The sequence below is a fragment of the Hemicordylus capensis genome, chromosome 3, assembly GCF_027244095.1.
Source record: "Hemicordylus capensis ecotype Gifberg chromosome 3, rHemCap1.1.pri, whole genome shotgun sequence".
Classification (NCBI taxonomy): domain Eukaryota; kingdom Metazoa; phylum Chordata; class Lepidosauria; order Squamata; family Cordylidae; genus Hemicordylus; species Hemicordylus capensis.
Window position 1 is genome coordinate 159,066,339 of NC_069659.1, and position 72,089 is coordinate 159,138,427.

Consider the following 72,089-nt stretch of genomic DNA (forward strand, 5'->3'; position numbering starts at 1 on the left):
CTCTAGCCTCAGAGGCATGATGCCTCTCTATACCAGTTGCCGGGGAGCAACAGCAGGAGAGAGGGCATGCATATACCTCTGGTAGGTTCCCCAGAGGCATCTAGTGGGCCACTGTGGGCCACTGTGTGAAACAGGATGCTGGCCTAGATGGTCCTTGTGCCTGATTCAGCAGGGCTTAGGGGTGTACATGGAACTGGCTGGTCCGGTTCGGTTTGAGTCTGAACTCAAAGTTAGTTCAGTCCAGCACCACCTTTTATCCCCCTGTTCAGTTCGATCGGGTGGGGGGGGGGTGTCTGCAAGCTTTGCCCCCTCAAAAATTTTAATCCCTTTTAAAACTTACCCCCTCCAGGGGAGTTGTTCAAGGTGGTGGTGGTGGGGTTCATGGAAGTTCTCCCTCCCCCCACTGGCCTCCCTTAGTCCAGAAATCGGCCATTTGGCAATTCTTTGGCCAGTTTTCCACCTTTCCCCTGGCGCAGCAGCCATTTTAGAGGCCTTTACATGGACTGTGTCATGCCACTCAAAGGCCCATTGCGCAGGTGTGGCAGACTCCAAAATGGCTGCTGCGCCAGGGAAAGGCAGAAAACCGGCCAAAGAATGGCTGAACCTAGGGGAGGCCAGCAGGGGGAGGGGGAACCTCTGTGGGACACCCCGCCCCAGCCACTTTGGACAACTCCCCTGGAGGGGGTAAGGTGTGTGTGTGTATTATATATATATATATATATATATATATATATATATATATATATATATATATATAAAATAAAATTTTGAAGGGGGGGAAACCTCGTGGACTCCTGGGGGTTGGTCTGGGGTTGAACTGAACACGGGGTGGTTCGGTTTGACCCTGAACAGTCAAACTGAACCTGTTCGATGTTGAACATGTTTGATGTTGAACCTGTTTGCAGATCCCTAGCAGGGCTGTTCTTATGTTCTTATGACCAGAAAATATTTGGGGGGAGTGCCCATTACCCCTTTCTACCTCTTGGAGTAATATCTCCTGGGAATAGGCAATGCCATGTTCGCTACTTGGTTGGCAACAACCAAACATTGCTTGCCTTTTCATCTCCATGCTGTTTGAAATAGTAGGATTAACAAAACACTCTACACTTTGTAGGTGAGACAGAAGCATAATGTGGTGTTCTAGAACCTTAATTTTATTTTTTCCCCTCAGCAACATGCATACCTCCTTACTCTTTTTTTCCTGTGAAATGCAAGTGGAGAGTCTTCAAAGGGATTATTAAAACTGCTCTTGGGGCAAGGCCTCTTTTCTTGTCCTTTAAAAAATTGTGTTCATGGCCTACACAGAGAATTTGGAATGTTGCTTTGGGAAAAAAAAAACAGTCTCATGTGGTTAGGAATGGAGCAGGTGGACAAAAATCAACAATTAATTAGAGTTACAGTTTGTTTGGTTCAGACGGAAACACGGTTGTGGCTAAAATATATTAGCATAATTATTATATTATCGGTTTTTACCTTTGCTCCTCAGTAGAAATTGGACTGTTTTGGATGATACTTGCCACAAAAGTATTGTGACACAAAATTAATACATCCCAATGCCCTCCTTTAATGTGTGTGTGTGTGTGTGTGTGTGTGTGTGTGTGTGTGTGTGTAAGCTATTCTTCCAAATGGCTGTTCTTCTACTAGTTTAAACCAGTATTTGGAAGATGTGTAGAATGAACAGCTCACTTTCCCCATGGTAAAGGGACATGCCAAGAGGGTGGTGGGACCTCCACAGAAGGCATCACAATGGGTGCAGACTCAGCTGGCCCCACTTTAATTGGCATGGGCTGGGGAAGTATTGTCTGAACCAGCCCACAGTGTCTTTACTGTCTGAGAAAATGACAAGGTTCTTTGTAATATAAGATAATTTGTTATATGCACAGAATTAATACAAACTGGCCCACATGATGCACAGCATTACATCTCCATAACATTGTACCCTCTGGCTACTGCAGACTCCCAAGCAGCCCTGACACTACTCTGAACAAGTGGCTGCACAACTTGCAGTTGCCCCATTCACTGCAATGGGAAAACTGGTCGTAGTGTTGTGTGTGCAACTGCTCTCAGAGCAGAGTTGTGGCTGCTTAGGAGCCCACAGAGGGTGCAGCGTTAGACATGATGCTGCACATAGTTGTCAGCTGCCATTTTCTTTCTTGTTTGTTCTGTTATATTTGTAAAAAAAATAGAATTTAAAAATGCTTAAATGATAGGGGAAAGAACCTTGCTAGATACAATCCAAGCTATTCCAAAAATCTGTTTCAAACAGTAGCCAAAAGAGTTCTCATTGGGATGCACAAAAGCTTTGCATGAAGGCAACGCCTCTCCCCTGTGACCTCTGGCCCCACCTCTGACCTGATGCATTCACCTACACATGTAGGCTCCTCCATGCAATCTGGAACCCAAGGACAACCAGGAATCTGAATTGTGTGGTGGAGCCTACACAAATACAGGTTGGAGGTGGTATCAGGTGTAATCCTGTCTGCCCTCTATGGTCTACATATCTCTCTGCTCCAACTTCTTCATGCATGGTCAGGGGCGTAACTAATGGTAGGGCAGGCAGGGCACATGCCCTGGGCGCCACTTGGTAGGGGGTGCCAAAAAGTGCAATGACACACACCCCCGCCGATCCCCTCCCTTACAGAAAAAAAATTTATTTAATGGCAGCGCAGCAGCAGTCCGCAAAGGAGCGCGTGGAGCCCCCTCCCCCACGAGCGGTCCCGGTGCCCCCCCCCATTGCTTGGCTCCAGCTGGCTGCTGGGCGCCGTGGGCACCTAAAGTTTTTTGTCTCTCTCCTAGCAAGAGAGAGCCTGGCCCTGCAGGAGGCAGCCGCCTGCTGCCGTGTATCCTCCAAGGCGAGGGGATGGCTGTGGGCGGCGGGGGAGCAAGCGGAGTCCGGACTCGTCCCCATAGCGGCGGCTGCCACCAGAGCAACGCCGAGGCCTGCCGTGTGGCCCAGCGTCGCTAACCAACTGAGATGGGGCAGGAGCGGGGGTGAGCAAGCGGCAAGCAAGGTCCTTGACTTGCTACACTGCGGCGGCGGCCGGTGCCGTGGCAGATATAAGACAGAGCGCGACGCCGAGGCCTGCCGTTCGGCCCGGCGTAGCTTCTGAACTGCAAGGTGTGCCTGCGCAGTTTCAAGCTTTGGCGCGCAGGCGCGCCTTGCAGTTCAGAAGCGACGCTGGGCCGAACGGCAGGCCTCGGCATCACGTTATGTGTTACATCCGCCGCAGCACCGGCCGCCGCCACGGTGTAGCAAGTCAAGGACCGGTGCCGCGGCGGAACACAGAGCGCAACGCTGAGGCCTGCCGTTGGGCCCGGAGTTGCTTCTGAACTTCAAGGCGCGACTGCGCGCCAAAGCTTGAAACTGTGCAGGCGCGCCTTGCAGTTCAGAAGTGACGCCGGGCCACACGGCAGGCCTTGGTGTTGCTCTGGTGGCAGCCGCCGCTATGGGGATGAGTCCGGACTCCCGCCGCCCACAGCCATCATGTTAAGTTATTTCATTTGTGGTATTTATTATTATTTTTATCACATTTCTATACTACCGCCCTATCCATCCAAAGGCTCTGGGCACTTAGGGGGGGGGGGGGGGCGCAATTTCAGTGTTTGCCCTGGGTGCCATTTTCCCTAGTTACGCCTCTGTGCACGGTGGATATTCACTTACAGAACTACTAATGTGCATTCAAGAACAGCTGTAGTTCTGTCAGTCAGATTGGATTTCCTCTGCTTGGATTGGGCGGTTTCTACAATACTGGTCAGAAATAGAGAGGACAGGACAGCCAAATCTTTTCTTTTCCTAGCTCAACCTGTACTGAATACTTGTCAACAAAATGCTGACTGAAGCAGCCATTTCCTTTTATTCATTCAGCCATTTAAAGCAGATGTATGCCTAAAAATGGAAGTAGTTTGTAGGTTTGGACTTTGAGATGCATTTTTATACTCTCCAATTCTGTTCCGTTTTTATGTAGCTGTGTATTTTCTGATTTATCACTCACATTTCTGTCTTTCCTTTTCTCCAAGGAGCTTATCATATAGGAGTTTTCCCTCATATAGCCTCACAACTCTGTGAGATAGGCTGAGAAACGGTTAACAGCCCAAATGCCACATAGCAAGCTTCACAACTAAATAGAGATTTGAACTCAGGTCTCCTCAGGCCTAGTTCAGCACACCCTCATGTAATGTTGTGACACAAGACAACCTGATGCTTCCAGGGTACAATTCTAGGGTGTAATCCTTATATTTACATTTATTTATCTGTTACCTGGGTAGCTTTTCTTCCTACTTTGCTTCCACACAATCACTCCTACCCAGGTTTTCCTCCTACTTGCTCCCAAACAACCAAAAATTGAGAGCACACATGGCTCCAAAACCCTGGTAGAACACAGTTTCTGATTGTGTGAATGACTTCTTTAAGGTTTCCAGTCTGTCTGGAATTGTGGAAAGAGAGGGGTTGTCAAACATTTGGGGGTCATTCACATGAACTACTGGGTGGGCTGGCAAAGGGAAGGCTTTGCAAATGTCTTCCCTCCAGATGACTGACCTGTCCCTGGCGGGAGCGTGGAGCATGCTCTCACACAATTAGCCCTGCTCCGTGCAACATGGAGCAGGGTGGATCACTTCAAGGCCAGGAGCCAGACTCCTGTTATACACTGAGCACAGTACACTGGGGGATTTCTCCAGGGAACGAGCAATCTAGGCTCCTGTCTATGTATCAGCGTGAGTGCCAAGCAGTTCACACTGACATATGATCCCAGGACATGGGCTAAGGGCACATTTGCGCCCTTAGCCTCAGCTACAAGTTGGGCTTTGGCCCAGAGTTTGGTACTTCAGCACCACCAGAATCCATGTGGATCCTAATGGTTCTCATGGGCAGCCAAGCCCAGGCATGGCTGCTTAAGCCAGGGCTTGGCTATTCATGAGAACAGCCTCTTGGTCTAGATAACAGGGTATGGCCGTGAAGGGCTTGGTGGATCCCATCGTGGAGGCCTCCAGTAGGAAAAAGGGATGCTGCTGTACAAACATCCTTTACAACTGTCTTCCATCTTTGATTCATCAATAAAGTTGTTATTCCTGAAATGAAAATGAAGGCATCAGGCTCCCCAATTCGAAATGCATGCTTACAAATGAGACAATGGTCACAATTCTTTGAACCCAGAGAAGCCCCAGGGAAACACAAAAGAAACATGAAACAGAAGGGGTTTGGGCCAAGACAAGTGCTGTTACCTTCTGTCAATATGAACATTGACACAAAGAGCTGGTTCACACGTACACTTTAACTGCAGTTAACGCTAACTGGAGTTAAAAATCCTAACTCTAATTCATGCTGCAGACATACAGAAAACAACTTCAGTTAGCCTAACTTGAATTGAAGGTGAGGGGAGCCCCTCCAAACCTGAAACATCAAGATAAGATCTGAAACAGGCTGTAGCTGTGAAGGGCACAGGCATCATGAAGTAGTAGCTGTTTTTTTAATGAGTTTTGAGAACAGTTTGCAGGCTTGCTGGGATGACTCAGAAGTAAATGGGTCTGGGTTCAGGTGTAACACTTGGGCAGCATAACTGCAGTTATTGGCGGTGAACCGTAGGAAAGATCTCGGATACAAATCGGGGCAGATTAGAGTTAACTTTTGAGGCTTAACAGCAGTTTACCACATTCGGACGTTCTGTATTTACCAACACTATTATCTTTAAATGCACTTAAACTGTACACTTGAACCGGCCCAAATTGTTGTCCTTGTAGCAAGCAAAACATGTGTGTGACTTCTGCAAAATCAACAACACTTGCATCTGTATGTGACATTACTCATGCTATACCTATGAAAAAGGTGCTAATGCAAAAAAAAAAAAGTACTTCGTATAGCAGTTTAATAACACTTTTTAAAATAGTAATTCTGCTTCATATCTGAAGCAGCAGGGAAATGCACAGTGTGACTTTTAACAATATCACTCTAAATGTTATCAATGAGAAATAATTATGGCTTTTTCTATTTGCAAAACAGGTGCCATGCCAAATCTCTAGGTGAGCCCTGGCTCAAAGTGAGCCTTTTTGGAGACCTTCCCAATGGAGTAAATGCCATAATAGCAGTTTTTTCTTTCTTCCTGATTTCATATTGAATCAGCATTGGAGTGACTTCTATAGAAAGCTGAATAGTGAAATAAATCGTGAATACAATATCCAATAAATTAAAATTCCTTTCTCCATTCACATTGGAATGGTTTATGATATGAAAGAACAGAAGGCATGTCCCTGCTAATATTTATTTATTTGTAGTCTACCATTCTTCCATAGAATCAATGGCAGTATATTCTTGTGGAACTCAGTCTCGGCCTCCTCCCTACTTTTTTAGCCTTTTTCTTTTAACCTCAAGGATTTCCCATTTACTCATTATCCATGCCACGGTTTTGTTATCTGTGGTTGTTGGCCAAAACAGAACCCCCACGTATAACAAGGGCCACCTTTATCACATTTCCAGATGGTTTCCTATTCAGACTCTGATGAGTCCCCAACTGCCCTAATTTTGTCTTGTGCCTTCCATGTATTGGAAAGTGTTAAGATTATGGGAGGGGGGGCATTAATGTAGCTCCACTACTAATTGCCTCCCTATTGTTAACCACTCATGATCCCCTTTTTGCCTTCAAAAACAGTAGTTTGGGAGGCTGGCACAAAAGGCGTCTGGTCCCTAGTAATCCAATCACTGCCTGGGTACCATAAAATGTTATACCACTCTCATGGCAGAAGCAGTCTCCCTGGATATAAGATTCCAGGAAGAGTGAGATCCTTAGAGCCACCAGGAATATAAACTGATTGAAGGGGAAGCAGGGAGAGTCATATAGAGGAGGAGTTTGAGTAAATATTCAGATGTTTCCAAGCAGAAGAATGAAATAAAGGAGAGGTTTTGTGCTGCTATCTCATGATGCAGTGAGAAGTAGGGGGAAAGAGGGAATAATAAACACTAAGCAAAGGAGTTCATTTGTTGGCTAAGGAGTTGCTGGAGATAAGGTAAGTCAGCCAGAGTTCAGTAGGTGGAGAACTGGACCAAGAAAAATGGCTGAACAAAAGAGGAAGGGAAATGGGGGTGGATTAGCAGGTTGTAGAGAGCAACAGTGTGGGAGGTAGCTGAAATTATTGTCCAGGTTCTTGTAGCAGGAACATCATTTTTTCCTCTTGACCAATGCATACGTAAGATACAGTTTCTGTGGAACCAACAGGACTTAGGTCTCGCATCCTAAGGGGCCTAGGGAGGTGAGGTGGAGCGGGGCCTAGGATACTGGTTAATATAATCAGACTTCTGAAGCCTGTCCTTTTGGTTGCTTATTCTGCTTGTTAAGGCCACCTTGATTTAATGCATTTCCCCCAAGATGTACCACTCAGGCTACATCTCCAGCTAGAGGGACTGTATATCACAAAATGGTTATACAATAACCCTTTTTCTGGGATGGACATGGGAAGATTTTCCAAGGAAAGGAATGGCAGGGCTCTGGCACCACCACTGAGAAAGTACACGACACATAGGAGTCCCATAACTGGATCTCCCAATGCTTAGATTTCTACTTTTTAAAAAGTCATTGAGAGGTGTGGGGTGGGGGTCTCTGAATTTGATTGGAGCAGTGCTGCTGGGGTAGCTAAGCCTTTCCTCTGCACTATTTTCACAAACCCAATACTACCCCTTAAGCTATTGCTGGGGGGTGGGACACAGCTACCTAGACCTAGACTAGTCACCGATGTTCAGGTCTGTCTCTGGTGTCCCTACTTAGGGATGTGCACAGAACCCGGCAGGGGGTGGCTTTAATGGTGGGGGAGGATGCACTCCGCCCCCCCCCGCACCATTGTCCAGATGTAACCAAAAGTAGTAGCTGCAACTGTGTGAGTTGCATGTGCGTGCACTTCATACATGTTGCAGCTACTAGTTCTGGTGACATCCGGACGTCGGAAGGGGGGGCAGGGCTTTTAGGCGATCTTACGCCGGTGGGGGAAACATGGAGGGGTAAGTGCATCCTACCCCACCCTTAAAGCCACTGCCGTCGAAACTTCGAGCCGGCCAGGGTTCAAACTAGTTTGGAGGCTCATAAAAGGGCCTCCGAACCAGTTCGTGCACATCCCTAGTCCTATCCACCCGCAGCATAGTACCTCCAGTGACTGTTGCTGGTGTTTATCTTGTGTTTCTTTTTAGATTGTGAGCCCTTTGGGGAGAGGGATCCATTTTATGTATTTATAATTTATCTGTGTAAACCGCCCTGAGCCATTTTATAGAAATGGTGGTACAGAAATCAATCAATCAATCAATCAAATAAATAAATAAATAAATAAATAAATAAATATCCCTATCCCTGCTATCCCATGCCCTAATTCCTCACTGCAGTGATGCTTTCTATTTGCAAGGAATCCTTTTGACATTAGCCTGCATTCTCAACATTTGCCACAGAACCACTGCATGATGCAGCAGTAAAACACATTTGAGGAAATTTGGGGTGCAGACTGCATGGACACTTGCCAGGACTGAGGGATGTCGCCATTACTCTGCAGGAACTGGAGGCCAAGTGTAGACAATGCATCTATTCTGTGACTTGAGTCCTGCAGGTTTGTTTTTCAAAATGTAAATAACAACCTTTTGAGGTCCCAATCCACAGAGGATTGTGGTGGGAGCGTCTTTACTTCTTTGCACTGCCATATAAACCACCCTGGGCCATTTTTGAAGGCCTCTTCCTGATGTGGTCCTACCTGGAGCCCCATATGGCTGTTCTTTGCATTAAACAAACAAACACACACACACACACCCACACACACACCCCAAGGCCCCAACTATGCAATTCGTATTTTATCTAGTTTGACTCTGAGACAGCACCCTGGAACACATCAATGCTCTCTCTGTGCCTCTACAATGAAGGCAGGGCCACCAGCTTCTGAACCATCACCTGCAGTTGTTTCCTTAAAAGAGATTTAATCTGCACAGCTAAGAAATGTGGTGTTTTTTGGGGGAGGGGGGTGACTTGATACAAATTGTGGCAAGATTGTAATAGTGTGGCATACTTTATTGACAGCCCCGGGGGGGGGGATACTTAAAATAAAAGCAAAGCGCTTGTTTGGTTTGGTAGAATGACTTCTACAATAAAGGACAGATCAACCTAAGACTCTAAGCCTCTATGAAAGGAAAATGGAAATGAGCCCATCACAGCATGCAACACAATCACCTGGTGAGGAATGGAACTGAAACAAGTTGATCAAAGAGAAAAGCAACATGATTTATGGTTTGAATAATGAAACTAATATAGCAGGAATAGGTTGGATGAAATTGAGGAGAGGTGATGGTGAAAGACGGAGTGAGAAAAAAATATCCCAAGGACAACACATAGTACAAATATTGGGCACGATCCTGGCAAAGTTATACACTGTCAAGTCCAAGTGAATTTAATGGAAAAGGAAAATTCACACACAAATCTCTTCTATTGAAGTTGGTGGGTGATATGCAGAGCAAGAAAGTACCTGTGCAGCAAAAGAAATACTTCTAGACTATCTGCACTGGGGAAGGGGTGCTGTTTTTTCTCCATTTCCCAGGAAGGCCTCTGTGATACCCAAAAGTATGTCTTTCTGGGGGAAAGGAGGTAATGAAAAAATCACTCCTTCCCTGGTGCACTGGTGCAGCTAGAAGTGTTAGCCTGCTCTTCTCACTGCACCGATACTTCCTTGATCTGGATGTCACCAGTGGGACTTAGAAATGCTTGCCTTTGGCTGGTTTGTGCCCCAGTCTATGCAAGTGTATGTATGAATTTAAACCTGAATATTGATTATCTGATAATTCTTTGTATAGACACTTTCAACCACAGATCAAAGTTACGGCCACAGCCTTGAGTGGGTTACATCAGTTCAAGCTACAATAATTAGAACTGGTCCTGCCTGGGAATCAGCTCTGGGTGCGTTCACATGTAACAAAGAAACCACCATCTCCTGCTACAAGAATAAGCCTGGGAGAACCATCTGCTCATGAAACAAGAGGTGAAGGGAGGAGGGAACATGAGAACTTCCACCTTACCTAGCTTCATTCTCTGAACAGGACCAAGGTTTCCTGCTACATCTGAGCTTGCCCATTCTCTGTTGTTAGACAGTTGGCTGGTGTAAGGGGTGTGGTGCTGGTCTTCAAGGGGTTAATTAAAACCAAATCCCAGTGAACACTTGGATGCTAGAAATGTGCATGAATGGTGATTCAAACAGCGATTTGCAGCATAGCCCGGGCATAGTGTTCCCTCTAAAAGGGATTCTCAGATGTCGTTGACTACGACTCCCATAATCCCCAAGCAAAGGCTACTGCAGCTGGGGATGCTGAGAGTTGTAGTCAACAACATCTGGGAATCCCTAATAGAGGGAGCACTGCCCGGGCATCTTTAAAAGGGAGGAGAGCAGGTCCATGCCTGTTCCTCCACCATTCACTGCAGCTTCCTGTTTGGGTGGCACTTCCCCCAGTTGCTATCGTGTGCTGACAGCACTCCCTGCAGCTGCCCTCATGTGACGGTGGCATGCACATGGCCTCTGCACACACATGGCAGCCATTTGTGTGGTGCAACCATGCTGACCATCCATGAGGACCAGGCAAATGGCCACCATGCATGCGCAGAGGTCATGTGCATGCCACCATCAAGTGAGGGAAGCTGTGGGGAATCCTGCCAGTGCATGATTTCAGCTGGGGGTGGGGTGCGCTGCCCAAACAGGAAGCTGTGGCAAGCAGTGGAGGAGCAGATATGGACCTGCTCTCCCTTTTAAAGGTGTCAGGTTGTGCTATGAATCGCTGTTCAAATTGCCATTTGTGCACATCCCTATTGGATGCAAGTGCTCAGATATTGTTGAGAGGATTGAGTGGGCATTTTGCTATGGTTTTATTGATGGAGCATTCAGATTTTCTCCTCTACACATATACTGAATGACTGGCATCCAAACTAATGTGGAACTAGTGCAAACATATTACACTAGTGCATGGATGTTGCACAAGCTGGCTCCGCTAAATTGGAAGTTTGTGTTCCAGACTTGTGTTACACTGCTGGAGCAGAGTGTGCTTGTGTGACCTGTGGTATGCCTCCTGCTGTCAAATTTCTTCCTCAGACCGTATACAATACATTGCAGATATTGATGCAAAGCGATCGGCTACCCTTGTTGCACAAGTGCAGCACTTGCACAAGTGGACCAAGAGCACAAGAGACTAAGCCACCTTGAGTATCTGCTCAACCATGTGGCCTCTTCTGTGGGTGCAAATATGTTCATTGCACTAGCATAGTGACTGTCTGGATGTCAGTCAGTGTATATCCTGAACTTTCAGAGAGGGCTTGTGATCATAATTCCTAGCCCCTTGGGTCTTTTGCTTTTCATGTGTGCATTTTATTGAATCAATTGTTTGTTGGTACTTTAGGTGGTAAGCCACCTGAGAGCTCTTGTGAATCGATTGGTAGGCTATAGAATGAATGGTTAATGTGACTAATTGGTAGGGGCTATTTTTATTTATAACCTGTTCTCACTCTGTGTAAAGCATTGTGAACAGATGATGATGATGATGATGATGATATTGCCTGGATTTGGTACTTTAATTATCGGGCCCTTTCCAATTGTAGTAGTATCCATGCTATCCCAAGTAGTGTGGCCATCTGTAGTTGATATGTTGCAATTTTATTGATGCCCAAGGTGTTGAGATGGCGTTCAAGTTCTTTTGGTACTGCACCAAGGGCACCAAAATCTATTGGAACCACTATTGCTTTCTTTTTCCAGAGCTGCTCAATTTCAATCTGAAAGTCCTTGTATTTAGTTATTTTCTCCCATTGTTTTTTGTTGACTCATCTATCCCCCGGAATTGCAATATCAGTTATCAGAACCCGATTCCTCTTGATGACTGTCAGATCAGGCATAATGTGCACTAAATGACTATCAGTTTGTATTTATTATATCTTGTTTACACAGTCAGACAGGTGTTATTGACTGGTTTGTTTTATCCAGACATCGAGTCCTTCCCAAGGACCTGGGATGCCTGAATTTTATTATCAATTGTTATAGATATCGTCGCAGAATATAGGCTGTTCCCAGTAAAGCTGCTATTTGTAATTGGCTGATGGTGATTTCTGTGGCCCCTATGGTTTTGAGGTGCTCTTCAATGTCTTTTGGAACTGCACCCAGGGCGCCAATTACAACTGGGATTATTTTGGTCTTTTTCTGACACAGCCTTTCAATTTCAATTTGTAGATCTTTGTATTTGGTGATTTTTTTCTATTTCTTTTTCTTCTATTCTGCTATCCCCTGGTATTGCTATGTCCATTATTTTGACTTGTTTTTCTTTCTTCTCGACTACAGTTCTATCTGGTGTATTGTGTGGCAGATGTTTGTCTGTTTGTAGTTGGAAGTCCCATAATATTTTTACATCTTCATTTTCTTCAACTTTTTCAATTTTATGGTCCCACCAATGTTTGGCTACAGGTAGCTTGTATTTGTTGCAGATGTTCCAGTGTATCATCCCTGCTACTTTGTCATGCCTTTGTTTGTAGTCAGTCTGTGCAATCTTTTTACAACAGCTGATTAGGTGGTCCACGGTTTCATCTGCTTCTTTACAAAGGCGGCATTTGCTGTTTGTTGTGGATTTTTCTCCTTTTGCTCTTATTGCATTTGTTCTTAGTTCATTATTTGCTGTTAAGCCTCAAAAGTTAACCTCCCCCTATTGTTGTGAATGGGGAGGACTGCAGTAGCACAACTTGTGCAACCACTGCTTCTGGACAGTGTCAGGGCTGCCCTAATTATTATTATTTATTCGATTTCTATACCGCCCTTCCAAAAATGGCGCGGGGTGGTTTACACAGAGAAATAATTCATAAATAAGATGGATCCCTGTCCCCAAAGGGCTCACAATCTAAAAGAAACGTAAGGTAGACACCAGCGACAGTCACTAGAGGTACTGTGCTGGGGGTGGATAGGGCCAGTTCCTCTCCCCCTGCTAAATAAAGAGAATCACCACGTTAAAAGGTGCCTCTTTGCCAAGTTAGCAGGGGTTTGTAAGAGTTCATAGCAGCCCCAGGTTGCAGTGCTACGTCTCCATCACACTGTATTTCATATAAACCAACTCTTTTAATCAGGTTAAAACAGTTCAGTGATGTTGAGGATCTTTTAGTTCCAGCATGTTACTGTAGTGGGTGGGGGGAATGAAATGTGTAGTGTAACTAGCCAAATGAAGTGTAACCAGCCAAAGTTAAACATTTAAAGTTCATTAATTTCAACTGGAAAGCTCAGCATGTGTTTATTATACAGTATATCCATCTCTGAAATCAATGGGATTTAATTATGATTATTATTGACTGACATGACACACAGCAGTATAGTGCTGCTGTGGAGTGCAGAGACGTAACTATAATAGGGCAAGGGGAGACAGTTGTCTGGGGGCCCACTGCCTTGAGGGGGCCCCCAGAGGCAAGTCACATGACTGACTACCCCAGCTGCGCACCCGCCCGGGCTTCCTTCAGTTGTATTCATCCTCCAAAATTGATGTGAGTGCTAAGACCTGGAGCTACCAGAACAACATATATATAACTATGCTTTTTGATACCACTATTCAGCCTCATTTAAGATTTCTTTACTTCATGAGCTGAGCTTCAGTGAGGGGGGGGGCCATTCTAAAATCTTGTCTCTGGGCCCACTCCAACCTTGCTATGCCCCTGGTGGAGTGCCTCAGGGTGGCTGTGGACATAAGGCAGCCATAACACTGCATGGAATGAACAGTTAGGGTTTGCAACAATGGGAGTAACTGTGGTAGCACTGATTGCACTAGTGCTTGTTCCCTGCAGTGTTGCAACTGCCTTATGAGTCCACAGCAGCTCTGCCACAGTGCACAATACTGCTGCGCATGTTGGTCAATATTGATTTACCACTTTTCAACAACAAAAAAAGAGCTCTCAAATGCTTTATATCACAAAATGCATGAGAAGATGGTTCCTTGTCCCCAAAGGATTCACAATCTAGAGGGAAACAAGGGAGACACCACGAGAAACTGGCAAAACAATATGCTGGGTTGAAAGGGGGCAGTTCTCTCCTGCTAAATATAAGAGAGCTAATACTTTGAAATGTGCACATCTTTGCCCATTTAGCAGGATTTTAAGGTGCTTAGCTTTGGCTGGATCATTCAATAAGGAGTGGTGGCTTTTAGTTATTATTACATTGTAAGTTATATGTTCTTCAATATCTCATAAAGCCACTTTTATTAGAATTTTGTTAGTAGCTCCATTTTTCAAAATTTACTCTTAGTTAATTAGTTAAAAGGCAGATGACTAAAATCCACTGAAGAAACCTTTAATTGGTTGACAGTTCTGATCAAAACACTAGAGTCACAATATTGAAATCCTGAATATTCCAAGCTACTTCCATGAACTACGATATTAGAAGGAGACTGTTGCAATCATCCTAGCTGAAAATATATGAAAATCTCTAGTTCTGGCAAATAGGTAATGTGCAAAGCTACTCTGGAGAGCAGACAAGGCGACTTTTCTTCATAAATGCCAGGTGTTCTTGTAATGATTAATTAGATGTTTTTATGTTGTCCATTTAAGTTTCATCTCCAGACAATTGTGCTTTATCTCAGAAAAGAGCTGGAATTATAAGGCTCTCAAACTTGGGCTCATTACTGGAAATTGTTTGTATATAAAAAAAAAAAAAACCAACACGCTTCATCACATTCTCTTTAGTTCAGCTGCACAGTATTTTCTCCCTTTTTTCTCCTGTGGGAGATCAATCCAAACTGAACAACAAAAGGACATGAAATAATGTCATTGTAAAAGGACTGGCACCCATCAGTTTCGAGATTGTATGGCAGATGGAAGTTTTATCTTTTGGGGATTCTGTGGCTAGTTTTAAGCATGCTGAGAAGCATGTGCCATAACTGAATAAACAGTTCCTCTTACAACATCCTCTGATTTTCAGTACTTAGAGCAACAGAAGTTAGAAACATGCAGAGGTATGAGGTAGGAGAATATACTTGCATTAGATTGCAAGAAAATATTAGATTTTTCTATGTCCCCTCTATTAAAAAAGAAATTCCCTGCAGATAGAAAACTAGTGCAGCTGGCCTGGAACTATTGTCCCTGATGTGCTAGTTTTCTACTTGTAGGAAGTTTTTCTTTAACAATAGATAGCATTAAAAGAAGAAGAAGAAAGAACTGCCCAGCTAAATCCAGTTTAGCTGGATTTAGTCAGTCCATAGGAACATAGGAAACTCCCATATACTGAGTCAGACCATTGGTCTATCTAGCTCAGTATTGTCTTCACAGACTGGCAGCGGCTTCTCCAAGGTTGCAGGCAGGAATCTCTCTTAGCCCTATCTTGGACAAGCCAGGGAGGGAACTTGAAACCTTCTGCTCTTCCCAGAGTGGCTTCATCCCCTGAGAGGAATAGCTTGCAGTGCTCACACATCAAGTCTCCCATTCGGATGCAACCAGGGCAGACCCTGCTTAGCTATGAGGACTAGTTGTGCTTGCTACCACAAGACCAGCTCTCCTCTCCAGTTGCCATATCATAGATCTTGCCAGAAAATGTTAGCAGAAGCAAAAAAACAAATGAAAAACCCACCAACAAACCCTGTGTGACTCTCTTTTGGGACTGGGCCACGTTCACACTAAGGGAGGGGTCAACCTGAAGTGTAGGTCTTAACGTTCATATGACACCTCAAGAGGGGAGGAGGGACCAATTGCATTTTATTGCATTCTGCCAGGCTCCTAGAAAAAGCATCTGTACCCACATAGAAGCCAGTGGACCTCCATATATAAGCTGAGCAACTGGCAGCACAAACATGCTGTAAATAAAAATGAGGATCAGCAAACCAGCAATCTGTACTCCAAACGAGGGTTAAGTTAGACACACAGGTCAGGTTTCTATGGTGGGCAGGTGGTAGCCATCTCTATTGATTTAAATCAAATCAAATACTGATTCAAAAAAATCAAATTAAATATTGATGTACTGTATTGAAAAGGACACACACACACCCCAAAAAATGGCAGGTGACCCTTGGTCAAATACAAGTTGCCAAACAGTGAACTTAGGATCAGTGTTCAAGCTGCTTTATCTTGCTCATTTTCTCAAATCTGCCTATAACTTGGTGAGGTAGAACCTATTATGTAATTTCCGCCTGTCATATTTTAGGTTGGTTGGACAGATGGGTTGGCTTATATGAGTAATAGAATATGCAAGGCTAATAATGTGGGCACTCAATTTTTACCCCTCATCTTAACTGTACAGGCACAATAATGCCTGTATAATACATGTGCTGATTTGAGAAAGTATTATAATATAAAAGAGTTGCTAGATGTCATGCAAAACATTTCATTTCCATGAAACTTGAGCATATAAATGCACATTTTCACATAGGCTTTAAATGGATGTTTTCAGACAAAACCTGACCAAATGTCAAGATAACTGTTATGATAGACACAATTTACCAGCCCAAAGCAAGTCAGGCTCTGAATTCCTTTTGGAGAATTACAAGAGGCTGTCCCAGATTTATCTTTTAAAACATGAACCATTAAATTTGTCAGCCAAATAGCTACTGCACTTAATAGAATTAATGGAAAATTGTTGAAATATGCTGTATCTTTGGTCTGAAATCCCATTTCACACCTAATAAACTTACTCCTTCATACCAGTTACTCTCCTTCAGTAGGAAACTGCTAAAATGATATTTCTGTAATAGAACCACATTATTACAGAGTAGGATGGCTTTGGCTTGCTATTGCAAAGCTCACTGAATGAGCTGTACATAAAATGCTACACAGTTCACATTGGCCAGCAATCCTTTCAGCTGGAGCAGCTCAGCCAAATAGAAGTTCATGCATTTGATATGTACCCATATATAAACATATGGGATCTCAAGAGTAGATCAGTATAATTAAACAGCAAAAAATAAAATCAAAGAACTGTTGGAGCGAGAAGCTTGCAAAATTGGAATTCATTAACAAATATGACTGTATTTCTCAGTGGCTATAACATAAACGTCTAACCATTTCCTTACTTGCACACCAGGATTAATCAGTTCCAGTATTCTGCTTTCAATAGCAGCCAGCCACATATCACCAGGCACTCATAAGCATGGTATAAAGCAGGCCCGCCTTGGATTTTCATACCAGGAGGGGTATACGGGCTCCAGGCATGGAAATTCCATTTACCTTTTGGTATCATAAGATCCTTGCTGGATCAGGCCCAAGGCCCATCTACTCCAGCATCCTGTTTCACACAGTGGCCCACCAGATGCTGCTAGAAGCCTACAGGCAGGAGTGGAGGGCATACCCTCCGCTCCTGCTGTTACTCCCCCGCAACTAGGACTCAGAGGCATCCTGCCTTTGAGGCTGGAGGTGGCCTGTAGCCCTCAAACTAGTAGCTAATGATAGATCTCTCCTCCATGAAGTTATCCAAACCCCTCTTAAAGCCATCCAGATTGTTGGCTCTCACCACACCTTGTGGCAGAGAATTCCACAAGTTGATTATGCATTGTGTGAAAAAGTACTTCCCTTTGTTGGTCATAGATTTCCTGGCAATCAATTTCATGGGATGACCCCTGGTTCTAGTGTTATGTGACAGGGAGAAGAATTTATCTCTGTCCACTTTCTCCACACCATGCATAATTTTATAGACCTCTATCATGTCTCCCCGCAGTCGTCTTTTTTGTAAACTAAATAGCCCTAGGTGTTGTAGCCTTGCCCAAGATTATCAGGTGCTCTAGGCCCCTGATAATCTTGGTTGCCCTCTTCTGTACCTTCTCCAGTTCAACAATGTCCTTTTTAAGATGTGGTGACCAGAATTGTACGCAGTACTCCAAGTGTGGTCGCACCATAGTTTTGTATAAGGGCATTATAATGTTAGCCGTTTTATTTTCAATCCCCTTTCTAATGATCCCTAGCATGGAATTGGCCTTTTCCACAGCTGCTGCACATTGAGTCGACACTTTCAACGAGCTGTCCACCACAACCCCAAGATCCCTCTCCTGGTCCGTCACCAACAGCTCGGATCCCATCAGCATATACTTGAAGTTGGGGTTTTTTGTCCCAATGTGCAGAGAAGCTAAATGAACTCATTTAGCTTCTCTGAAACTCCATATACTCCTTAATAATCCCTTTCACTCCATCATTGTCTAATGGTCCAACCGCCTCCCTGGCAGGTTTCCTGCATCTGATGTATTTGAAGAAGTTTTTGCTATTCCCCTTGATACTTTTAGCTAAATGTCCCTCAAACTCTCTTTTCGCCTCCCTTATTGTCACCTTGGATTTCTTTTGCCAAAGTTTGTGTTCCTTTCTGTTCTCTTCATTGAGGCAGGCCTTCCAATTTTGGAAGGAAGTCTCCTTCCCTTTTATGGCTTCCTTGACATTACCTGTTAGCCATGCTGGCACCCTCTTGGACTTAGTGGTACCTTTTCTCCTTTGGGGTATATAATCTAACTGGGCTTCTAGTATTGTAGTTTTGAGTAAAAAACTAAGCATTCTGGAGCGAAGTGACTCTCCTGATTTTCCCTTTCAGCTTTCTTTTCACCATACTCCTCATGTTGGAGTATGGTGAATATCCTTCTTCTAACATATCCTTCTTCAGTTCCCAAGCTTGGGTCCCTAGATATTGTTGGACTACATCTAGCATCATCTCCAGCCACAGTGGCCAAGGCTATTTGGGCTGGGGGTTATGGGAGTTGTAGTCCAACAAAACCTAGAAATCCATTATGGGAGTTGTTGTCCAACAAAACCTAGAAATCCATGTTTGGAAGTCCCTGTCTTATCCTATATAGATTTGGCAATTGCTTTCTAAAAAGCGACCATCTAATCTATCATCCTGTTTCCAAGGAAGGGTAGTCAGATGCTTCAGGCAAAGACAGAAGATGGGTAGGCACTAGGGGTGTGCTAGGAACCGGTTTCATGCACACCTGGGAGGTGGGGGTCGCTATAAGGCACAGGGAGGGAGCCCTTACCTCCCCTGCCATGCTTCCCCCTCTGGCAGTGCTTCAAAAACCACTGGTGTGGGGTGGCTTATACCTTCTTGTTGCCCTGGTCAGTGTAAAACCGGAAGTGGCAGGTGTGTGTGTGTGTGTGTGTGTGTGTGTGACACATGCATGTGCTCCTGCCACTTTCATTTTTACACTGACCAGGGCAACAAGAGGGTGTATAGCTGCCCCGCGCCAATAGTTTTTGAAGCAGCACCAGAGGGGGAGAGCGTGGTGGGGGAGGTAAGGGCACCCTCCCCACACTTTAAAGTGACACCCCCATGTTTGAACCTGTTCGAACATGGGGTTTCTGTACTCTTACCTCCCCCACATGCTTCCCCCTTTGGTGCTGCTTCAAAAAACCGTTGTCACAGTGCAGCTGTATACCTTCTTGTTGCCCTGGTCAGTGTAAAGCCGGAAGTTCTAGGAATAGAATGTCAAACCAGTTCATGCACATCACTGGTAGGCACCATCCCTTTACACAGGCTGTCCTCCACATCTGTTATGTAATAGATCTCTGAATATAGGGTTGCCATTTAGCTATCATAGCTAATAGTTGTGGATATACCTTGCAAATGTCGATTTGTCTAATCTTTTTTTAAAAAAAGCTACCTGAGCTATTGATCATGAAAAAACCTTTTGACAGTGAGTTCATAATTTAATTATGTGCTGTGTGCAGGAGTATCTCCTGAGTCTACTACCAATCAGTTTCACTAGCAGACCTGCCCACAGCAGGATTATAGATTGTTTTATTGGCTTTTCTCATGTAGCTTTTACAAATAAAACTAGCAGCCTTCCTTGTAGTGTAAGTGCATCATCCTGTGCATAGTTTGGTTGCCCTATTTTGGGTTGAATACAGGGCTGGACCAGAGGCAGCTGTTGAGGGTGGCAAGAGGTACCTTTAAAAAGTGATTACCAGCAGTATTGCTGGCACCTGCAAACTGCCGTGAGAAGCAGCATCCCACCTTGCATGCTGTTGCTGACCATATAAATGGCCTCTGTGCATGCACAGAGGCCAGGTGAGGGCCGGAGCCATGGCAGCAGCTGCACAGGATTCTAGGCAGGGTGCTGCTCCTTGCAGGTCCTGGCGGTAATCACTTTTTAAAGATACCTCTTGGCACCCCTCCCAGCACCACCCTTACCAGCTGCCTCTGGGCTGGACCTACCATGAAACAGGGTGAAATGGGCCACTTCAGGTAGCAGATTGTGGGCCAGTTCTCAGGGATAGCATAACAGCACCTCCAGCACCCTAGCTTCTCATTAATGGCCTGCAGAGAAAGAAAGGCAACATGGCTCCACCGTGCTTTCCCTCTCTGTCCTTCCTAATAGGGAGGGAGGGAGGGAGATATGAAAGAAGAAAGGAACCGGGGGTATGATTTTCACAGAGAAAAAGGAAGAAAGGCAAGGGAGATGACTAGAGCACAAATGGAGGACTCATCTTAAATTTGATAAGACACAGCATAGAGCCCATTTGACGGCCTATGCTGTAGCAATACATGCAGCAAGGAAGCAATTCTGCACATATTGCATCTGCAAATTCTCATCCAGCAGAACTGTTCCTGATTGTTAAGGGTTTAACTCAAGCCCTTTCTGTTTCAAATCTGTTTCCAGAAACAATGTCGCACTGTGACAAATTCAATGGGATATTTGCAGATACTAGGGGTGTGCACAAAACAGGACTGGACTCGAACAGTTTTGTCCCCCCACCCCCCCAACCCGAACATACCCCTGGCTCGGCTTGAATTCGAACCAGTTCGGGTGTTCTAGGTTTAAAAAGAAATTTACATTTAACAATTATGTTTAACACTCATCGCTGGGTACGGGTCGGTGGTGGCAGCTGGGGGGGGGGGTCTCTGTCATCTCCTCCTCCCCTTGGCAGCCTTCTCCCATTATACTGTAAAAAGCACTGATTTGGTCCATTCTCGGGCCGTTCTGGAACTTCCTCCAGTGTTGGTGGCCATTTTGGAGGCTGTGTGGCTGGGTCCCTTTGGGCATGCACAGTGGCCTCCAAAATGGCCACCACCACTGGAGGAAGGACTGAAACAGTCAAAAAGTGGGCCAAACCGGTGCTTTTTAGAATGGGGAGAAGTCTGGCTGGGGGAGGGGGAGATGGAAGAGACACTCCCCTGGCAGTGAGTGTTAAAAGTAATAAATAAATAAATATTTTTTAAAATTTAGAACCCCCAAACTGACTCTAAGCTGGCTTGGGGGGTTCGGCTTGAGGTCGAACCATACTAGGCCCAGTCCTCACGCTGGCCAAATTTGATAGCGAACTGGCTCGACCTTGAGCCGGTTCACACATCCCTAGCTGATACAATATCTTGCATTTGGGCTGATCTGGACTCCAATATTTCTCCAGGGCCAGTTAGGGAGGTGTCCAGCAATCCCTCTTGCAATATTAGATTGGATCTGTTTCAGTTTGTGACTCCTGAGGATGTGGATAAGCTGCTTGGAATGGTATGGATCCCAACCTGTTGTTGGGATCCTTGTGCAACATGGCTGAATTCATCTTGCAGGGAAGGAGCTGTCCTAGTTGATATCATTAATACCTCACTGAGGGAGGGCAGGAGACCACCTTGTTTGAAGGAGGCAGGGAGGTAGGCCAGCTCTAAGAGATCTTGGAGGAAACTGATTATCTAGACACATTCAAACTGGCTTTAGGGTGGGCTATGGGGTTGAGACAGCCTTGGTTGGCCTGATAAATGACCTTCACCAGGGAATTGACAGAGGGAGTGTGACTCTGCTGGTTCTGGATCTCTCAGTGGCTTTTGATACTGACCATAGTATCCTTCTGGATTACCTGAGGGATTTCAGGATAGGAGGCACTATTTTACAGTGGTTCCACTCCTATATATCAGATTTCAGATGGTGGCGTCTGGTGACAGTTACTTTTCTTAATGGGAGCTATTATATGAAGTCCCTCAGGGCTCCATTCTGTCACTAATACTTTTTAACATCTACACAAAACCGCTGGGTGAGGTCATCAGGAGATTTGGTTCTGCATGTTATCAATATGCTGGTGACTCCCAAATCTATTTCTCCTTGTTATCAATATGATGTTAGCTCCTTAAATGCCTGACTATAGGCAGTAATGGGTTGGATGAGGGAGAATAAACGGAAGCTGAATCCAAGTGAGATGGAAGTGCTCATTATGGGGGTCATAATCTGCAAGTTGGGATAGAACTTCCTGTTCTGGATGAGGTTACACTCCCCCAGAAAGAACATGTTCATAGCTTGGGAGTGCTCTTGGACCCATGTCTCAGCTTAGTGCCTGAGGTTTTTACCAGCTGCAATTGATTTGACAACTCTGCCCATTCCTTGAGGAGAATGACCTGAAAACAATCGTACACCAGTAGGTAACCTCCAGGTTGGACTACTGCAATGCATTCTAGGTAGGGCTGCCTTTGTACGTAGTTCAGAAACTTCAGTTAGTTCAAACTGCAGCAGCCAGATTGGTCTCTAGGGTACCCCGGAGAGACTACATTATGCCTGTCCTTAAGCAGGTGCACTGGCTGCTGATATGTTTCCAGACAAAGTATAAAGTACAGGTTATTGCCTTTGAAGCCCTGAATGGCTTAGGTCTGTGTTGCCTGAGAGATCGCCTTTCTCTCCAAGATCCCCATCACTCATGCAGATCATCAGGAGGGGTCCGTATTCAGGTGCCACTGGTTCATCTGGTGGTGACATGGAATCAGGCCTTCTCAGTTGTTGCCGCTAAGTTCTGGAATGCATAGTTATTTTGCATAAGGTTACAATAAACGAAGCACTTTAGAGAAATTTGAAATTTTGTGCTCCCTGCACAAATGTTTACACTTTAAATATTGATAAGGCATAAAATGGAATGGAAAAGGGTGGGGGGATAAGACATGAAAAAAAATTGCATATTATTTTCGCTTCAATAGAGAAAAATATTAGGCCAAATTACATGTGACATGGAGATCCATGACTAGATGTCCCGATGGATTTTTCTCTGACTAAAGCAACTACTAATTTGATCCAGAAAGTGGTGCTGGGGTTTTGAGGATTAACCTTCCTCCCCCCGACTCCCACACTTCCCTGTTTCCCCACTTGAAATCCTCCTCAAAATTTCTGTTAGCCATGCTGAGGAATGTCTGTATTGCTACTTCAACATTACTTCAACAGCATTAATAATAGTTTTGAATGGAAGGGAGCAGTTTTGACCTGGGAAGTGCATATCGTGAAAGCACCATATGCTAGCACTGCTTCCCTGATTGAATTAATAGCCCTCTGGATTTGTTTAGGTTAAAGGAAAATACATCGGGAAAGCAAATATTTCATGGATATCTGATATAACTTATCATTGGCCCTGATAAATGAAAGCAAGCTGATGCACATTTCCTTTTTGTCACTCTTGTAAAAGTAATTTTTTGTGTGTGTTATTCTGTAGTAGCTATATTTATGTTTATTGCTCCTCTATAACATTAAAAGCAACATATACTCAAAGAATCTGGGAGGAAAAAAATATATCTCACCAAAAAAATCAAGAAAGAAAAAGTAAGAAAGAGAGAAAATATATCTCACCCAAAAAATCAAGAAAGAAAAGTAAGAAAGAGAAAACAGAAGGAATGTTTTTAAGGAGACAGGAAAAATAAGGTAGAAAGCAGAGGAAAGAGAATCCTGGTCACAGGGAGAAGCAAAGGTGAGTAGCAACCCCCCACCCCAAAAGAGAAAGGAAAGGGAGGGAAACAGAATTTAGAATAAAGGAATTTGTTATTACTAGGAATGTTTATCTAACACTGCTCAACAAAAAAACTCAAAGTGGTTTATGTAGCAAGAGAAGTGAGGAGTGTCCTTTGTCTCAATGGGGCTCACACTCTAAAAGACACAAGGAAGACAGCAGCAAACAGCCACAGACTGGCACTATGCTGGGTTGAATAGAGGCAGTTGCTCTTCTGCTGTTAAATATGAGAGCCTCCACTTAAAAAGGTGTCTCCTCTTTGAAGAACTGTGCTACAAAGCAATGCCAAAGGCCACAGGCTGCTTCCAGTGTAACAGCAGAAGCCTTTCCAGACTACAAGCTTTCCTGGGGGAGGAAGTGAACTAACATCCAAGGACATAGGATGAGAGTAGTCAAAAGTGGAAATACATGTTTTCAGGCATAATTTGGAGTAAAGCTGGGGACATTCATATTCCTATATCTTATGACGTTTGGCTATGCTTCTTTACATTTTTTCCCCCCAAGCAGGGATTGTTCATACTGCATTTATTTGTTTGTTGATTGTTAAATTTTTATGTTGCCTTTTATTAAAACAATCTCAAGGTGGTTTACATAACATTTAGAACAATATAATACTATTAAACAGTTAAACAATAAAAATATTAGATTTTTAGTATTTGTACCAGAAATTCATAGAGATATACTTTAAGCAGTTCCCAGTTTAGAAACAAATACTGTCACAAAATGCATTGCACTAAGATCCATTCCTTGGTAACTTCTAATACTTGAATATATTGTCGTTGAACACTGTTCTGAAAAAGGCCTGGCATCCTTGCTCAGGATGCTGCATAAGCGAATTTTCCCAGCATTGGTTAAGATCTTCTATATCCCCAAGTTCTGGCATCTGCAGCCAAGCTTAGTTCTCCTCGGGCACCAGGAACCTTGCAAAATGTAGCAATTCCCTTTAAACCTCTTTTGCTGGCTTTCAACTGTACGTAGAATAAACAATTTTCATTCTTGCTCACAAACCTGCTTCTTCATAATGTGGATGTATTACAATAGGTCGAAGTGCAGATAATTTTACACTTGCCAGTGTATTTTTGCATTGCCCCTGCAAAAACAGCATCTTGGTTTGTGTTTGCTTTTATCCACAACAACCATTCTTGCGGCAAGTTGCTTCTTCGACGTGGTCTCTGTCTTCTACACATATGGGCTATGCGCCTGCACAGAAACCTTTTAGAAGCTCGATTTTTCCTGCTTTGGATGGGAACCCCACCCCCAGACACTCCTCATCACCCCAGTTTTTCTTAATTTTCCAACAATATTCCTTTCTTTTTGAAGGTTTGCTGTTCCTTCAAATTGCATCATTGCTAACATGGCAAAGACAAGTGTTCCAGGCTGGACTTTGCAAAAGACCCATCCAAACAGTTGATCTGGACATATCAAGAACGCCATAATACACATATGAGGTGTGAGAAACAGCTTAACCTGAATAGTTTAAAATAACCAGAATAGTTAAAAAAAGAATAATAAGTTGCAGTGCATGGTATACTATACTATGAGGCGGTTCACACGATCAGTGGGAGCTCCCTGGGGAGGGTTAGAGGGGAGAGCGGGTTTAGCCCACTCTCCCTGCACATGAGCAGGCGGTCTGCTCCGGGCGGCTGGAGTGGCCGCCCACACGACTGCCATCTCCATTACAGAGCCAGTGGGGGCTCACTCCACACTCACACTTGCAGAGTGCTCACTCCGCAAACCTGGTTTAAAGGTAGGGCTACTTTAGTGGGTTACCCGCTGAAGAGCCACCAGGCTCGCAGCCAAGCCCGGTGGTTCTCACGATAGGAGAAAATCGGGCTAGTCTCCACTAGCCCAATTTTCTCCCATCGTGTGAACAGCCTTTATATCTCCATGATTAAAAGGACTGTCCTGTATTTCAGTGAATTTCTTGGAGTACACAATATATTGGAGTAGCTTCACAACAATTACTACAAATATGACAAGAACTTTTGGAAACAGCAATGTCTTCATGTATCTTCCTGGAGCCTCTTTTTCCATGAAATCAAATTCCACAGCACTGGTGCACATTGATGTATCAAAATATCTAAAACCAATATGTTTTGCCTTTAACGGGCTGCTTATATGAGCATAATCTAATATTCCAAATATTAGAAACACCAAAGACCTCAAGATAAGTGTCCCAAGGAAACAAGAAAGTCCCTCAATAGCCTATAAATAAAGCCGTTTGTGTCCATGATTTTTTCTATATGCATGCATACAATGAAGGGAATCAATAGCCTCTTTACGAAGGGAATAGCCAGAAGAAGTTGTACTGGAATAGGTGCACGTAATAAGCAACTACCTCACATGAGAGTATTTATTAGCATAACACATTTTTTTCTTTAATCTCTTGTGAATTTCATGTTGTAGTGCAAAAAATGGTAGATACACATTCTGGAAATGAAGGTCCTTCTACCTCCCCCCACCCCTCCAAACCAAGGCTAATTCAAGGTGAATTGACGAAAGAATAAAAAAGAAAGCCATTTGTTAAGAAGTTTAGAAAGGAGTGGCTGGAACTGCCTCAGTTTAAAGGTGGTTAGAAAAATGAATTAATACTACCAAGCTGTGCAGAGCATGTAATATTATAATAAAATGTGGGGAAAGTGACATCAAAAACATGCTAAAACTGCAAAGTGTAAGAGTGGAGTTTCACTATTCAGCCCTTTTCTGAGTACATAAATAAATAAATACATACATACATACATACATACATACATACATATACATATACACACTAGAAATAACTGATCAATTTCCTGTGTATTGCATACATATTTTTTATTTCCTCCTGGGAATTTCAAGGGCAAAAAAGGAGTTCCTGCAGGGAATTTCAAAGGCAAATAGGGAATTTCTGGGCCTCTGGAAGGGACTTTTGGCTTCCGGTATGAAACAAGTGATCAACAGAGGAAATTTTTTTTTATAAAAAAAAAGTGGTGTTGGGGACACCCTCCTCAGCCATGCTTTGCAGGAAGGAATAATTTTTAAGACTTTAAGAAAAAAGGGGGAAAGGGAAATGAATGAACATAAGTTGACTCCAGGGCACAGGAAACACGTTTGTCCAGAGTGCTATCATGTCAGCAGACACTTGGCAAAGCCACACAAAATTGATTTGTTGCTTGTTCATCTTCTAAAACTGCTGCAATGCAAACATATTCAGAAATGTTTTAGGTATATATAGACAAGTATGAGGAGGAAGAAACTAGTCAACCGTATGCCATACGCTAATACAATGTGCAAGAGGGCATCACCAAAGTATCCCCCAGTAGGAAACAGAGGGACTGTGATTAACAGGGAGAGCCACCAGAATATAGGTACTGTCCATGATAAATGGGAACCTTTAACTCATACATGACATTCCAGTGCAGTTCTCACAATCAACATTAGGGTAGGTGGAGCCTCCTACCATAACACAGGAGGTAAGCAAGCTCCCAGTGTTCAATGGTGTGCTAGATATAAACAAGGCCAGAGGTATGGAGCTTGATTGTGAGTTAAGCCTCAGCTGGGTAGGATGAGCACACTCTACCTGTTGGGAATTCTCTCTGGTAAGAGAAACCCTTTTCCATTATAGCAGAGTGCACAGAGGCACAACACAGCAGAATTTAGTTAGGCATGCGTGTATGCTGAGAGTAAAGTAACTTGGAGCCAGTTCATAGTTTCAAATCAATATAAATGGTATTTATTAGAGAACTCCATTCTAGATAGGAAAGAGAGGAGTTAGGATCTCTAATCTGTCTAGCTAGCTGGATGCAGATGGATTCTGCATCTCTGCACACATGGTCCAGGGAGAGCAGCTTGCATGTTGCAAGGTAGAAGGAACAGGAAGAGAAGGGAGAGAGGAAGTGACAAGGCAGGAAGGAAGGAAGTGTCCCTGAGAGTAGCAATCTACATTCCAAAGGGATAGTGTCAGAGCAGTAGAGAAGGGATGACCAGTGTCTTGACCCTCTAGCCCTCTGACTCACTAGTCTGTCTTTCTATGCCATTGAGACAAGAGACAGCGCATTAGGGATGGGTCCGGACCGGTCCGGAGGCCATTGTAAAGGCCTCCGGATTGTCTGGACTGGTCCGGACCTGGCCGGTTCGGTTCGGGTGGAGGGGGTTTCTTTAAGGGCGGGGAGGGTTTACTTACCCCTCCCGCCGCTTTTCCTCCTCCAGGGCTCTAGATAGGAAAGAGAGCTGCCACCAGCAGCCACTGCGAGGAGCTCCGCCAGGGAGGATGCGCTGACGCGCCCAGCCCACCCTCACTTCCGGCTCCCAGGCGACTTCCCCCCACATACAGCGTGGCTGCCTGCTTCTCCTCCTCCCATCGGGCTACGCTGTATGTGGGGGGAAGTCGCCTGGGAGCCGGAAGAGAGGGTGGGCTGGGCGCGTCGGCGCATCCTCCCTGGTGGAGCTCCTCACAGTGGCTGCTGGTGGTGGCTCAGGATGGGGGAGCCGCCGAGCGGAGAGGCGCCGGAGGCCGGCTCGGTGCTGTGCCGGCTTCTCGTTGGGGTTTACCATTGCCATCGGTAGTTAACTTTTAAAACGTGAGTCCTCAGAATCTTTCCTTTGCAGAGCCGCGCGCGCGCCCACCCCGTCCTGGAAGCGGCATTCAGAGGGACAAGGGGCGGCAGAGAGGTATCCTGCCGCCCCAATTATTACAATATATACAAGCCCTGGAGGGGGAAAAGCGGCGGGAGGGGTAAGTAAACCCTCCCTGCCCTTAAAGAAACCCACCCCACAGTGCCGGACCACAGCTCTGCGGTTCTGTGCACACCCCTACAGCGCATAGTCTTTCACTTCCAACACTACGCAGATTCTGTCCCCAGCTTCTGAGCAAGATATGTGGGGAAACTATCATGCACAGCTGGGGCTTATCTGGAGCTCAAGCTCCCCTCTGGCCTTGTTTTTATTTAATACACAGTCAAACATAGGGAGTGTGATCAGATTCTGAATGAGGGTAGGAGGCTTTTTCTACCCTAATGTTGATTGATTGTGTGAACTGCCCTTCCATAGATCTATCATAGCTAATAGCCAAGATATCAGAACTGTGCAGGCTGATGATGTCTCTAAAGGTCTAGGTGGCAGAAGACAAGCCACTATAGTCTCAGACTCAAGCTCTCCTACTTATTATAAATACTGCTGAGATGATATACCCCAAAGCAACTTGGATGGCAGAGAACTAGTATCTCATTTTGTGGCATACAGACAGAAGAGTTACAGAGGTGTAAAACTAAGCCAAGGCATGTATAATATCTCAATGGAAGCAGGGCCATAAATTTCCCAGATGATGTGGGAATTAATCAGGGATCAATGATAATGTCAACCTCTCCGTCACAGTGATTGATGTGCTGACTCTAGGGATCTAAAGTATAATGGAGTATACTATCGGTAGATAATATTGTACTAGGTAATGATCAGACTAATCCCAAGCGACTCTGAACAGGTGGACAGGGAGTATTAAAATATCCTTTCAACTGACCCTTTTTTCCCTTAAGAGAAAGAATATACATGTACAAATAAATAATACATAGGACCTAAAGGACTAAAATGAGTAGTGGAAAGGGGAAAAAGCTACCTTGTGGCAGTGTGGTCAAATGTATTATCTTTTCAAGTGGTTTGGAAGATTTTATCACATGCCAGGTTCAGATATGTGGCAGAATGCGTAGTAAAGTGGTGCTTCTATAGGTTCAATTTACTAGGAAAATGAAAGTAAAAAAGAATTATTTAAAGACAGCAAACAACGATAGCAATTATTTCATGAGTTCAAATAAACCATTGTGAAATATTTAACTACTAGCCAACCCTCACAGAGCATCTGTGTGCTCTTTGGGGCCAGCTATTCCCCCCTCCCTCCTGCCCTACTCTTCTTCCCCCTCCCTCCCTTCTGCCCGACACCCTTGCCCTCCCCCTCCCCCTACCCCACTCTCTTGCCCTCCCCCATCCCATGCTCTCTTGCCCTCCCCCTCCCCCACTCTCTTGCCCTCCCCCCTCACCACTTTCTCCTCCCCCTTCCCTTCTCCCCATTTTACTCTCCTTACTGGGTGGCGGGCAGCCAAAAAGGGCCCCGTTGCCTCCTCCTCCTGGGTGGCGAACAGGGAAGTCCTGCCACCTGGTTCTCTCCCACCCCAACATCCCATGGGCGCCTGGCCTCGGCAGCTGGTCCCGCCACCTCCTGGCCGAGACCCTCCTCCGCGTCCCGGCCCAGGGCCTCCACGGCTCCACCTTTGTGGCTGTGCCTGCCGTGCCATGTGCCGCCGCCGTGGCCTGCCAACCCACTGCCGCTGTTTGCCAGCCTCTGCGGCCGGCCTCTTTGAGGCCGGCTACCTCCCCCCCCAGCCCCACCTTCTGCCCCAGTATCCGGGTGGGGACAGGCCCAGTCTGCCAGGCCGAGTGCCGCCTCCGTGGCCAGGCTGGACCCGCTGCCACGATCGCCGCAGCCTGGCCTGTCGCTGGCCAATTCTTCTGGGTGCACCAGCCAATTAGGCTGGGTGCTGGGATGCACATTCAAAGGCACACCCAGGAGAAATAAATATAGAGATTGGAGATGCTGTGGCAATGGAGAAAAAGTACAGAATGAAGACTTACAGTTTTTGGTGGATTAGGTTTTTTCCTTCCCCTTTCTTTTTATTTTATAAACATGTTTCTATTCCTTATGACAGAGAGTATATGTTGGAAAGTACATGGCATAACAGCTTCAATCTCAGAAACCAGAAATTAATCTGGATAATATGTGCAGTAGTTGGAGGTAGGTAATATATCCTTGCCTTTCCCTATGAAAAGCAAAATAAGAGAGGTTATACAGATTTCCATGGCACCTAAGCCTTCTTCATATGATACTGTACCCACATACAGCATCTCACAAAGGGCCAGATGTCCTGCCCCAGACCCATCACTCACCCCCATAGCCTGCTGCTCATGGATATAGGGTCATTCATCTGAATGGGCTTCTTTTTAGGCTCAGATCTATGGGGGAATAGGTGATGACATGGAACTATTGGGGGATAGGTGACCAAGAATACTTGCATGTATACTTGTATTTCAACTGGGCATTTCTCAGTTTCAGTGGATGTGGATGTTCATTCACCTGACTGAGGAAGGGAGATCTCTGCATGAAGTTCATATTTGCAGATGCACATCTGCATCATGACAAAGTTCATTTGGATCCCACTGAATTTAATGGCATATTTGCTGCTGGGGATATCAACACACACACACCCCTGCCAAGTTGGGACCACTAGTAGCACGCAACAAATGCAGCTAAAACTGAACTGGGACCAGCACATATCTGTTATTCATTGCACTTGTGTGGAGGACCCTGTTATCCCTCCAGACTATCAAGTGTAGGGAACAGCCCTCTGGTTCTCCTGACATCTTCACCACTGCCACCAAGTGGGCTTTTGGTAAGGCTGAGTCCGCTGCAGCAGCCCTTCCAGGAATTCAAAAAACCCAAACCAAACCATAGTAGAATGGAAAGGAAACCAAACCATAGTAGAATGAACTTTTGACCCTATACAAAATACCCCCATTTTGTTCTTTGTTCAAAATCAGCCAACCCTAAACACCCCAGTTTTGTTCTTTGTTCAAAATTGCAAAATCCGAATCTGAAATGTTTTGGATTTTTAAAAAATGGCCCTGGGGCAAAACTAGTGGGTGGGGGTGGTAGTGCCCAATGGGTGAAGCTACCACCCAAATTTCAGAGGAATTGGGCACAAGGCTGATTTTTGGTGAATTTTTGAAGTTTACAATTTTTTCCATAGGGAATAATGGAGGTTTCAGCAAAAGTATAGCTTCACGTCAGGGGGAAAGGGTGTGGCCCAGTGCAGAGTAGGGTGGGTGGTAGTGCCCAGTGGGGGCAAGGAAGCTGCCAGAATTATTTTAAAGGAAATAGGCAGAGGGCTGATGTTTAAAAAAGATTTAATGGATTTTATGTGTCTGTAAGGTGCTTCCCCATAGGGAATGATGGAGGTTTCAGCAGCTCCATATCTGCACTTGTGGGGCACTGGGGTGATGGTGTCTACACTAACCCATAGAGTACTGGGTTCTGTTGCTTCTGAGATGTTTTGAGTGTAGATTCTCTGGTAGCATATTAGAGTGGATTCAGGGTTTGTCATTGAAAATCTCATATTCTATCAGAGAATCTACACTCAGAACACCTCAGAAAAAACAGAACCCAGGACCCCATGATTTAGCAATCCATGGGGGTGGTTGGCACCCTATGTGCACTACACTACCACTCGCACCCGGCCACCCCAGTGCAGTCCAGTCCAGTTATGGGTCTGCTGAAACCCCCATTATTCCCTGGGGGGAAACCTTAAAGATGCATAAACTTCAACAATTCTTTAGAAATCAGCCCTTTGCCCTATTGCTATGGAATGTGGGTTGTGGCAGGCACCCCTTGGGGCAATGCCACCCAACCCACTGTTTTGCCATTGCGCCCCCTTTCTACCATGAATCTGCCCCAAAGAACATAACAGCACACATCATAAACAACAGCAGAGCTTTGCAAAGAACCAGGTTTTCAAAGCAAGCATGATATCACACAGATGCAGCAGACTAGGCCCTAGGGCCAACAACAGTGCCCTCCCCTCCCTCCCCCAAGCATTTTTCATCCACAAGCAACAGAGACAAAGCTACATCTGCGGCACCCGGCCAGTAAAGAGTGGCAAGAGGCAAAAGAGCCAATGGGGAACAAGGAGGGAATCGTCAGCAGGTCAGCCCATGTTTTAGGTCATCGATCAGAAGGCTGGAAGGGTGGGAAATTCAAAGAGATGTCAAACACAACATGGAGACTGACTCAGAGATCGCCACAAAATGGAGGTCCAAAACAACAAAATGTTTTGTAGCCGAAACAGGGATGTTTTGTTTTGTGTACAAAACTTTCGGATTTGGAAAATGGGCATTTTGTTTTGTCTACAAAACACCCCAAACGGCCCATTTCGAGTACAAAACATTTTGTTCCCTTAGAAGTTTCACACATCCCTATTTGTAAGTAAAAAAAAATCAATGCAGGTTTACAAATCATTTAAGTGGGCTTATTTACAAACAAAACAAACAAACAAACAAAAACACCAGGAGGTTTAGGCCTCGTTCCTTCAAAACTTGTATTTGAAAATTCCTTGACTACTTGTAGAGCGCTCCCAAGTTAGTACAAAAATATTATTTTAATCCCTATCCAAACTGCCTCCCCCGCACAAAGATGTATTTAAGAATACTAAAGCTTCTGCTTCTGGATGATGAATATCTAGAATTCTAACTTTAGACTTTTCCTAGACAGCTCAAGCATGGAACATTCCCATTAAGAACTGTGAGATGGGACCATTATTTGTCCCAAGCAAACGAGAGAAAGGTACTCAGCTGTTCTGTTCTTTTTTAAAGTGTCACTTTGAAAGTATGTTTAATATATTCAGAAATTCTAAAAAGCAAACCATGCAAGGGGAAATTGTTTTTCAGCCTCTAAATATTTCTAGCATACTATATTTGTCTAACTATGCACAAGTGCAACCATTAAACTCTAAAGTGTTCACAGTAAACCTTTTATGGATTTGCTGTATGGAACCATCAAAGATAATTTACAAGACATTCCATAAAGCATTTAAACCTCAAGGTGTTATTCACATTCTATTGTTACTGCATGCCTCTCCCCATTAACTCTAATTGATGGGTGTCTCTTATTACGGAAGTCTTAAACTGACATGAACTGAAGAACAGATGATCTGCCTGGTTATCTACATATCAACTACCCTGTCGAGGGACTTTTGCACACATAGCCCTGCTAACTTGTCTAAGAGGCAACTTTTAATGTGGTGATTCTCTTTATTTAGCAGGAGGGGAGTAACTGGCACTATCGACCCCCAGCACAGTACTTCCAGTGAGTGTTGCTGGTGTCTGTTGCTAGTGTCTGTCTTATGTGTCTTTTAGATTGTGAGCCCTTTGGGGACAGGGATCCATCTTATTTTTATTTATTTTTTCTCTGTGTAAACCTCCCTGAGCCATTTTTGGAAGGGTGGTATAGAAATCGAATAACTAACTAACATAGCTTTTAGCTCGCATCCCCTCTGGAATGGAGGGTGTAGTCAACATATCAGCTGGATTTACCCCAAAGTCCCTGCGAGCTATCAGGGACCAGTACACATACAATTCTGCTTTTCTCCAAATGACTGCTACACATTCTAACTTGGCTCAAATTATGTCCAGGGTAAAAACATTTCCTCTATTTGTGGCAGCTTTTTTGTGGGGGTGGGAACCGAGCTTTCTGGTATACCCCGCTGCTTCTCCTGCAATGTGTGGAGGGGCCTTTGCCAGTAATTTGGCTTTTTTCAAAACTCACACTTTAGGCTAAAGAGGGGGAGTTTGACAACTGTGTTGGTGAAACTCTGTGGAAGGAGTCCAAAAGGGGAGGGAAAGGAAGAAATTCCTGAGTTAATCGCAAGCATGAACGGGAATGCAAAATGTGGGTCTTCCTATGCTTCCAACATGTACAAGATCCTTGCTAGTGCTGCTACACCAGTCTTTTGGTTACTTTTAATTCATATATGAGTCTCTGGCTTCATCTTATTGAAGCCACCATAGGAACATAGGTTCTACATATGCAGATGTTGTTGGAGGATGCCTGGAAGCTTAACAATGGAGACTACAGATTTGATTTAACTTGAGCCCTTTATGTATGAGCTGATTCCCTGAGGCTGCATTTTTCTTCATCACAGAGAGAAAGCAATGATTTCTACTTTAAACTTCCATGGTCTCTTAAGAGGTCTTGTGCCGGGGGGGGGGGCATGAGGTGATGAAGGCAGTCACAAATTCAAGTTCATTATAAAAATCAGCAAAGATTTGGGTCAGATTTGGCAAGTTCATGTTAAGCGCTCTGTTGTTTGATCCGGCTGATTCTGCAATTTGTCTCACCGAACTTCTGCAACTAGCTATAAAACTAACAACAACAAAGTCTCTCGCCGCCTCCTCTGGGATGTGATTGGTTGGAGAAAACACCCAGAGCAAGCTGTGGGAACGCTCACAGGAAAAAGATCCACATGGAATGCTGACAAGAACCAACCCTATGTGAATGGCCCATCTAATCACCTGAATTAGACAGCTGAAATCTACTCCAAAGCCGAGTCACGATTTTGATACCCCAAAGCATGAAGCCATGTCTGGATAACTCCCAGGAAGTTTTTCACACAGGGCTTTTAAACTCGCATCTCCTCCGGAATGGAGGGGGTGAGTTCACATACCCAACAGATTTATCCCAAAGTCCCTGAGAGTTATCGGGGAGCAGTTTACACACTTCGGGTTTTTCACTGCATGCTAGTAGTGTAACCTGATTCATATCCAGGGTAAAAAAAATCCACTATGTGTTGAGTTTAGGGAACAACTTCGGTTTCTAAGTAAAGTCTCCCAGGAAATTAGTGGTAAAGCCTGCTGTGTGTAAAAGTCACAGAGTCGTGTATTCACTCTCTGTTGGGTGTAGAATCCAGAAAAAAGAGTTGTGGTATGCAAGGACAAGGCAGTGGAGTAGAATTAGGAATATGAATGGTTTATTGGAATAGATATTGAGGCGCTTCACATGATTGGTGTGAAGCACCATTAGGGTTAGTGCAGGGAGAGCAGGCTTAGCCCGCTCTCCCTGCACACAGGCAGGGAGCCGTCACTGAGCAGCCAGATCAGCCACCCACACAATTCCCAGCTCCGTCACAGAGCTGGCAGGGGTGGCGGGGATTGGGGGCCAGCCGGCCCTGAGAAGTTCCAGGATGCTCCGTGTGAGCGTGCGGGGCATTCTGGAGCGACTCCCGGGGCCGGAAGGCTTGTTTTAGCTTCCTGGCAGGGCTCTCCTCATGTGTTGCTGCAGCAGAGACCCATGGCTCCCCTGGCCACGGCTTCCACCTGCTGTTCCAGCAGGAGCTGTGAGTCCAGGATGACCCCCAAATAGTGAGCCTGCTCTTTCAAGGGGAGCGCAACCCCATCAAGACACTCGAAACCAGAACCTGGCCAGATAGAGAACTGAACAAGAGCAACTCTGTTTTGGAGGGATTAAGCCTGAACTTGTTTTGGCCCATCCAAACCCCTACATCTTCCAGATACTGTGTCAACACATTCACAGCATCCCTGGATCAGCCTGGGGTGGCGATGTACAATTGGGTATCATCAGCTTACTGCTGATACCTCATCCCAAACCAACGTATGACCTCACCCAGCGGCATCATACACATGTTTAAAAGCAAGGGAGTGAGGGCTGAGCCCTACGGCACTCCACAAGAAAGAGGCCATGGGCTAGAGTACTCACCTCCAATGCAAAACTGTCTGAAACTGTCCACTAAGGTAGGGATGAAACCAGCACAAAACTTTGTGCCCCCACTATATACTATATAATAGTGGGGGAGGGCACTGAAGCAGTGATGGGGTACTATAAGTAAACAAGAGTGTACTTGGAACTCCCTTGTTATATTGTTATTGTTATTTTTACATTTATATCCCGCTCTTCCTCCAAGGAACCCAGAGCGGTGTACTACATACTTCAGTTTCTCCTCACAACAACCCTGTGAAGTAGGTTAGGCTGAGAGAGAAGTGACTGGCCCAGAGTCACCCAGCTAGTTTCATGGCTGAATGGGGATTTGAACTCGGGTCTCCCTGGTCCTAGTCCAGCACTCTAAGGTTATGGTCCTCATCTCCAGTGACAGAATACTTCCCCAGCGACATGTGACCCTACCCCAGTGGCGGCATGCACCACCCCTACTCACCATCAGTGGCATCCCTGCTTCTAAGCATCCAAGCCAGCTGGCAAATGGTGGTGGGTGGCAGTGGGGTGGCAGCAGTGGGCAAAAGGAGCCATGGTGGGTAATAGGAGCTGTGGCAGCAAGTGGTGAAAGGGTGGGGGGAGGAAGGGGATGCAGCAAGTGATGACTGAGGACCCTTTGGCAGCCGCACTCCCTCTCGGTTCACGTTCTTTGGACATGGGCAAACACTAGTAGCTCTGCCCTTGCTGCCAAATGCTGAAGACAAACAATCCCCAATGTAAGTCTGTTGCTTTCATTTCTAACTTATCAAGTTCCTAGAGGCATCTGATGCCCGACCAGTGTTAGAAATAGGGCTAGGGGCATCAAAAGACGGAAGTGGCTTGGTCCTTTCTGAACCTCTGAGAAGGCCTGCATGCATCCCAAGGGGTCTGGACATTTGTTTTCACCACACTGCATGTCCAGTGTTTGTTTTTTAAAAGAAGTTTGTGGTATGGTATTGGGATTTGCTACATTTCAAAGAGGGGGGAAAGTCAACAATTTCATTGGGTTAGCACAAGGTCCTGGATGTAGCTAAAGTAGTTCTTTGAATCCTGGCCAGTATGGTGGATTAGATGAAATTTTGTTCTGATCCAACAGGCTCTTCTGTTCTTATAGCTGACAACTTCAGCTCCCCCAGTACTGAGGAAAAAGAGAACTCCATTGACTTATAACATTTGACTTATAACAAACAATAGACTATTGGGGTTTATAGTGAGATAAAACTGGCGTTAGCTCATGAAACACCCATCAAAGGCTCTGTTTCTTCTGGTTTCTCTTGAACCCACTTCATGAAATATTTTTCAAGGTTTGTTTCCCAGCCCTTTTGCTTTGTTTAAAATGGAGAATCCAAAAGGACCTCTCAGAAGAGCAACACTCCTGTTTTATGCTATCCCTCAAGTTATCAGCTTTATAGCATCATGGGTAGCTGAGAATAAGCAGACATAATGAAAACTCCCAACCAACTATTGTTCATGTTCAGGCTTTGACATTGGTAGTGAGAAACTAGGTTGGAATCTGATCTTTATTTGTATTTCTTTCATAGTTGTTGCCAACCTGCTCAGTTAAAAAGCAGCACTTGAGAAGTACTTTCCACATACAAAAAATAGACTGTCAACATTGAAAACAAGCACATTTAACCTAGTTCATCTTTTCCACCTTTTAATTTTATTTTATTTTAAACCTCCTTGGGTGGTAAAGTTAAAGCTTGCCCTTCTCAAAATGAAACCCCCTAAATTTTCCACCATCCTTGTCAAAACCAATGCACTTGACAGCACTTAGAGCGGAGGCTAGAAGATATAAAGCTCCTTCAGAAGCGAGAGTCAGCTCCCTAAAGGCCCGCAGCCAAATCTTGGCAGAATCTGAGAAGACAGCAGAAAAACAACAAACTGTTACTGAGCAACTGGTTTCTCTGTAGCAGAACCCTTAGTTCTCCTAAGGCAATCCATGGACATCTTGTCTAAGTCAAATGGGATGGCTGCATGACAATCTGGCTATGATGTGTGGCAGGCTTGGGTAACTTGTTTTTTTCTTTCTACCAGTTCCATCATACCGGGACTCTGGGCATTGAGGCTGGGGATGATGGGTTTTGTTGTCCAAAAAACAAGTTACCCAAGACTGATGTGTGGTGATAAATATTGTACAAGCACATTTATAGCAATACTTAGTATTTGTGCAATGCTGTTTGAATGTGCAAAATGCTTTGCATATCTTATCCTGATGAAATCCTTAGCAACCTTGTAAGGTAAATAATTATCATCGTCCCCTCAGCTGGGGAGCTGAAGCAGAATGGCTTGCCTAAAGCCACCTCAATAATTCATGGCAGAAGCAAGATTGGAACCAGATAAGTCCTGATTTTCATTTCAACCATTAAACTACTCCAGTTCTCAGTGTACGTTCAGAAATAGAGTTTCTCTAAATAAACTTATTTGATTTGTTCCTTCTCCTTTACAAAGTCCTCCAAACATGGATTTTGGCAGTTAATTGGGGATCAACCTATGGCAGACCTGCGCTAGAACATAAGGCAGGCACCTGAACTGGGTAAGATTTTGTTATACAGAAGCAGCTGGTTAACACAGATATGGTGGAGTTAACATCAACATGCACCAATGTTTACCTGAAGAGCTGCCACCTTACAACATAGGCACGGCATAGGACCCTTATGGGTCCTATGTCCACTTTTATTATGTGAACCTACTAATGTGCAATACAGAGTGAGCTCCGCTGGACACAGGACATACTTCTGGATAAACATGCACTGTATATCTCTCATTGAAGTGCAAGGTAAGGGAACTGGCTCCTTCCACAAATTCCCACCCTGTTCCTGTTATTTACTGCCTCCTTTATCTGCTGCACAGCACAACCAGAGAGCAATTTGCTGTATGCAAGAGAGAAAGAAAACAACAGCCGTGGAGAGCGAATGGGTGAGAGGAGTCACTGCTATATTCTATTTCAAAGTGGCATTTAAATGGCTATGTTTGTTGTCCAGGTTGCAAGGTAAAGGTAAAGTGTGCCGTCAAGTCGATTTTGACTCCTGGTGCCCACAGAGCCCTGTAGTTTTCTTTTGGTAGAATACAGGAGGGGTTTACCATTGCCTCCTCTCATGTAGTATGAGATGATGCCTTTCAGCATCTTCCTATATCGCTGCTGCCCAATATAGCTGTTTCCCATAGTCCGGGAACCATACCAGCGGGGATTCAAACTGGCAACCTTCTCTTTGTTAATCAAGCATTTTCCCCTGCACCACTTCCCCAGAAGGCCTCTGTGCATATGTCCTGAGGCCTGCTTCCATAAAGAATTTTTTGAAGTGTCCAGAAGACCTAGATTCCCAGCTGCAGATCTGGGATCTCTGGGATCTGAAAAGGATTCTTGATGAGGAGAGCACCAGATGTGTCTTTTGCTCTTCAAAGTAAACCTGGGTATTTTTTTTTCCGTATAGGTGTGAATCGACTTACTAGACTATGGCCAGATTCAGATGGAACATGAAACTGGATGTCCATTCAACTCCGGGTTTGCTAGCTGAATGTCCGAACCTTGGGAACTGTAGTTAAAAGAAATAATGGAACTGCAGTTTCTCTCCATTTGTTACCTTTGTTTTGTAGTGAGTTACACCACCAATAACTACATTTTGGCGGCCTTCATTATTCAGATCCAGGAGCGCAGTTTGCCTTTGCCTCAAGCTGGAGTTGTGGGAGGAAGCTCCTCCCTTGCTTTGGCTCCTATTGGCTGTGAGGGCTGTCCTTCAGGAAAAAGGAGGCCCACACAGCCAACTCCCCGCCTCTCTGCATTCTCGCTGACTGCAAGTCAGCGAGACTGCAGTAGGTCTGAACACTTAGGGGAGAGTGTGTGGAGGGTAGGCATGGAACCCATGGTTCTGTATTTTATCTGAACCGGCCCTATAAGACAGAGAACTCCATTACACTCCTGGTCTTGCATGTGCACAGCAAGACAAAACCTTGGCGACAATGCAGAGAGCAACCGCAGGTATACCCAAAGGCTTGTGTGTTCTGAGTGGGATGTTTGCCTTTTTAAGTCTGTTTCAAGGTATTTCACAAACCATAAGTGCCCGGCTGGATCAGGCCAAGGGTCCATTTAATCTACCACCTTGATTCCAAAAGAGAACAATCAGATGCCTCCAGCAATGCCCCACCACCACCCTTGGTTGCCTCTAGCATCTGATATCCAGTTATTTTGCCTCTCAACATGTGGCAAAATAACATGATACCTCTGATTTGTTATCATAGCTAATAGCCAGTGGTAGACCTCTCCTCTATGAATGTGTCTTAATCCCCTTAATCATCTACACCAGCTCAAGCTCAACTTTCTCAAGCAGCAGTGTCTAATGCTACAATGCAAGAAGATTTTTAACACGTTTGCTTTTTAAATATTTCCTTGTATTATATGTGAAATTGTTATATATTTGTATATTTCCTCTTTGCATTAATATTTCTTGACCAGTACCCACCCACCCTCTTTGGAATCAATAGCAGGGTTGAGTACTTCAGCTTTTCCACACGGGGCTTTTACCGGGCTTTTGCATGCTGAGGTTTGGGGTGTGTTCATCTGAGGGCGGGATTTAGCCTGAATTCAGTACTGAGACAGCAAGGCACTGTTCATATAGAAAGGTGAATTATTGAGGTTTTATCTTTATGAATGGAGCTTGACTCAGTGTAACTGCTTCCAAAAATAGTTGCATGTTCTAAAATGTTTTCCTGGGATACTCCATATCCTGATTCTGATATGTGGAGCCACGCAACGGATTAAGCGGATCAAGATAAGGAGGAGGTATGGCTTTTCTGAGTGTGCTGATTGATAGCACCGTGGGCAAACTTGTTTCCTGAGTCAACTTCAGTTCATTCATTTCTATTTTTTCCATTTAATTTTAAAAACTCTTCCTTCCTGAAAAGTCTGACTCATTTTTAAAAAAGCAATTTGCTGTGGGTCTTGTGCAAGTCTGCCACATGTCTCTATAACCAGCTATATGTTTTTTGACATAGAAGTCAACGGGAAATTAGAGAAAAAAATCATGTTGGGAAGGGTTGGCAATGGGACTCTGAAACCAGGCACAGTTGTAGCACAGGATAGTAGGACTCTGTGTGTTAAATCTGAAGCCATTGAGTCAACCGAGTGATTTTTAATAATTTTTTTAGATAGTGGGTGCTTCACTTCTATGGTTTTTTGTTTAGTTCTGCATTGATCTTGTGCATGCCTGCCACCTGGTGGTTGATTGCAGTCTTGCACAAGAGCAACAGGAATTTAAAAAAAAACAACAAAATAAATACCCTCCCTAACACACACACACACAATCAAGCAATTGACTATCCTGCTAATCCTGTGCTCCAACTTTGCCTGGTTTCAGAGCTCCATGACCAGCCCTTCCCAACTTATGATTTGTTAAAATTTTCCACTGACCTCTATGTTAAAAAACCTTGTATCTGGTTATAGAGACACATGACAGCCTTGTGCAAGACCCACAGCAAATTCATGTTTTAAAAAAATAGCCAAACAATTATGTTTTGTTTTTAATTAGCAAAGGTTTGAAAATACAAGGTCTCCACCACACATGTGCACATACCTGCTCCTTCTCTTCCTGCAGACTTGAATAGGAAGGAGGAGGCAGTGCACCTGCCTTCTCTGCAATCCCATTGGCCAAAAATAGACCAGAAGGACAGCAGGGACAACATGCAGTATGAACAATCCCTGCCTGGGGACGACGACACAATAACGAAGTAACCATAGCCAAACTTCATAAGATATAGAAATATTAATGGTCCCAACTTTACTCCAAATCATGCCTGAAAACGCTTCCATTTATTTCCACTTTGACTACTCTCACCCTCAGTTACACCACTTCCTCCTGCACTAAAGCTCACAGTCTGGAAAGGCTCCTAGTCATAGGTTTTTGGGGGTTTTGTTTAAAGCACTGAAGAATGGGATGAATGTCCTATGCACATTTATGGATTCTGCCATTATATTTTGCTCCCAAGTAAGTATCAATGGAGAGTTCTGCATGATCTCAGTCATATTAAGTTAAGCGTATATCTGCTTATGTGCTTTCATTGGGTTCTAGCAGCTATTCCCCTGAACCAATATCGTAATGCAGAATGTTGCATCACTATTGCAGACAAATATATTTGTTCAAATGTTTAGGATTATAGATCCAGTCACACTAAAATCAATGGGTCTGAATGGGTTGTTAGTTAAATTGATTCAGTTTTATATATGAACCAGATGCCCAGTAGAGGCATAGCAGCCTCATACCATCTCCCATCTGTGCAAGAAAAGCAATTTTAAGTGAAGTTAATATTGAATTAGGCTTTGCTAGTTTGGGAAGTGACTTTGAGAACTTACTTCTGTTAAAGAGACTTTAAGAACTTGAAAACATTCATGTGGTTTAATCTGGATTATATGCAATCAAGCAGAATGAAACTGAACTTTGATTATATTTAATGATTGTTATTTAAGTGACTAGTTATTAACATTTTAGCATAAAAATCACTTAAATAACATAATCAAGTTATTTAGCATAAAACTTGAGGCCTGATATCACCATTCAGTGAAAACCCACACGTTATCACTATGGAATTGAACTACCAAGTAGGTGTAATATACAGGTAAGAAGCATCAGGGATGTGATACAAGATTCATGAGAACTCCCAGTTCAGTCATAAATAGTCAGTTCTGATGATACTTTTAAATGAGTGATTAGTATATCTGTGGCTTTTTATACCCGCTTGGAAAACAGATTCAGATGACCAGACCAATGTGGGTAAAGACAATTCTTTCAATCACATGTTTAGTTCTAAGATACCCTCTTTCAAAGATGCAGGCCTATCCTCCCAGTTCTATGGTTCCTGCCCCAGGCTTCCTTTGTTGTATTTCCTGCTTCAAACACATCACCTTCCTATAAATAGAAGTATGTAAAATGATAGAGTCATGCACAGTGGTCAGCTGTTGAGGTACAATTCATTTCCAAGGCAGAACTGAGAGCTTTGGCTCCTTTGTCTTCTCCGGAAACATGCTTACCTGCCTGCTAGATTGAAGTAGACAAATTAAATGGTCATGTATTGAAATCTCAGGGCACACACCAGGTATATATATATATATATATTAGTTAGTTAAAAGGCTTGCAGTTTGCAATGATTCATCCAAATATCAACCTCTTATCTCTCTGTGTGACTCTAGACTTTTCCTATCTCTATGTGATTTTATTCCCCATTCTTTCTAATGTGAGTGTATTTCCACATTTCCTGGGAAGGTAACAAATTTTTCCCAGGTTTTGAGATTTCCCTGTAGTCTGGGCAAGGTCTGGAATCAACCTACCTATGAAAATGGCATGTTTCTATCATTTGTGGTTTGGTCTGGGAGTTTTATGTCAGGGAGTGAGTGAGACCCAAGCAACTTTAGATTGATAGATAGATTGATAGATCAATAGAGAACAACATATTGAGCTCCAAACTGGGGGAAACCCCTTTATAGGAACGGATCCTCACAGTTTCCAGGGCTACCACCCCAGATTTACTGGAGGCTGAAAAGACACAGTTTCGCAGCTGTAAGTGGGGTGCCAGAAGGTGGGAGAGTGAAGACAAGGAACCCGGAGTGACCCCCATGCCTTAAGGCTTTTCCTTGGTGTGTAGGACTGCCCCTATTTTCCTGTCATAGATATAGGTATAATGTTTGAAACTCAAAGACATACACAGGAACACTCATAGCTTTTCATGTTTATTGATACCAGAAAGTGGATGAAACCTGTAAACAGCACATTTGTCTTGAAAACAGCACGTTTCCCACCTGTGTCAGTCAGTGTGGTAAAGATTAAAAAGAACTCTCCCATAACTCTCCACTTCAGGCAGGGAGGAAAAAAGATGTGCCAAAAGTAATCCCCGGCTACATAACTGGATGATTCAGTCCTGGGCTCTGTCCTTTTTAACCGCCATATTGCAATATGGATGATCATCTAATCACATGATAGTGTCTACCCATCATTCTAAATCCGACTTTACATCTAGTATTTAAATCTAGGGTAGAGAACCTAAGTTTTCCCATTTGGATGATCATTTGTACACTTGAAGAAGAATCTAATCACACATTGAAAGTATTGTCTGACCTGGCCCAAAGTTTGTTTGGAATGTTAGTGCTCAGCCCTGAGATAATGTGATAGCAAACTGAGCATGCACAGAGATACTTATGCATTTGTTCTCCACAATGAAATCAGGGACAAATTTAGACCATTCATCCTAGTTCCATCTGTTCTGAAAGTGAGCAGGCCATGGGCATAAATTGAACAGAAGGGTACACATGCATTTTCAGGGCTATCACATGCCCATTTGTTCTCTTTTTACAAATAGTAAAATTAAAAATATGCTGACTTTACTGCCACCTCCTGTATTGGCAGCAGCTGTATCGCACAGCTGCCATTTTAAAAATAAAAAATCTATAATTGTGCTGAGATGCAACAGCATCTTGGGGCAACCACAGAGCAAGAAAAAGACATTGCCAGGAAGCAGTTACACATTGGAGCTCCTGCCAACACAGGCAAAGGTTAGGCAGCAGTTAACATAAAGAGCTTCTAATTTTTTTTTTAAAAAGGGCCTGAATTGGAGGAAGAAACAAACTTGGACTCTATGAATGGGTTGACGAGCAGATAGCTCTGGACTCAAATGGGGCCAGGAACCCCAGGCCATATCAGATGGGCCATATCTGAAGGGCTGTCACACAGAAGAAAGAGCAGACTTGTTCTCTTTCGCTTCTGAGGGCAGGACTAGAACCGATGGATTGAAATTACAAGGCAGCAGGGTTTGGTTAGACATTAGGAGTCCTGAAAATCCCTTGAAATCAAGCTCAGTGATAGAGCACACCCACTTTGTGTGCAGAAAGTCCATGCTCAATCCCTGGCATCCCCTGGAAGGGCAAAAAGACATCTGTCTGAAACCTTGGAGAGCTGCTGCCAATCAGAGTAGATAATACTGAGGCTGTTCTCATGCACAGCTAAACGCAGGCTAGGAAAGCCCATCCTGGGTTAGACTGCACGTGAGAACCACTGGGATTGGGCCCAATCCTGGTGGGGCAGCGCCGCCTAGCCCGGCTTTGTAGCCTAGCTTTTAGCTCCCTTAACCCAGGTTCCACAGTCACGTGACCCCGCAGGAGGCTTGCAGTCCCATGCAGCCACAGACACAGCTGCCTAGAGCGCCCATCTCCTGGGGGACTCCCCCAATTCACTGCCCTTGGTGCACTGTGAGATGCATGGAGGCCGGGGTGCATTCTCCTGGCTCTCCAGTGATTGCTTCTCTGGGAGCACGGTCCATGCCGCCAGCAATATTCCTGCACTCGTCTGGGGGGAAGGTGAATGAAGCGCAGACTTCTGCCCATCCGCCTAGGCGTGTGAACAACCACACGGTCTACCAATTTGGTATAAGGCAATTTTCTATGTTCTAACAGGGCTCCCAAAGAGAAACTATTTTTCAGCTATTAAGTAACCATAGTGAGTTTCTGCATACCTGAGGTTTTGAGGGAAAGGCATCTGTCAAGATGGGAAGTGATTTAAAGCAGAGGAAAGCAGAGGAATTTGAAATAATGGACAACAAATTGGTCTCAGATGTGCATGTCACTGTATTCAAAATTACTCGTCTAGTACCTACCACGCAAGTGTTAAAATAAACTAGCTTGATCATGCCATAAGTCTGCCATTGCTTCCCTTCTATCTGTTGGCTGACAATCACATATAAACCCTTTCCACAGCAGATGATATACCAAACACCTTTTGGATGTTTAAGCTGTACTGTGTAATGGCAGACACAAAACAGATGAAAGACTCAAGGGCAGAAGACCAGGACAGTTGCCTGGAGCAATCAAAACAGAGTTAAGTGACTTCACATCCAAGAGCAACATGAAAAAGAACTGGGAAAGCATATCATAATATGATCCAAATTTCATTCAGATATCTTTCAAGCTGTTGCTTTTCTGCTTTACTCAAACTTTCCATTTTTCAAATATTTGTTTAGACAACATAAAAAGAAAAATGTTGTTATTTTCTCCTGTTGGCATTTTAAAGTACCATTAAAAACGAAACTAGACATGACATGTGATCATACAGATCTTTCAGTCCAGGATTCAAAATATGTATACAAAAACTACTAATTAGTCTGAAGCTGTAGACTCTAATGATAGCCAGGGCTAATGCAGAACTACTGCAATGATGGATTTGTCACAAATTAGACACATACTCTTACTGAAAGAAAAATAACAACATTACATCCTTTCATTATTTTATTGTCTAGTCTCCAAAGTTAAATCTTTAGCTTGTTGGATATTTTTTTCAGCTCACAACCTTTCCACACAAGAGCAACATTTCAAAATGTTTTATACCAACTGCTTTAATTTTGTTGAGGCTCCTGAAACTTCTGTTGATGAAAAAGAAAAAGAGGCTCTCCTCACTAGATCTCACTGAATGGGGTTTGCGGGGAGAGTGGGCTAAGCCTACTCTCCCTCCAGACGAGCAGTCAGTCTGCACCGGGCAGCCGCAGTGGTCACCACCCACACAACTGCCGGCTCCGTCACGTGCGGCCCCCAGAAGCTCCAGCATGCCCTGAGCGAGCGTGCAGGGCATACTGGAGAAGCCCCCAAGCCGGGAGGCTGCTTATCAGCTTCCCAGTCAGGTGTCTCCTCGTGAGTAGCCACGGCACGGAGCCACACCGCGGCAACTCACGATCAGAAAACCTGGGTTTACGGAGCACTTACTCCGCAAACCTGGTTTAACTGCCGGGCTACTTAAGTGGGTGACCCGCTTAAGAACCACCGGACTCGCATCTGAGCCTGATGGTTCTCATGATGGGAGGAAATCAGCCTCTGCTAGCCTGATTTCCTCCCATCATGTGAATAGCCTCAAGGAATTCAAGAATATATTTCTGTACTATACTGCACAGGCATATGTTTCCTTTAAATGAACTCCACACAGCAAAATGGTTTATGGAGTGAGAATTGCAGTTGAACCATAATGTCACAGAGGTTTTCTAGTCCAACTCCCTGCTCAGATTTGGAAACTACTCCTCCTAGTGCTGCTATGCATATTTATATACTGCTCTTCAACAAAAGTCCTCAAAACAGTTTGCAAAGAAATATAAATGAGATGGTTTCCTGTCATGAAAGGGATCACCAACTAAAGAGAACCATAAGGTAGACATCAGCAACAGCTATCACAGGGATGCGGTGCTGGGGTTGAATAGGGACTGGGGTTGGATAGGAAACTACTACAATGCAGTAGGGATGTGCACAAAACTGGCTGACCAAGTTCAGGTCCAAATTTGACCATAAATGGACCAGGCCAGTTTGGTCTGGCACCCCCTTGAAACCCCCCCCACACACAATTTGGTTCAGCTGGGGGGGGGTTTGCAATCTTTTTTTTTTTAAAAAAAAATTATTATTACTTACCCCCTGCAGGGGTGGGCTTCTCCTAGGCCATGGGGGACGGTCTCTGAGATTTCCCCTCCCCCACTGGCCTTCATTATGTTTCAAATTGCCTTCTGTTTGAGTGGTCTTTGGCTCATTCTGGGCCTCACCCCCACCACGATGGCAATTTTGGCTCCATTTTTGGCAGCAAAATGGCTGGCATGATGGGGGTGAGGCACGGAATAGGCCAAGGACCGCCTCAGCAAGATGATTTGAAACATAATGGAGGCCTGCGGGGAGGAATCCCCCCCCCCGGGAACCTCCAGAGACACCACTCCCCGGCAGCTTTGGAGAAGCCTCCTGGAGGGGATAGGTTCGTTCTCTCTCTCTCTCTCTCTCTCTCTCTCTCTCTCTCTCTCTCTCTCTCTCTCTCTCTCTCTATATATATATATATATATATCAAACCCTCCCAAAACAGCTGGGGTGGGGGGAGGTCTTGATCCGGTGCCGGCCAAAACCAAGGGGGTTGTTCGACATCAGACCATCAAACCTAACATGTTCTATGTTGAACCTGTTTGATGTCAAATTTGTTCACACATCCCTACCATACACTGTACAGTATCCTTGAAAGATGGTCATCCAGACTCTGAAAGCTTCCAGCAAAGGAGAGAAGAGTGATGGATAGGCAAACAGTAATGCATCCTTCCCTCCATCAGTTTTTAAATAGAAATCAATTCCTACTGACCTTTAAAAACAAATATTCTGCAGACTTTAAATGCATGCATTTGTATGTAACACATCGGTTAGCAAATAGGTGTTCCATCCAAGACAATAAAGACTTCAACCCACTAGCAACCTCTTCTTATTTCCTTAATTAAGAAGCTGATCTAAGCCACCTAATGGCACAGTGGGGAAATAACTTGCCCAGGTATCCAGAGTTTGCTGGTTTGAATCTCCGCTGGTATGAACACCTATATCAGGCAGCAGCCATATAGGAAGATGCTGAAAGGCATCATCTCATACTGCATGGGAGATGGCAATGGTAAACTCCTCCTGTAGCCTACAAAGGAAAACCACATGGCTCTGTGGTTGCCAGGAGTTGACACCAACTCGATGGCATAATTTTACCTTTAAGAAGCTGATGGGATCCTGAGGACAATGAGTACAGTTTAGGGCTGACTTCATTCTAGCAGTAGAAAGCAGGGATGTTGATCCCTTTACTTTTGGTTCACCTGTCATAATTGTTTATCTACTTATTGTCCAGCTAATTATGATAATGGTACCATAGCAAAGGCCATGATTTTTCACATAGGCTTCCTGATGCAGGCATACATTCTTGGTCAAACTCCCTAGGTCTTCCATGACAACATAGGGTTTTCACTTGCAGAGCTCATAAATGGCATGAATTATCAGAATATTTCCATTAATTTCCTGCATTATCTGTGGACTGATCTGATGTGCAATGCAATCAGGTGTGATTGTAATGATTAATTAGTAGTTTGCTGGACTTCCCTGCTGTGTTCAATAAACCTCTCTGAATTAATTCAAAAGTTAAATTATCTAATCAGATAAGTTTTTTAAATGCTACAATGATTAGAAAACAATCTGTTTAACAAGTCCAACAATTTGCAAGCTGTGCCCTTGTGTGCATCTATAACAACGTGGCAAATGGTTGTTTACAAATTATAAAGCTCAGTAAATACCTTTTCAAGGCAACTGGTTATTAAGGCATTCTGGGGGGGGGAACCCCCTCAAATAAACACTTATTGAACAAATCAAAAGAGAAAAATAGCCCAATTGTTTGACATGCAGAAAATGGACTATAATAACACAGATTGCTGAAAGAAAGTTCAAATAATGTGCTGTCATGAAATGGATTGCCAATATTAGTCTTAGAGACATGGATCATGACACCACAGTATTTTTGCAGCTCTTGAGCTATGAGAAGAAAATGCTCTCTCTCAAATTATCTTTTTAGAAATTTAGAGGGCGTCATCCTTGAAAGATCTCCAAGATTTCTCAGATACACATGCTGTAACCTAATTATTCCTTCAAGTTCTGAATCTTGATATAACCCATGAAACTGGTGGATGTGTAGATCAGATCACCACACATGGGCAGATCACTTCATAACATGAGCAAAGCATCCACTTTTAAAACCCATCATTCCTGTGTTTGTGTTAGGACATAATTCTCTGCACGCTTTCCAGTGAGTAAACTTGAGGGATGGGGCCATAGCTCAGTGGTAGAGCATCTGCTTAGCATGCTGAAGGTCCCAAGTTCTCCCTGCTATCTCCATACAGGGCTGAGAAAATTTCCTGCTGGGAGCCCTGGAGATCCACTGCCACTCAGAAGAGACAATACTGAACAAGATGGATCAATGGTCTGACTCAGGAGATAGCAGCTTCCTACACACTACGCTTGGGGTTGTGCTGTTAATGTCCCATGGACTGGAATGAATCAATGGGATTTAGTAATATTCATCCATGCCTACCAACACTACTTTTCTGGTACACCAAAGGGCTTGTGTACATGAAATAGAATGCACACTGGGAAAATCTGATCATTAGATCCTCTTTCTGGGTCAAGTTCATCCTGCAATTTATTGGAAAAGTGATGGATGTCATTTGTATGGTTCTGCCTGTAGGGGAAGAATGGCAGTTCAACTCCCATTAGCAGAGCAAGGCCAGTTTGGGGAGAATTCAGCCAAGCAAGAGGTCTGGGGAGAGTTCTTTAAGTCTGAAGAACAACAAGGATTTATTCCAGAAGGTTACAAAAGGATAGCAAAGCTGAGCTAAAGGGGAAAGAGACTAAACAAACAGCCATCTCCGGAGAGACAAAATTGAGACTGACACAGGAAGAACAATGAGGGGATGACTCCAGCACTTTTATCCATGACCCTAAAAATCCCCATTGGACATTATGAGACATTGCAGCTGAGATCTAATGTTGCCAGGATACTAGCTCCAACACTGCCAAACAACCCTTTCTGGCTTTAACATCTGGCAGCAAACTTACGTTGCAACAAGGTATGAAAATTTTGCTCTATAATGAACTCATTAGGCAGCCTTGAACAAGCCACCATCTTTCAGCCTCAGTCCCTATCTTCTCCTTCTGCTATGTAAGAATAATAGTATTGACTTACCTTATTGAGAGGATTACTGAGAAAATGTTGCAATTTGAACACTAAAAAGAAGAAGGAAGAGAGGAGAGCTGGTCTTTTGGTAGTAAGCATGACTTGTCCCCTTAGCTAAGCAGGGTCCACCTTGGTTACATATGAATGGGATACTAGAAGTGTGAGCACTGTAAGATATTCCCCTCAGTGGATGGAGCCACTTTGGGATGAGCAGAAGGTTTCAAGTTCCCTCCCTGGCATCTCCAAGATAGGGCTGAGAGATACTCCTGCCTTCAACCTTGGAGAAGCCACTGCCAGTCTGTAAAGACAATACTGAGCTAGATAGACCAATAGTCTGACTCAGTATATGACAGCTTCCTATGTTCCTAAAGAAAATATCCAAAATATATAATTGCTAAATATTGTTATATTTTCACCTGTTCCAGTAGTCAAATAGGGGCAGTGCAAAGCTAAGGCATTGCTAAGTACGTCCAGCTTTGGGACAAGGATATACTACACAAGTGTAGCAAAGAAAAGCAGAAGCGTTGAAGGGTGAAACTACTTAGAGAAAATCCATCTCTATAAGGTTGCCAATAGGATGCATGACAGGTAAAATTTAGACAAATCATTCACTTTGCCTCAAAGGATTCTGTCTGTATGAGACTGCACACAGGTCTGATTTCAACATTTGACACACATCATCCCAAAGTTTTGGTTGTCTACCTACTGTGTCAACAATTGGGCTGATGACACAATCAACAGGGGCAAGCTGCGACTCATTGATCACAGAGGTTTGATATAAATTTTCAGGCAGAGCGTGTAAAGGTTTTTCATTCCTTAAATCTGCTGCTGAAGCCCTAGAGGGACAGGAGAAAGCTGCGAAGAATTATTTGGCAGCAAGGCAGGAATGTTTTTCTTGATCCCAGGGATGATCAGAGTTACGCATGGAAGAGAGTGACAAAAATATATTTTGTCAAATATGATGCACAAAGAATAATATTTTTACACTCAAGGAACTCCCATCAGAAAACACAGTTTCTTGCCATGGTGACCACTGTACTTCCTTTTTAGTACCAATATGTCAAAAGTTGAAAGGAAGGCTTAACAACAAACAACAACTATGACAAAGAACATTTCTGGATCCAGATTAGCATTATGGTTGAGTGGTAGAGAGAATATAAGTAAAGAAAATTGCATCCTAACTCTCAATTTGAGAAAGAAAGCTGGAAATATTCCAGATGTCATATAAAGAGAGGAAGAAGCACTAGTTCGTCATTTTTCTTGTTCCTTGCTATCATATCTCAAAATCAATCTTTCAGATCTTCCACAGGCAGGAAATGCACATGGTGTCTGCGAGCCTCCACATATACCTGTGGTAGGAGATCGTAAAAATATTTGAAACATTGAGGTAATTCACACAATCAAAAACTGTGTTCTACCCAGGTTTGAGAGCTATGTGTGCTCCCAATTTTCAGTTGTGGGAAAGCAACGTAGGAAGAAAACTTGGATAGAAGTGATTTTGTGAAAGCAAGGTAGAAGGGAAAGCTACCACCATGCTTCCACATATCCAGAAATTGGGAGCACACATAGCTCTCAAACCTGGATAGAACACAGTTTGTGTGAATGACCTCTATGAGAGCATGGAGAAACAGAAAGTGCAAGGAATCTGCAGTTTTTGCTCTCTTTGTATTGGCATCATAGCTGAAGCTTCTCCAACCATCATCTAACTCAAAGTCATTATGCAATCTTCTTTATAAGGAGGAGTCTTCTAGCACCATGAAGATAAACTCATGTATTCCAGCATAAGCTAAGCTTTACATGGATCTGAGCTGTCGGTGACTGACCAGGAGAGGGATCTTGGGGTCATGGTGGACAGCTTGTTGAAAGTGTCAACTCACTGTGCAGCAGCTGTGGAAAAGGCCAATTCCATGCATTAGGAAGGGGACTGAAAATAAAACTGCTAATATTATAATGCCCTTATACAAAACTATGGTGCAGCCACACCTGGAGTATTGTGTCCAATTCTGGTGACCACATCTAAAAAAGGACATTGTAGAACTGGAAAATGTGCAGAAGAGGGCAACCAAGATGATCAGGGGCCTAGAGCACTTTTCTTATGAGGCAAGGCTACAACACCTGGGGCTATTTTGTTTAGAAAAAAGACGACTGTGGGGAGACATGATAGAGGTCTATAAAATCATGCATGGTGTGGAGAAAGTGGATAGAGAGAAATTCTTCTCCCTCTCACATAGCACTAGAACCAGGAGTCATCTCATGAAATTGATTGCCAGGAAATTTAGGACCAACAAAAGGAAGTACTTTTTCACACAACGCATAATCAACTTGTGGAATTCTCTGCCACAAGATGTGGTGAGAGCCAACAACCTGGATGGCTTTAAGATGGGTTTGGATAACTTCATGGAGGAGAGGTCTATCAATGGTTACTAGTCTGATGGCTACAGGCCACCTCCAGCCTCAAAGGCAGGATGCTTCTGAGTACCAGTTGCAGGGGAGTAACAGCACGGCAGGAGAGAGGGCTTGCCCTCAACTCCTGCCTGTGGCTTCCAGCAGCATCTGATGGGCCACTGTCTGAAAAAAGATGTTCGACTAGATGGGCCTTTAACATGTTCCAGCAGGGCTGTTCTTATGTTCTTATGACAACAGTTTACTTCTTTCTAAGTGTCATGTATGAAATGATAGTTGGCTAGTATTATGGAGTTCCTGTTGCAAATCCACTGATAGAGGCATGTGCCACAGATCACATTCTACCAATATAAACAAGATACAGGGGGACATTACCCTCTTCAGCATATATTTTCAGTGCAGAGGGTCAGATTGACTTGAAACTTCCCATGTTAGGGAAGATTTGTTTAAAGATTATTGATGTGAAGTTTCACATCAAATGAAAAATGGCTAAACAGTAGTCCCTTGAAGTATAGCTCATTTTAAAAAGAGGTTTGACAGCTTCTTGTCAGTTTTAGCTCAAAACACATTAATATTAGAGAACAATTTTTTTCAGGATTTTCTATGTCCTGTTGTTTTAGTGCAAAACATCTCCATCTCCAAAGAACTATAAAGTGTGCTGGGTGATCTTGGGGAAGTCATAGGACCGGGTCTCACAATCACGATCAGTGAGATTCGGTTTTTGTGAGTGCGCGGGGAGAGCGGGCTAAGCCCGCTTTCCCCACACACGAGCGGGGAAGGAGCCCTGGGTGGCCAGATCGGCCACGCACATGATTGCCGGCTCCGTGACGGAGCCAGCAGGGGCTGGGGGGAGGGGGGCCACACAGCCCCCGGGAGCCCCAGTATGCCCTGCGCGAGCACACAGGGCATACTGGGGAGACCCCCGGAGCTGGGAGGTGGCTTTTCACCTCCCGTCTGTGGGTCTACTTGTGAGTAGCTGCAGTGCGGAGCCACGCCACAGCTACTCATGACCAGGCAGCCCGGATTTGCAGAGCACTCGCTCCACAAACCCGGGCTAAGGGCAGGGGTTCTTGAGTGGGTTACCCGCTCTAGAACCACCGGGCTCACAGCCAAGCCCGGTGGTTCTTACGATTAGCAAAAATCGGGCTAGGCTCCTAGCCCGATTTTTGCAGTGGTGTTGCTATGCTAGATACTGAAAGGAGCTCAAGGATAATTAGATTTATTATGGTATTTACACAGTCTACCAGATGTTATTGACTGGATTTGGTACTTTAATTATCGGGCCCTTTCCAAGGGTCTACAATAACTAAAGAAGAATTAAAATTATCGTCACAGTATTTGTGCTGTCCTGAGTAGTGTGGACTTCTGAAGCTGATGAGTTGTAATTTTATTGATGCCCAAGGTGTCAAGATGGTATTCAACTTCTTTTGGTACTGCACAAATATTTATTATTTTTGCTGATTTATTAATCATCATCATCATCATCATATTTACACACAGTTTACCAGATGTTATTGACTGGATTTGGTACTTTAATTATCAGGCTCTTTCCAAGGGTCTAGGATAACTAAAGAAGAATTAAAGATATGGTCATAGTATTCATGCTGTCCCGAGTAGTGTGGCCTTCTGTAGTTGGTGTTGTAATTTTATTGATGCCCATGGTCAAGATGGTGTGGTTGTATTATTATTTATTTACACAGTCTGAAAGGTGTTATTGACTGGTTTGTTTTATCCAGACATCGAGTCCTTCCCAAGGACCTGGGATGGCTGAATTTTATTATCAGTGTTGTTGCTGTTGTTATAGATATCGTTGCAGAATATAGGCTGTTCCCAGTAAAGCTGCTTTTTGTAATTGGCTGATGGTGATTTCTGTGGCCCCTATGGTGTTGAGGTGCTCTTCAAGGTCTTTTGGAATTGCACCTAGGGCACCAATTACCACTGGGATTATTTGGGTCTTTTTCTGCCACAGCCTTTCAATTATTGTTGTTGTTGTTGTTGTTGTTGTTGTTGTTGTTGTTGAACTCAGTGGACTTACTTCTGAGAAGACATAGACAGCATTGTATTGCATGTTAATTTGAAAACAGATTTCCCCCACTAGGAAGATACTTAAAGATGTAACAGAAAATGTCAATTGAAAAGTGTTGATTCCTTCTAATCGTTATAGAAATTCAATGAGGCTGTTCTCATGAGCAGTTAAGCCCAGGCTTAAGCAGCCAAGCCTGGGCTTGGCTGCCCATGAGAACCGCCAGAAGCCATGCAGATCCCAGCAATGCTGCAGCACCAAACCCAGTGCCGCAGTCTGGCTCTTAGATGAGGTTAATGGCGCAAACACACCCTTAACCCTGGCTCTGGGATCATGTATCAGCACGAGCTGCCTAGAGCTCCTGTCCCCTGGAGGAATCCCCCAGCACACTGCACTCGGCGTGTGGTACAATGTGAAATTCTCGTTGACCTCTCTTTACCGGGGTCGCTGAGAGCAGCGTGGAGAGTCATCCGTGCTGCTCCTGGCAGCGCTGGTTGTGTGGTGGTTTCTGCACCACCTGGGCTGCAAAGGGTCATCTGAGAGAAGGTAAGTTGAATGCTGCCTTCCCCCCACCTGTGAGACCACGCACACACATGGTAGTGTAAACAGCTCCAATGCAATGTGGAGAACTGATGTAAATGTTTGTGTTAGTTGCTTTGGATAGAGGTTTGGGTTTAGCAATAGTTGCTAAGGGGAGCGTTGTTAGGGGCTGTGGCTTCAGCTGGGCTGTTTTGGTTACTGTGGGGGTAGGGAGAGAGAGAGACTGCTGGGAGTTATCAGTCGGAGGTTTACAGTTGCCTGAAGATGAATAAGGAGAGTTGGTGAAGTGAAGGAACAAAAACTCAAAAAGGGTTGGTGGCAGGGAGGGAGTTGTGGTCACCCAGAAGGACACCTGGAGAAATGCTGAAGGGGGAGTGATGATTCTCAAGGCAAAGATTCTGAGAGTTTTTTGAGAATTCCTGCTGAATCCAAGAAGTTGAATATATATTTACTCACTTACTTTTACGTTTATATCCTCTTCCTCCAAGAAGCCCAGAGCACTGTTCATGGTTATGTTCCTCCTCACAACAACGTTGTGAGGTAGGTTAGGATGAGAGAGAAGTGTTTGGCTCAGAGTCACCCAGTGAGTTCCATGGCTGAACTGGGTTTTGAACTTATGTCTCCCCAATCCTGGTCCATGCTGGCTCTCAGAGTTACAGACCAGGTTTGTGTTTTCAAGGAAAAGGATAAGAAATGGGGATGGGGGGAACTAGCAAGTGGAACTTAACAGGGGGAGTAGCTGGATCCTCTCAGTGAAGACACAGCCTTATCAACATATCTGGAAGGCAGCTGGGATACCCTGGAAAGGTGTTCTTAATAATGTGCAACTAAAGAAGGGCAAGAAGCAATAGTTTTGCTTTGTTGAACAATACTTGTTACGGGTTTTTTTTCTTTTTCCCCTTATTTTTTTTAAAGAAGAGTGGGGTTTTGTTTTGTTTTGTTTTTATGGTTCCAAACCATGCCTAAGGCCCAAAACAGCTACTGAGAAGAAAGTTTTATAGTCATAAATCATTTTGTGTGCTACTTTTTGGCACACATGCCATCAGTTTCCAATTCCTGCAGTCTCAGGGGAGAAAGTATTGAATTCCAATGCATACAAGAATATAAACTTAACAACCCAGGCCCATTAAAACAGAGACAAACATCCCCAATACCAGCCCCAAAGTCCATAACAAGCAGCATACATTCTCTCACATTCCCAGACTGATGTAGGGAGGGATAGTAAGGGCTGAGAAAAGCTGGCACAGGGATTTGTTTTGGCACCTGAGATTCCATTTGACCACTTGAAGTTGGAGTGAAAAATGAGAACCTTCCCATAGTCCCTACCCATGCCTTATCTTCTTCAGAGGTCCTCTTCCAGTTGCCCCTGCCAAATGAGGTGAGGTGGGTGGTTACCAGGGAGAGGGCCTTTTCAGTAGTTGCACCCCGTTTATGGAATAGCCTCCCCAGTGAGGTTTGCCTGTCTTCATCACCTTGTTCTTTTAGATACAAAGTAAATACCTTTTTGTTCACAAAGGCCTTTTAAACTGGGGTTTTCAGATTTGTTCTGATTTTTAACTAATTTTAAAATGAGTTTTTAAGCTGTTTTGTATTGTATTTTGTATTTTCTTTTTACCTTGGGGGGAGTCATGGTTTAATGCGTTATGAGTTTTTATTGTATGTTTTAATCCTCTGTTGTGAGCCGCCCAGAGAACAATTTGTTATGGGGTGCCTAACTTATAAAGTTGTTTTTAAATTATTAATTATTTCTAGTAGGATGGAAAGAGGATGCAATCTTCCCACATATACTTGAGTATATGCATCTTGCTGAAGGAGCTGTGGGTTGTGTTATGGCCTCATAATGGGATTCACCCATAGATATGATCCTGGTAATCCACTAGAGGAGGATTTCTCAAAGTTTGGTCCTCAGTTGATGTTGGACTACAATTCCCATCATCTCCAGCCCCAATGGGCTGGGGTCATTGGACATTCTGGCTTGGGATGATCAGAGCTATAGTCCAACAACCTTTGGGGAACCTAGTTTGAGAACATCTGGATTAGAGTTTTCTGCACTGTAATGTTTTTGGCCCCAGTTCAAATATGTGCAATTGCCGGGGCTGCACGTACATCTCTTTTAAACAAATAAGTGATTGTACCAATCAGATCTGGCACGGAGCTAATTCTAATCCAAAGAGCTGATCACGTTATCACCAGTTTTCTAACACAGAGCCTATCTATATCTATATCTATATCTATATCTATATCTATATCTATATCTATATCTATATCTATATCTATATCTATATCTATATCTATATCTATATTGCAGCAGCTGCACTGCAGCACCTGGCAGTACATATGGTTCCTCAGCCAGCTAGGAATATACATGTAGAAGCCTCCTTCCTTGCACATATGCCTTGAGCTGCATCAAGACATTTTTGTATCTGCATTAAGACACTTCTCTACTTACCCAGCGTGTGTACATTGAAAAACCAGTGCCAAATATTCCTAGAAAATATAGCCTAGTTCTGCTGTAGTGGATTTTCTAGTTATTTCTGTTACATTCAGTTGACTGTATATGTGTGTGGGGTGAGGGGGACTCTGAGCTTTTGCTGCGTTGCGATTTTGACCTGGTACAGCAGCCCTTAAGCAATACTGATAGCAGCTGTTTTGTTCAGTGAATGTTACATGAGAAGCAAACAATTTTAATTGGGAGACAGTGCATTCCCATAGGCTTTTTCTGCTGTTAAATGGTGTTTTTCTTTTTGGGTTTTTTTAGTTAGGTTTTTTTTTTTTTTTTAAGTTTTTCGTTCCTAGCCATCTAGAAAACACTGTGATATAACAAGGCATTATATTTAACCCAGTGGTATCCTGAACTGAGCATTGCAGGAAGGTGCATTATCTGGTAAATGATCTCCTACAACTGTACATTTTGCTCTTTGGAAAAGGCCAGTTTTCTGTGCAGATGACCAATCACACTGCATACAAGGGACTTGCAGGAGTGTTCAAATGCCTCTGAAATAACAACAGCTTTCCAACCGGCATAAACAGTAGATCTAAGATCTATACATCTTAATCCATATATCTAAACATCAGTTGTAGCATTGGTTAGATCCCATAAGCTTTAAATAGACTGACAATGAGAATGCTGATGCCAGTGGCAACCCAAAACCTCTGTGTGTTTGAGTAGGATGACAAATGCTGCCCGCATTTGCACACACCGCCCCCCTCTTTCTAATTATTAAAAACACTTTCTCTTTTTTAAAAAGGGGGGAGGAGGCAGGAGGGTATCTTTCAACCTTGCTGGTTGCATAATCTGCTGCCTGACAGCACCAATTACAGATCACAAAAAGCCATGCAGAGAACATGAGATTTTTGTACTGCAGAAGAAATTTGTGTTACTCCTTCTTGACTGTGGGTGGGGTGAATTTATTATTTCAGACATTATAGAATTTAGGCGTCTGCAGAACTGTAATGCCCATCTACAAATCTCAGAAAATAGTTATCGCCAGCTTTAGTTAAAAAAAAAAAGATGTCCATGTTTTTTCTACCTCAGTTCTTTGCCTTACAAAAGACACCCATGAGTTCCAACTTGTTATGGAGGCAGATTATAACAATTGCTGATTTATCTGTGCCCAAAATGAGAGTGGCCATTTCTACTGTGTCCCAGTATGCTCTGGTCAGAGTATGGTATTTTGTACTGCACAGAAATTAACCTAATTAGCCAAAAAGGGCATCTTGAGACTGTACCATATTGCAGAAGGGGCTTTTATCATGCCCAGTATCAGCAACACATTTTCCCTACTCCAACCCCCCCCCCCACGCCCCAAACACCTTTTATGATCTTGAGGAAGGGTTCATAGAAACTCTGAGAGCTAACTCATTGGTTTGTTATTTTTACTTGGTCCTAATAAGGACAGCAAGGAAGTAACTTGCCTAGGGAGCAAGAGATTGCTGGTTTGAGTCCCCACTGGTATGTTCCCCAGACTATGGAAAACACCTATACTGGGCAGCAGCACTATAGGAAGATGCTGAAAGGCAAATGGGTCTTCAAAGTCAAGCAGGATGCAGAAGGGGATGTACAGCACTACAAAGCCAGACTAGTAGCCAAAGGATACTCCCAAATCTATGGTCAGGACTATGATGAGACTTTTGCACCAGTTGTGAAACACACGTCAATTAGAACATTGCTCAGCGTGACAGCAGCCAAAGGGATGCAAGTTGCACACTTGGATATAAAGACTGCCTTCCTACATGGGGAAATTGAGGTAGACATCTAGATGCAGCAACCACCAGGCTTTGAGGAACCTGGAAAGAAGGGGCTAGTGTGCAAACTGCAAAAGAGCATCTATGGCTTAAAGCAGGCAGCCAGAGCATGGAATGAAAAACTGAATCAATTACTACTTAAGGAGGGGTTCACGCAAGGAAAAACTGACCCCTGCCTATATTCTAGACTCAGAGACAATAGATAGACTTAAATTCTGACTTACGTTGATGATTTGATTCTTGCACACGAGGAAAGGCAAGACAGTCATGAAACTGGTGTCGTAAAAAGGTGTCGAAAACTGGTGTCGAAAAAAGGTGTCGTACAACACCTGAACAAGGAAATAGAGATGAAGGAACTCGGAAGCATCTCATATTACCTTGGCATCCAAATAGAAAGAAAAGAGAACGGAACATTCCTTCTCAACCAAAAACAGAAGATAAAAGATCTTCTAGAATGCCTGGGACTGACAGATGACAGTGAAGTCAGCACGCAAATGGATGCTGATTTCTGGAAGCAAGATGAGGACAGCCAGTCTCTACTAGCCAACAATCAATACAGAAAGGCAATTGGAAAACTTTTGTACATAGCCACAGTGATAAGGCCAGACATTGCCTCAGCCGTGGGAATCCTGAGCAGAAAAGTGAGTGTGCCAACGAACAAGGACTGGATAGCGTTCAAAAGACTGGGAAGGTACCTGAAAGGTACTGCATTTAGGTATTGGAGAGTCCAGCAAACGGCAATCCCAAACTTGTGGGATATGTGGATGCAGACTGGGGCGAAGACAGAACAGACCGCAAGTCCACAAGTGGACACCTGTTCCTGTATGGAGGTGGAGCCATAACTTGGAGTAGCCGCAAGCAGTCACTTGTTGCGCAATCATCCACAGAAGCAGAGTAAGTTTCAGCAAGTGAAGCAGTATGGATACACCAACTACTATCGGACTTTGGCATCGAGGAAACAAAGCCCACAGTGATGTTTGAGGACAACCAAAGTTGTATCCAGATCTCCCAAATGGAGAAGATGAAATCTTGAACTAAGCATATTCCCATAAAGTACCACTATGTCCGTAACTTGCAAGAAAAAGGGGTGGTCCAGCTGAGGTACTGCCCCACAGAAGAGATGCTGGCAGATGGATTAACCAAGCCATTATCCAGAGACAGATTCCAGATGCTTTGTGAGAAGATGGGAGTCGTGACCAGGTGCGACAGGAGATGAGAAGGGGTGTTGGAGATGAACTTCCAGTGCGTCGACCTTTTGCACCAACTGTCCTAATGTCCACTAGGGGCATTGGGAGTAGAGACAGTGAGTCAGGGTCTCCCTATCTGTCCCTGCTCTATGACCCCTGAACTGACTCTGCAGCACTTCCTGTGCTGAGTCACAATCCTTCCTTTCCTCTTAGAGAGCAGATAGAAACATCTCTCTCTCTCTCTCCTTACCTATCCATTATGTAGTCCTTTAGATTAGATACAGGTCTTTCCTATCTAAGTGTATTTAACCAATAAATATTAAGTGTTTAGTCATATAAGGATCTCCATGTATTTTCTCTAAATAGCTGCAATATCCAAACCATCCTCTGCTACTGGAGTGTGTGCTCATTCCTTAGTGCTCTGCTGTTTTACCTATTGTGGGTAAAAATCAACAACCTCTAACATTTTTCTCCCAGCTGGACTCAGTTCTAGTGTTGGAGCCCAGCTGAAGGGAAAACACTGTTAGGTGACATACTGCAGGAAGGTTATGTCTTGACCGAATAGGAGATTTAGCAGTCTGCCTATGCTCTGCTTTCTGTCTTTAAATCATACTCTCCACAGCTTGTTTCATAGGTGATTAGGGGAAAGAAGACCCAATAAACACATGAATCTGCCATTGTCACATGCAGCTGGAGCCTCAGTGTCCATTTATACCTTATATCTGCAGATTACTATTGGAGATCTTTAGTGAGACAGGTGACCGTAAAATGTTAAATTTGTAAACTGATATTATAAATGGAACTGAGCTGTGAAGAAACAGTTGCTAATTAATGATCCATTCCTGGTGGGTGTGATCACAACTGTCCTTAGGGCAGGGTGAACTGGGGCAACTGCCTCATGCCATCACCCCTCCCTCAAATTGTACTCACTGGCCACTGGGAAAAGCTGATGGGGACTGTGGGACAGCTGGCCAGGAGGGAGGGGAAAGACACAATGGATTTGCTGCAGAGGTAGGTTAGGGAATGGGGCAGGCACTGTGGATGTTGCTGCTGGCATAAGGCTAGCCTTCCCCCAGCTGGGCAGCAGTGGCCATGCCCTTTCTGTTGGAAGTCGCTATACTGAACAACTGGTTGCTGTAATGGGTGGGTGGTGTGGTGATTGGTTCCAGGATCTGCAAACCCAAGCCTGGAGGGGTGGCTGCTGCTCCTACTAGAGGGGGAGGAAGGCTACAAGCCCTTTGCTACTGCTTTCTGCACCCAGCTCTTCCTCTTCTGCCATTGCCTCCTCCACCTTTTCCCTTTCACCACCAATGTGCTCTAACTTCCCAGTAGCAGCAACTGTGACAGTGGCAGTGTTGCTGCTGTTGGAAAGCCTCTCCTCTGTTCCAGCCATTCTCCCTTCCTATGGGAAAGAAGGACAGAAGCACAAAGAAGGAAAAAGAGGGTGAACAGAGTGCAGAAGTGGCTTGATGCTGCTGCCCTCATTGCGGCTATCATGAAGTTATAGCACATCAGTGGCAGAGGTGAAGAAGACAGAGAAGGTGGTGGCAAAGGAGCAAAAGCAGTAGAACAGGAGGAGGTGCTAAAGGACTGGAACCTCTTGCCCCCGGCGCTGCCTCCTCCTCCTGCTGCTCCTCCCGTGGGAGTAGCAGCAGCTGCTGCTGTGAATTCCCCCTCCAGCCTTCTGCATGTGGGTCTTAGAAGTCCCCATCCCATAGGTGGGTGGCAGCAGCAGCAAGGGGAGGCGGTGCTGACACAGCAGCATGGAGCCCAGAGCTCAGGGGACTGTGCACACTCCGAGTTGCCCTAGGCCTCTCATCTTCCTTGGGATAGCCCTGGGTGTGATCATCTTGACAATGGAGGGATGGGACTGTAACTCAGTGGGAGAGCACTTAGCATGCAGAAGATCCCAGGTTCAATCCCTAGCATCTCCAGGTAGGGTTGAGGAAAATAAAAGCCACTGCTAGTCAGATAATATTGAGCTAGATGGACCAATGCTCTGACTTAGTAGACAGCTGCTTCCTATTTGTGGCAATGGAGAAAATAGAGGAGTGACGCCATTCCATGGCAGTGTTTTAAATACTTCATACTGTCATCAGATTGACACGAAACATGTCAATCATGTTGCACACCAGAGCAGGTGTACAAACTATGGTGCATAAAAAATGATAACGTTTCCCAATGGCTTCATTATGGCACTGACATTGTACTGGGGGAAAAAATGAAACCACTAACTAGCTCTCTTGGGCATAGGACTTGGAATCTAATCAAAACATTCAGAAGCTGGTTCTATACCCACAGATTAAATAGCGCTTCTGTAAAATAATTCCACATGACCAAAGAGGCAGCAGTTACCCTCCTGCAGTCCTGGACAACTTATGCTCCTAATGGTGAATATAACCCAACAGTCATTTATGATTGTCCAATAGGTTACTTGTAATTTCAGTCCTAGGCAGGCAACTGTAGAAACATTGTCCCAATTCTCACTGTCCTAGAAGACACAATTCTCATTTAAAGGGATCTCATATAGAAACAATTGTACACCACCCAGAGCCTCTGGATGGGGTGGTTTATAAATGTAACAAACAAACAAGGAAACAACTGTTTTTCATCTCCAGTGAGGATGGGAATATAATGGAGAACAATCCTGCAAGAGTAAAGCTTTTGTAAAGCTCACTGGTTTAAGTGGGAGAGATATGCTCAATCTTACATACATTTTCCCCACTTATACAAGAGCAGATATACAAGAGCAGACCTAGTACCCTGTGTAGGGATATAATGAAACTTCATGATAACTATTTAATTTGGCTTCCCTTGAAACTTCTCTGATTTTTCTCCTTGGGAGGAAGCCTGAAATTCCTTTGGAATTTCACTTTGACTTTTCAATGCCAACTCAACCCTATTCTAAAACATGTTAGCATAAAGTTCCACTTAGATTGATGATATTTCTACCTAGTGAGTGTACTTATGTTTGCAGTGTTAGGTTAAAACATAAGAAAATATTTCCTAAAATGTTAACAGCTGTTCAGTGCCGAAAGAGACTGCCTTGGGAAGCTGGGTAGTCTCTTTCTTTTATGTACAGGTTGTCCTGCCCCAAGGTATGATGTTGAACTAGATGAACCACTGGGTAGTCACTGACTCGATTGGGACAGGCAGACATGTATATGTGAGTTGGATGTACATAACTCATCCTCTCATCAATTTATTACTCAACACAACATTTGACAGCTGAGTGATAGATACTTTATTTACTGCCGATGGCCAAAACAAAACAACAACACAAACAATAAAAATTATTTCAGCATTCAACATTAACTCAACCATTAACTTCAGCATCAATCAATGAACTATGAATTCTAATTGCAATGTAACAAAATTTTGCTACAACATGTGAGATGCAGAGTGCATTATCTTTGAGTAAAAACTTCACCATTATCTTTGAGTAAAAACTTCACCAGCAAATCATCCAATTGACTTTGAAACCTAGAAAGAAGCGGCAAAATCAAATGATATCTAATATTACTATAGAATCTACAGTGTAATAAAATATGAGCAATTGATTCAGGTTCACCCAAACCACAAGGGCACAAGCGAGCCTCCAGGGGTAGAGGTTGAAATCTCCCTGTTAATACAGCTGAGTGTGTGAACAGAGTTCATTCAAGAGATGGGAATGGGTGATATTAAAGTGTATCTCCAATGATAAAGATATATACTTTGTTCACACATACAAACAACAACACAGAGTTAATTAAATACAGAAGATGAAGCAACAATCTACAGAGAATCCAGTAATATCCCTAAAAATTGTAATATATATAAATAGGCACATTAAGAATTATACATTATGAAACCAATATTAACAACATAAAACATACACACTAGAAATAAGCTGACTAAAAACCATTAAAAACTTGCACATTTCCTATATGATTGAATCCTATTAGCAAAGTATTAGCAAGTCAAATCTCATCGACTTCCAAAGGAAATGGTTCTTCAGTGTGAGCAGGACAAAGAATATCTAGACCACAGTCCACAGTATCCAGATAGAGATTAGAGTCAATGCTTCTTCAATCCATAAAGAGATATAGCCACAAAGACTGTTTATTACTGTTCAAGATTATAATAAATTCCAAAGTAATTTGTCTTCATACGTCCTAAAGACACAACGAGTTTGCTGGTCCTCCATTTTTATTGGGTTGTGCCAGGCCTCTTTGCAGGTATGTGTGTGCTCTCTTGAGAGAGATGGAGCGGGGGCTGCATCCAGTGGTTCTGGGGCAGCTGTTACTGTAGTGGTGGGGTATAGGAGATTTGGCACTGGCAGAGCAGCTGGTTGTTACAGGGGAAGGGAAATCAGTAATTTAGTAACTGTTTCCACATCAGCCTCAGGCCTTGGGGAGTAGTTCCAACTACCCACAGAGTCTAGCCTTGCTCCTCTGCAATGCCAGATTGGTCCAGAATAAGACCAAAATCATCCATGATCATGGATGAGGGAGCTAACCTGGTATGTGCAAAGTGCTGGTTATTACCTTTAAAGCCTTGAATGACTTAGATCCGGGTTACCTTAGAGAGTGCCTTCTTCTTCATGATCTCCACTGCATGTTAAGGAGGAGGCCCGTCTCCAGTTACCACCAGTGGCGACTGGTGGCGACTCAAAGTTGGGCCTTCTATCTAGCTGCTCCTGAGCTGTGGAATGTGCTCCCAGCAGAAATCCCTAGCTTGAGCTCATTGTTGGCCTTCAAGTGGGCCTTTAAACCTATTTGTTTGGCCTGGCCTTCTAGGGCTTTTAAACTATTTTCAATGTTTTAATTGTTGATAGTTTAAAATGTTTTCAAAATTGTTTTGTTATTGATTGTTTGTAAAATAACCAATTTGCAGGTTTTGTTTTTGTTATTTTGCACACCACCCAGAGCCATTTGGATGGGGCGGTATATAAATGAAATAAATCAATAAGATCTTCACATATCCTAGAGATACACCATATCCTAGAGATACACCATATCCTAGAGATATAGTTTGAGTCAAAACTGGTCTTCTTCAGTGGTTTGTATTTTACATTCTAGGTGTCCTTTCAGACATTCAGATTTTTTCATAATCTGAAAAATAAGCTTATGAGAAAATTGATATAGATAGCACAAATAAATGGCTTATGGAATGAATTTCTATTACTAGTATCAATACAATGGACATTGTATTGCAAATGTATACATGTATAGTAGAATAGTTCACATTTCTTTTTTAAAAAGCAATAAATTTATCTATACATACGAGTGTGTTTGTAAATACATGCAGATAATAAATTATAGTCAACAAAATCCATACCATAAGAACAGTTAATTGTTTGTTTGTTTGTTAAATTTGTATACCGCCTTTCATTAAAACAATCCCAAAGTGGTTCACACAAAAATTAAAAACAAGACTATAAAAATGACACAATTAAATTATTAAGCTAAAAAATAAAACAAATCTGATGAAAAAAGATTTAAAATACAAGCATAAGAACTGTACAAAATATAAAGAAGCACCAGTAGAGAATCATATAACAGCCTGGGTAAAAAGCCAAGATTTAACACGCTTTCAAAAAACTGTGATGGAGACTGAGGCGCTAATAGCCACTGGGAGAGGATTCCAGAGTTTGGCGGCAGCAACAAAGAAGGCCCTGTACCGCATGCACGACAACCGAGCCTCCCTCATTGTCAGCACCCAGAGCACAGCCTCCTCAGATGACCTCGTCAAGCCGGCAGCAACCCTTGGGAACAGGTGGTCCCTCAGGTATCCTGGGCTCAAACCTTTAAGGGCTTTAAAGGTCAAAACCAGCACCTTGAATTGGACCCAGAAAGAAACTGGTAGCCAGTACAGCTTTTTCAAAATGGGTGTGGTGTGATCCCAATGGGCAGCTCCAGATAAAATCCTAGCTGCCACATTTTGCACTAGCTGCAGTTACAGAATATTCTTCAAGGGCAGCCCCACATAGAGCGTGTTACAGTAATCTAGCCTTGACATGACTAAGGCATGGGTAACTGTGGCCAGATCTGCCTTCTCGAGAAAGGGATGCAGCTGGCACACAAGCCGTGCAAAGGCACCCCTGGTCACTGCCTCTACCTGAGCTTCCAAAAGCAGAGCCGGGTTCAGTAATACTTCCAAGCTGTGTACTTGCTCCTTCAAGTGGCATGCAACCCCATCCACAACTGGTAAAATCTCCTCATCCTGATTGGCTCGCCTACTGAGCAACATTACCTCTCTCTTGTCCAGATTCAGTCTCAGTTTATTAGCCCACATCCAACCCATCATGGCCTCCATTCCCCGATTCAGGACATCCACCGCCTCCCTAGGATCAGGTGACAAGGAGAGAGAGAGCTGAGTGTCATCTGCATATTGCTCAGGCCAAGTTCCCAGATGACCTCTCCCAGTGGTTTCATGCAGATGTTAAACAGCATGGGGAACAAAACCAAACCCTGCAGGACCCCACAGGCCAATGGCCATGGAGCTGAGCAACAGTCCCCTGGCAGCACTTGCTGGATCCTCCCCCCAAGAAAGGACTGGAGCCACTCCAAAGCAGTACCTCCAATTCCCATACTTGAGAGGTGATCCAGAAGGATACCATGGTTGATGGTATCGATTGCCACTGAGAGGTCCAGCAGAACCAACAGGGACGCACTCCCCCTGTCTAGTTCCTGGCATAGGTCATCCACTAGAGCAGGCCTGCTCAACTTCGGCCCTCCTGCAGATGTTGGCCTACAATTCCCATAATCCCTGGCTATTGGCTGCTGTGGTTGAGAATTATGGGAGTTGTAGTCCAAAAACAGCTGGGGGGCCTAAGTTGAGCAGGCCCGCACTAGAGTGACCAAGACAGTTTCAGTGCCATATCTGGGGTGGAAGCCAGATTGAAAAGGGTCCAGATAATCCATATCATCCAAGACCCTCTGCAGCTAGGATGCCACCACACCTTGCCTCAAAAGGGAAGGTTAGAAACATGTCTATAGTTGTCTGGGTTGGAGAGATCAAGGGAGGGCTTTTTTAAAAAAGTAATGGTCTTACCATCACCTCCTTGAGGCAGGATGGCATCCTGCCCTCCCTTAATGAAGCATTAATAATCACCTCTAAACATCTGCCTGTACCCTCCCTGGCAGCTTTTATTAGCCATGAAGGGCAAGGGTCAAGAGTGCACAATGTTGCCTGCATACTGCCCAGGATCTTGTCCACATCCTCAGGCTGCACCAACCAACATGAATCTAACACAATAGGAGCAGATGATACCAGAGGCACGTCTGCCAGAACTGCCAAAACTCTGGAGTCCAAACCAGCACAAATGCGAGTGACTTTATCTGCAAAGTGACATGCAAACTGATCACAACAGGCTGTAGATGATTCCTCCCCCATTACCTGGGATATGTGTGGAGCAATGTCTTTGCTACACAAAACAGCTCCACTGGTCTGCACTGAGCAGATGCAATGGAAGTTGAGAAAAAGTGTTTTTTCACCGCCCCCCCCCCCGCCCCAATCACAGAGTAGTCCCTAAAATGGGCTCTAGCCTGTGTTTGGTCAGATTCGTCACAACTCTTCCTCCAGCGTCATTCCAGCCATTACCCAAGTTGTTTCATCGACCTAAGCTCTGAGGAAAAGCAAAGAGCAGAACAGGCTCCACCAAGCCCGAGAGGGCATTTAGGAGCAACCATGTCAACAGCCCGGGCTGTTACAGAGATTCACCAGGGCTTTGACAGAGTCACCAGCTCTGGACACTGGAAAATCTGAGGGTTGTCTGGAAAACAAGTGGATCTATAAGCCTCCGGGGGCGGACCATTCTAATCGGTCCACCACCCCTGCAGAGGGCAGACGGAGCAGTCAAACTAAACCCCACCAGATGATGAACTGTCCATGGCAAGGGAGTTATCTCAAACTCTCCCACCTCCACATCATTTATTCCCTCAAAATACTCAAAATTCTGAGATTGCCTGGCCGGGCACCTGGAAATGGGAAAGCTCTCTTGATAGAGGACTGCAATGCTCCCTCCCCAAACCTCCAGGAGGGGCTGCTGCATGATCAGGAAACCTGGAGGACAGAGCTGAGAGAGACCAACCCCACCCAGCTCATCCAACCAGGTCTCCGTCACACATACCAGTTCAGCATGCTCAACTACAATCAAATCGTGGATGAGAGATGTTTTAGCATTAACCAACCTGGCATTCAACAGAAACACCCTAATCCTTGAGGGAGTGTTCTCAGAGCTCCCTGGAGCCACAGGATTGGGAGAAGAGCTGGAAAAAGGAACAGGCCTCAGTTGCCTGGACCATTTCTCCCTGTAACAGCCTTCCCAACTCCCATGGCCATACCTCCATCTGCCCACAACCTGTGATATTACTGCCCCAAGACAATCCCCACTTTTCGGCTCTCCCAGAAACATCACCTTTTATCTGTTTGATAAAAACCAGGTCCAGGACTTATGCTGTCATGCTGGCTTCTTGATGGAAAGATGAAAGGAAGGTCTTCGGATGCTCCAGGAAGCTCACCCCAAGCTTGAGAGCCACAAGGACAAGAGCCCTTGTGCTCTCGCCAAGAGGCTCGCACACTTGGCCCAGCCTGCTCTTTGTAGCAGTAGCCACAGCAGCCCCGACGATGACACACCTGGAGGTGTGTGTGTATCCCTGCAGCTGGTATTCAGAAGCATCCTGCCTCTGAGGCTGGAGGTGGCCTGTAGCCCTTAGACTAATAGCTGCTGATAGACCTCTCCTCCATGAAGTTATCCAATAGGCGTGTGTCCGAACCGGTCCGGCGGCCATTCTATAGAATGGCCGAACTGCCGGACCGGTTCTGCCCTGGTTGGTCCGGGTCCGGGTGGGGGGGTATTGCTTTAAGGGCGGGGGGGGCTTGTTTACCCCTCCCGCACCTCTTTGCCCCCGCCAGTGGCCGTAATCTACTGTAAAATTGGGGCGCTGGAAACCAGCCGCCCCAGCCGCCGCCGCTTCCGACGCCCCCCCCGCGAGCAAATTAGAGGAAAAAAAGGCTACTGCCTACAAGGAAGGGCTACTGCCGCCCTGCCGCCCCCCCACCCGCCACCCGCCACCCCCCCACGAGTGCTCACCAAGTTAGAAGAATTTAGAGAGGAGCTCGCGAACAGAGCTTCTCTCTTATCGAAGCCTCCGGCCCAACTGGGGCCTTGGGCGCGTGCGCATGCGCGCTAGAGCTCTTTATCCACTAGAGCTTTTGCCGGAGGCCCGGTCTACCCGCCGGGAGGAAGCCGGGTAGACCGGGCCTCCGGCGATCGGAGGCCCGGTCTACCCGGCTTCCTCCCGGCGGGTAGACCGGGCCTCCGGCAAAAGCTCTAGTGGATAAAGAGCTCTAGCGTGCGTGCGCACGCGCCCAAGGCCCCAGTTGGGCCGGAGGCTTCGATAAGAGAGAAGCTCTGTTCGCGAGCTCCTCTCTAAATTCTTCTAACTTGGTGAGCACTCGTGGGGGGGGTGGCGGGTGGCGGGTGGGGGGGCGGCAGGGCGGCAGTAGCCCTTCCTTGTAGGCAGTAGCCTTTTTTTCCTCTAATTTGCTCGCGGGGGGGGGGGCGTCGGAAGCGGCGGCGGCTGGGGCGGCTGGTTTCCAGCGCCCCAATTTTACAGTAGATTACGGCCACTGGCGGGGGCAAAGAGGCGCGGGAGGGGTAAACAAGCCCTCCCCGCCCTAAAAGATAGGCTCCCCTTTGGTGCTGGTCCGGACTGCTCCGGACCATGCACATCACTATTATCCAAACCCCTCTTAAAGCCATGCAAACTAGTAGCCAACACCACATCTTGTGGCAGATAATTCCACAAGATGATTATGTGTTGTGTGAAAAAGTACTTCTGTTTGTTGGACCGAAATTTCTTAGCAATCTATTTCATGGGATGATCCTTGGTTCTAGTGTTATGTGTGTGAGAGAGAAATTTCTCTCTATCCAATTTCTCTACTCCATGCATGATTTTATATACCCACAGTAATCTTTTTTTCTAAACTAAATAGCCCCAGATGTTGTAGCCTTGCCTCATAAGGAAGGTGCTCTAGGCCCTCTTCTGCACCTTTTTCAGTTCTCTTGGTTGCCGCCTTCAGGTAGAACCTTTTATTTGTTTGTTTGTTTGTTTGTTTGTTTGTTTGTTTGTTTGTTTTTAGATTTTATATCCTGCTCTTCCTCCAAGGAGCCCAGAGCGGTGTGCTACATACTTAGGTTTCTCCTCACAACAACAACCCTGTGAAGTAGGTTAGGCTGAGAGAGAGTGACTGGCCCAGAGTCACCCAGCTAGTTTCATGGCTGAATGGGGATTTGAACTCATTTCTACCATGTCCTTTTTAAGATAACCATAAGGATATAAGTATCACCACCAGATGGCTATTGAACTGTGTTACTATCCCTGGTCTCCAGGAAAGACTTGATATTGCAAATATATATATACCTATGTGTAACATAATTCACATTTATCTCCTAAAAAACGAGACATATCTATGTGTATAGGTAGTCTATATTTCCACAGAGGGGAGAGGTTATAGTCAAAAGTCATATTATCCAGATTTAAATTCACCATTTAAATTTTAACACTGTTGCTATTCCCAATAACTTAAATTGGGATTGAATGTATTTCATGATTCTGTTCTCACAACCAGAGATTCTTGGGTAGGAGATGGTTAATTCTGGAATCTCTGGTCGTCTGGGGCACTAGAAGTCCTCCCAGCCCAGCAATTCCAAACCTGGTTTGCCTAGATCTACTACCCAGTTTAGAAGTGAGGTAGGACAAAAATAGAGCCCATCCTACCTTTTGTTTTGGTCATCTGTGCTGCCATGCCGTTTTAAACTGTTCCCAGGCAGCCAGTGACCATGTTTATCATAGAATGCTGTAGCTTGCAGGGCCACTGCCTCACCTGGGACACCAGGGAGAGTTTTGTGTCCAGAAGCACCCCTAGACTGCATACCTGTTCCTTCTGGGGAAGTTTGACCCCATCCAGAACAGGCAGATCAAAATCATCTCCTGAGTTCTGACCCCGCACAATAAGTACCTCTGTCTTATCTGGAACCAGTCTCAGTTTGTTACCTCTCATCCAGCCCCTCACTGCCTCCAGGCAGACATTTAGGGAGGTTATGCCCTCTCCGGATGACATTGACATGGAGAAATAGATTTGGGTGTCATCAGCATACTGATAACAACCTGTACCAAATCTCCTGATGATCTCTCCCAGTGGTTTCATGTAGAAGTTAAACAGCATCGGAGACAACATGGAGCCCTGAGGGAC

At 44.4% G+C, this 72,089-nt stretch overlaps 1 long non-coding RNA gene and 1 pseudogene across 2 annotated transcripts; both read right to left on the reverse strand.

The window, feature by feature from the left end:
* Positions 1-24,338: 24,338 nt before the first annotated feature.
* On the reverse strand, positions 24,339-26,024 carry LOC128350519 (probable C-mannosyltransferase DPY19L1; annotated as a pseudogene).
* A 429-nt stretch (positions 26,025-26,453) lies between these two features.
* On the reverse strand, positions 26,454-42,771 carry LOC128351011 (uncharacterized). 2 transcript variants are annotated; one of them, XR_008319551.1, is made up of 5 exons: positions 42,741-42,771; positions 39,385-39,470; positions 30,255-30,439; positions 29,245-29,364; positions 26,454-26,826 (listed from the first exon to the last, which is right to left on the reverse strand). It is a non-coding gene; the product is annotated as an uncharacterized LOC128351011 (long non-coding RNA). The 2 variants fall into 2 exon arrangements; XR_008319552.1 differs by lacking the exons at positions 39,385-39,470; positions 42,741-42,771 and adding an exon at positions 39,519-39,614.
* Positions 42,772-72,089: the final 29,318 nt, after the last annotated feature.